This window comes from Zootoca vivipara, chromosome Z1 (assembly GCF_965207765.1).
Source record: "Zootoca vivipara chromosome Z1, rZooViv2.hap1.1, whole genome shotgun sequence".
NCBI lineage: Eukaryota > Metazoa > Chordata > Lepidosauria > Squamata > Lacertidae > Zootoca > Zootoca vivipara.
In genome coordinates this window covers 75,406,410-75,469,408 of record NC_142583.1, presented here as the reverse complement: position 1 = coordinate 75,469,408, position 62,999 = coordinate 75,406,410, and the positions used below count along the sequence as shown (strand labels likewise).

The 62,999-nt window shown below is 50.8% G+C and overlaps 3 protein-coding genes across 3 annotated transcripts; 1 reads left to right on the top strand and 2 right to left on the bottom strand.

Annotated features, from left to right (window-relative positions):
* The first annotated feature begins 8,197 nt into the window (after window positions 1-8,197).
* On the top strand, window positions 8,198-17,295 carry LOC132592668 (interleukin-12 subunit beta-like). Its single transcript, XM_060279107.2, has 6 exons — window positions 8,198-8,600; window positions 9,989-10,243; window positions 11,432-11,543; window positions 12,600-12,787; window positions 14,683-14,849; window positions 17,158-17,295. Exons 1-6 carry the CDS (start codon window positions 8,396-8,398, stop codon window positions 17,275-17,277), a joined length of 1,047 nt encoding a protein of 348 aa, XP_060135090.2. The 5' UTR covers window positions 8,198-8,395; the 3' UTR covers window positions 17,278-17,295.
* A 923-nt stretch (window positions 17,296-18,218) lies between these two features.
* Window positions 18,219-26,305, bottom strand: LOC118094302 (alpha-internexin-like). The gene is made up of 3 exons (XM_035134556.3): window positions 25,168-26,305; window positions 23,482-23,606; window positions 18,219-22,349 (listed from the first exon to the last, which is right to left on the bottom strand). The coding sequence occupies exons 1-3, from the start codon at window positions 26,185-26,187 to the stop codon at window positions 22,283-22,285; spliced, it is 1,212 nt and encodes a 403-aa protein (XP_034990447.2). The 5' UTR covers window positions 26,188-26,305; the 3' UTR covers window positions 18,219-22,282.
* A 4,586-nt stretch (window positions 26,306-30,891) lies between these two features.
* TLX2 (T cell leukemia homeobox 2) lies at window positions 30,892-34,315 on the bottom strand. Its single transcript, XM_088661174.1, has 3 exons — window positions 33,665-34,315; window positions 31,791-32,028; window positions 30,892-31,289 (listed from the first exon to the last, which is right to left on the bottom strand). The coding sequence occupies exons 1-3, from the start codon at window positions 34,053-34,055 to the stop codon at window positions 31,073-31,075; spliced, it is 846 nt and encodes a 281-aa protein (XP_088517300.1). The 5' UTR covers window positions 34,056-34,315; the 3' UTR covers window positions 30,892-31,072.
* Between the last annotated feature and the right edge of the window lie 28,684 nt (window positions 34,316-62,999).

Genomic DNA, 62,999 nt, shown 5'->3' with positions numbered 1-62,999 from the left:
TCTTCCTCTGCCCTAAGCCCCTTCCCTTCTCTCCAAGAACATAAGAGAGCAGGCCTTCTCTGTGGTGGCTCCCCACTTGTGTGCTGCGCTCCCCAGGGAGGCTCACCCGGCACCTTCCTTACATTTATTTAAGTGCCAGGCAAAAGCATGCCTCTCCTCCCAGGCCTTCGGCTCATTAAGCAGATTTGTAGCTTTTTAAACTGGGCTGGTTTTGTGTGTTAATGCAGTATGTGTTTTAATATTGTAAACTGTAATATTGTAAGAGGGCGGCCCGGAGGCTTTGGAAATCTGGTAAATAATAAATAAACAGAGCCTGCAGGATCAGGTCATTCTTTTCTCACAGTGGCCATGCAGATGCCTTTCTGTGAAAGCCAGAAGCAGGATTCCAGCACCCAAGGCCCCTCCCCTCCTGTGGCTTCTAGGCACATTTATTCCGCAGCATGTGCTGCTTCTGACCCTGAGGGTGTAGCCATCCCAGCCAGTAGTCACGCTCCCTGAACTGACCTTTAAACCACCTTCATGTTTTTTTTTGTTATAAAAAGCAATTCTGCAATATATTATACATACTCAAGAGGCTAAATGAGGGTCAGTTCACATCATTAAGTCATGTGCAACAAGTTGTGTGGAACCATAGAATCATAGAATCATAGAGTTGGAAGAGACCACAAGGGCCATCCAGTCCAACCCCCTGCCAAGCAGGAAACACCATCAAAGCATTCCTGACAGATGGCTGTCAAGCCTCTGCTTAAAGACCTCCAAAGAAGGAGACTCCACCACACTCCTTGGCAGCAAATTCCACTGCCGAACAGCTCTTACTGTCAGGAAGTTCTTCCTAATGTTTAGGTGGAATTTTCTTTCTTGTAGTTTGAATCCGTTGCTCCGTGTCCGCTTGTCTGGAGCAGCAGAAAACAATCTTTCTCCCTCCTCTATATGACATCCTTTTATATATTTGAACATGGTTATCATATCACCCCTTAACCTTCTCTTCTCCAGGCTAAACATACCCAGCTCCCTAAGCCGTTCCTCATAAGGCATCGTTTCCAGGCCTTTGACCATTTTGGTTGCCCTCTTCTGGACACATTCCAGCTTATCAGTATCCTTCTTGAACTGTGGTGCCCAGAACTGGACACAGTACTCCAGGTGAGGTCTGACCAGAGCAGAATACAGTGGTACTATTACTTCCCCTGATCTAGATGCTATACTCCTGTTGATGCAGCCCAGAATTGCATTGGCTTTTTTAGCTGCTGCATCACACTGCTGACTCATGTCAAGTTTGTGGTCTACCAAGACTCCTAGATCCTTTTCACATGTACTGCTCTCAAGCCAGGTGTCTCCCATCCTGTATTTGTGCCTTTCATTTTTTTTGCCCAAGTGTAGTACTTTACATTTCTCCTTGTTAAAATTCATCTTGTTTGCTTTGGCCCAGTTGTCTAATCTGTTAAGGTCATTCTGAAGTGTGATCCTGTCCTCTGGGGTATTAGCCACCCCTCCCAATTTGGTGTCATCTGCAAACTTGCTCAGGATGCCCTCAAGCCCATCATCCAAGTCATTGATAAAGATGTTGAATAAGACTGGGCCCAAGACAGAACCCTGTGGCACCCCACTAGTCACTACTCTCCAGGATGAGGAGGAGCTATTGATGAGCACCCTTTGGGTTTGGTCAGTAAGCCAGTTACAAATCCACTGAATGGTAGCATTGTCTAGCCCACATTTTACCAGCTTCTTTACAAGAATATCATGGGGCACCTTGTCAAAGGCCTTGCTGAAATCAAGATAGGCTACATCCACAGCGTTCCCTTCATCTACCAGGCTTGTAATTCTGTCAAAAAATGAGATCAGATTAGTCTGACATGACTTATTTTTCAGGAACCCATGCTGACTTTTAGTGATCACAGAGTTTCTTTCCTGGTATTGATGTCAGGCTGACTGGGCGGTAATTGTTTGGGTCCTCTCTTTTCCCCTTTTTGAAAATAGGGACAACATTTGCCCTCCTCCAGTCTGCTGGAACTTCGCCTGTTCTCCAGGAATTTTCAAAGATTATTGCCAGTGGTTCTGAAATCACCTCTGCCAGTTCTTTTAATACTCTTGGATGTAGTTCATCTGGCCCTGGAGACTTGAATACATCTAAACTAGCCAAGCATTCTTGTACTACCTCCTTACTTATTCTGGGCTGTGTTTCCCCTGCTGAATCATCTGCTCCATATTCTTCAGGTCGGGCGTTGTTTTCTTTCTTGGAGAAGACTGAGGCAAAGAAGGCATTGAGGAGTTCTGCCCTTTCTCTGTCCCCTGTTTGCATTTCACCATCTTCTCCTCTGAGTGACCCCACTGTTTCCTTGTTTTTCCTTTTGCTACGGACATACCCATAAAAGCCCTTTTTGTTGCTTTTAACCTCTCTAGCGAGCCTGAGTTCATTCTGTGCTTTAGCTTTTCTGACTTTGTCTCTACACGTGCTGGCTATATGTTTGAATTCCTCTCTGGAGATTTCCCCCCTTTTCCATTTTTTGTACATATCCCTTTTAAATCTTAACTCAGTCAAAAGTTCTTTAGATAGCCAGCCTGGCTTCTTTAGGCACCTTCCATGTTTCCGTCTCATTGGTATTGCCTGAAGTTGTGCTTTTAATATCTCCCTTTTAACAAACTCCCAACCATAGGTGGGGTTCTTGTTTTTTGTTTTGTTTTTACATTTTTTATTTACTTTGCTGGGATTACATAACAAAAGCATAAATTCATTCCACGTATCTTTACAGTTTGTCTATTTCCCCCCCACTCCTCCCCCCTCCCTTCCCACCCTCCCCCTGATCGGACCTTCCTTCTTCATATCTTTATCCATGTACACAGTCTGTTCATTCATTCTTGTATATTCGGGTTGGCTTCTCCCCTTTCTACCCAATTCCTATAAAACGCCCACTTGTTTGTGATTTTTTGACATTTATTTCCCCATCTATCCTCTGTTGCTATCTGTGCAAATATTTCTGATTGAACATATTCAAAAACATAATTGTTCCATTTTCCCATATTCCATTTAGCTTTTTCTTTCCATCCTAAAGCAATAACTGCCATTCCGGCTAAAATCATGATTTTATACAACTCTTGATTATTACTTTTTACTTTGTTATTTCCCAATATTCCCGAAAACAACAAGTCCCTATTAATTTCTATGTTTATTTGGAATAATCCAGACATGACCCTCGTGATCCTCTGCCAATATTCCTTAACCATATTGCATTCCCACCACATTATGGTTAAGGAATATGAACATCCTTCATGTGTGGATGTTCTGCGCAAGGAGCTGTTACCAGTCCAGCTTCACATAGCCCCCCGCCGCCACCTTGTAGCTGGTCTTCCTCTTCCTTCTTCAGCCATGGGGCCTTGGCCTGGTGCTTGGGGGGGAGTCATTGCCCAAGAGACTCCGAGCATCTCATGGCTGTTTGGCACCTGATGAAAGAAGGAGTGAATCCAGCATCCCTTTGACCCCGGTGGGGGCTGAGCTGGGGATCGCCCACCCACCCAGCCGTGAAACATGCCACTAAGTGGAGAGATAAGCTCCGCCCCCAACACACTCACTGTTCCGGCAAAGGCTCAGAGGAAGGAGGAGAGTGACTCGGGCAGGGGTCCTTATTTATTCATTTAATTTCATAAAATTTATACACTGAGGACCAGCGCTGAGGGCCTCCCTGCGAGAAGTGAGGTTAGGGGGAACCAGGCAGAGGGCCTTCTCGGTGGTGGCGCCCGCCCTGTGGAACGCCCTCCCACCAGATGTCAAGGAAATAAACAACTACCTGACTTTTAGAAGACATCTGAAGGCAGCCCTGTTTAGGGAAATTTTTAACGTTTGATGTTTTATCATGTTTTTAATATGACGGTATGTTAGGAGCTGCCCAGATTGGCTGGGGAGGCCTGGCCAGATGGGCAGAGCATAAGTAACAAGTTATTATTATAAATACTACTACTACTACTATGATACACTGCTAGATTGAAAAGACAACAACAACAACCTCAAAGTGGTTTACAAAAAGATAAAATAATAAAATTGAGGAGAAAGCACCACACTTTTTAAAACAAACAAAAAATAAAATGCTAAAACAGATTAAAATTCACTTGCTTTCTAAGCGTCTAGACAGGCTTCTCAAAACAGGAATGTTGTTGTTTTTTTAATTTAAAAATAAACTTTATTGAGATTCAAATTAAAATGAACATACAAATAAACTCACACGCACACTTGAAATAATAATGAAAAAAATGCAAAATCATAATAGATAAGAGATCTAAAATTAACAATATTAACAATAAAAATATAAATTGAAAATTAAATTCATACATTCAACTGAAATCCAACTCAGATTGTAACACTCGTGACTCTGAAAGAATTACGAGTAAAAGCAAAACAGACAAAAAAGAAAAAAAGAAGAAAGAAAAAAAAAGATGAAGAAAATACAGACAGAGATTCTTATAGTCATAGTATTCCAAGTATGCTCCACCTATAATCTCCTTTAATGATTTCCCTTAATCTCCTCCCCTCCTAATTGACTTCCCCTCATCTCTCTCTCAGGTTCATTGGATACTATATTACATTACTGCTTCCCCATATATCAACTAATATATACCCTTAAATATCTTATATGTAGAAATTCAACATCTATCAACTTTCTCAACTTAAATTAAGTCTAAGCTATTCAATACGAGATCTAAAAATAAACCCAGGACTTTACCGTGGGGCACTGTCTTTTCATGTATTCACTGAATTTGTCCCAATTAAGCTGGAATTTCTTATTCGAATGCCCTCTAATTGAATTTGTCAGATTATCCAAGTCTAAATATCCAAACAATTTCTCCTGCCATTCCTCGATGTTAGGTATCTCTTTGTTCTTCCAATAAGATGCAATCAGAGTTCTTGCCGTTGCAAAACAGGAATGTTTTTCGCAGGCACTGAAAAGAGCAGCAGGGAGTTCCAAAGTTTAAGTGCCGCCGCACTGAACAACCGAGTTATTACAGATGTGGCACCTGCAGCAGCGCCAGTTCAGCTCATCAAAACAATTGAGTGGGCACCTGTGTGGGGCAAGGCCATCTCATAGGGAAACTGGTCCCATGTGGTTAAGGGCTTTATTTACGAACAATCACACCTTGAACTTGGCCAGGTAGTCAATGGGCAACCAGGACAGATCTCTGAGCACTGTGTGTGTTGTGCAAGTGAAGACCATTGAGGGCACAAAGGTCTGGCACTGCAGCGGATGGGCAGCCCCTGAGCCCCCCACACCCCCAGCTCCATTGAGGGCCAGGGCTTGCTTGGGGTGTGGCTGTAGATGTGGCAGTTCCTGTGGGTGGGGGGTGGGCTGATCCTCTCTGCAAGCGCCCAGAGGTGGGCGGTGGTGGGTTACCTCTTCCTCCTCCTCAGCTCTGTGGTTTGGGGAGATTTCCCTTGCCCACTCATTCACCTCCTCCCTGCAGGACAGGGAATATAAGACGGGTCTCCTTCTCAGCCCTTAGACACACACAAGAGCAGCTGCCTCCCCAGCCTGAAGGTAAGGACTCTCTTTGGGAGGGGCGGTCCTGAGTCTCTCTTTGGGAAGGGGGCTTTGTGGCACAGGCAGGGCTGGATTTACGGTAGGCTGGATGAGGTCCTAAGCTATTGAAGGTAATGGGGCCCTTTCTATGTCCAGCTGTCCTTGGTCAACAAACAAATGTCACTTTTGTTGTTGTTGAATATATGCTATATGGTAATTGATGGACTTAATAGGTATCTCAAGCCATTTGAAAAAATTCCTTCAGTAGCACCTTAAAGACCAACTAAGTTTATATTTTGGTATGAGCTTTCGTGTGCATGCACACTTCTTCAGATATCTGAAGAAGTGTGCATGCACACGAAAGCTCATACCAAAATATAAACTTAGTTGGTCTTTAAGGTGCTACTGAAGGAATTTTTTTATTTTGCTTCGACTCAGACCAACACGGCTACCTACCTGTAACTCAAGCCATTTGCACATCACAAAATATGTATTTTATCCAAGTAATTGTTGAACTGAAATACAATTAAGAAGTATATTAATAGTGAAATAATTACTTAAAATGATTTTTTTATTCGTAACAAACTTAATAATGCAAACACATTGGCATTTGGCAATAACACAAGTTCCTTTAGAAACACAATTTACAAAGACTCATAATCTATTTCATTTGGTTTTTTATCCTATACTTTGGAAATGTACATCCATTTTTTTCCTTTAATTTTTTTGGGGGCCCCCAGGAGAGTGGGCTCCTAAGCTACAGCTTGTTTATCTTGTACGTAAATCCGGCACTGGGTGCAGGGGCTGCCCAGTGGGAGCAGCTGGCTTCTGGGGTACAGGCTTTGGAGGAAGGCTACCCAAAAGGTTGGGGGGAATCAGCTTTGGGGGAAACTCTGAGGCAAAGGTCTGAGGGACATTTCAGAGGCGGGCAGCAGAACCCCAAGCCCGTGGGGAGGTTCATGGGCAACTTAGCAGGACAGTGCCAAAACAGAGGGCAAGAAGGCAGTAGTCTGGAAAGAAAAGGCAGTTGTGAGGTGGAGGCTTCGGGCCCATGGGGCCAGGAGATGAGGCCACCAGCCTGCAGCAGTGCCAGGCCCCAAGGGGCCCCTTGAGCAGCCTCCTCTCGGGACAGCCAGCCAGAAAGTCCTTCACACAGTGCAGAGTTAGCATACGGAGCTTTCAGAGCTTTCTTTTCTCGTGGGAAGAAGGGGGTCCACCAACCTTGATGGCTTTAAAGGGGGATTAAACAAACTCATGGTGAAGAATAGAGCTATCAATGGCTACTATTGATAGCCATGTTCAAATATATGAAAGGATGTCATATGGAGGAGGGAGAAAGATTGTTTTCTGCTGCTCCAGAGAAGCGGACACGGAGCAATGGATTCAAACTTCAAGAAAGAAGATTCCACCTAAACATTAGGAAGAACTTCCTGACAGTAAGAGCTGTTCGGCAGTGGAATTAGCTACCAAGGAGTGGGGTGGAGTCTCCTTCTCTGGAGGTCTTTAAGCAGAGGCTTGACAGGCATACGGTATGTCAAGAATGCTTTGGTGGTGTTTCCTGCTTGGCAGGGGGTTGGACTGGATGGCCCTTGTGGTCTCTTCCAACTGTATGATTCTATGATTCTACTAGCCAGGATGGCTATGCTCTGCGCAGCAATGCTTCTGAATGCCAGTTGGTGGAAACCACAGGAGGGGATGGTATTGGTCTTGTACTCGGTCCTGCTTGTGGGCAGGCACCCCCAATGGGCAGTGGGTTTTCTATGCCCCCCCAAGAGAGGCAGAGGGTGGAGGCAGACAGGTCTGGTGGCAGGGAGTGGGGTCAAGATGCCGCTGGAAGTCTCTGGCCCTGACACTGCTGGTGGTCCCTGCTGCCCCAGAGAAGCAGACACGGAGCAATGGATTCAAACTACAAGAAAGAAGATTCCACCTAAACATTAGGAATAACTTCCGGACAGTAAGAGCTGTTCGACAGTGGAATTTGTTGCCAAGAAGTGTGGTGGAGTCTCCTTCTTTGGAGGTCTTTAAGCAGAGGCTTCGTGACCCCATGGACAAGAGCACACCTGCCTCCCGCAGTTTGGTCAGACTCATGTTCGTAGCTTCGAGAACACTGTCCAACCATCTCGTCCTCTGTCGTCCCCTTCTCCTAGTGCCCTCAATCCTTCCCAACATCAGGGTCTTTTCCAAGGATTCTTCTCTTCTCATGAGGTGGCCAAAGTATTGGAGCCTCAGCTTCACGATCTGTCCTTCCAGGGAGCACTCAGGGCTGATTTCCTTCAGAATGGATAGGTTTGATCTTCTTGCAGTCCATGGGACTCTCAAGAGTCTCCTCCAGCACCATAATTCAAAAGCATCAATTCTTCGGCGATCAGCCTTCTTTATGGTCCAGCTCTCACTTCCTTACATCACTACTGGGAAAACCATAGCTTTAACTATACGGACCTTTGTCGGCAAGGTGATGTCTCTGCTTTTGAAGATGCTGTCTAGGTTTGTCATTGCTTTTCTCCCAAGAAGCAGGCGTCTTTTAATTTCGTGACTGCTGTCACCATCTGCAGTGATCAAGGAGCCCAAGAAAGTAAAATCTCTCACTGCCTCCATTTCTTCCCCTTCTATTTGCCAGGAGGTGATGGGACCAGTGGCCATGATCTTGGTTTTTTTGATGTTGAGCTTCAGACCATATTTTGCGCTCTCCTCTTTCACCCTCATTAAAAGGTTCTTTAATTCCTCCTCGCTTTCTGCCATCAAGGTTGTGTCATCTGCATATCTGAGGTTGTTGATATTTCTCCATGGGGTCACGAAGGAAGAGTTGGGGACACAACAAAACAACAACACGACTTGACAGCCATCTGTTAGGAATGCTTTGATGGTGTTTCCTGCTTGGCAGGGGGTTGGACTGGATGGCCCTTGTGGTCTCTTCCAACTCTATGATTCTATGGAGAGATTTGGGTTTTCCCTTTTTGGTGAGCCGCTTGTCTTCCTTCCTGGGCAGGATCCTCCAGCGCAGTCTCTCCTCACAAGGCTTGAAGATGATGGCCATGACATTGCTGGCCCTCCTGGGCACGGCGCTCATCGCAGAAGCCTCCGTGGCTTTTCCCGCCAACTGTAAGTGCCCCAGAGGCAACCCCCCCCATCTCCGTGGGCCCAGAAGGGAAGGGGGGAGGATGGAATGTGCTCCACAAAGGGCTGTGTGTGTCTCTGCATGAATCTGTGCACACAGATGCTCAGAAGGAGGGAGAGAAAAGCAGGCTGCAGCCAGATGTGCTGTGTAGCTCCTGTGCATGCCCCCCATCATAGGAATTTGTGGGGGGGGAGCCTGTAATTGCTCAGTGGGACTTCCCTCATACTTGAACTGGAACCTGCAGTTAGTGCAGAATGCTGCAGCACGATTGCTAACAAGAGTGTGGCCTTGTCATCATCTAACTTCTGTACTCAGAGGTCTACACTGGTTTAATAATAATAATAATAATAATAATAATAATAATTTAATACCTGCCCGTCTGACTGGGTTTCCTCAGCCACTCTGGGCAACTCCCAACAGGATATTAAAAAATAGAACCAAACATTAAAACTTCCCTAAACAGGTTTGAGGGACGCGGGTGGCGCTGTGGTCTAAACTACTGAGTCTAGGGCTTACCGATCAGAAGGTCGGCGGTTTGAATCCCCACGATAGGGTGAGCTCCCATTGTTCGGTCCCTGCTCCTGCCAACCTAGCAGTTCAAAAGCACCTCAAAGTGCAAGTAGATAAATAGGTACTGCTCCGGCGGGAAGGTAAACGGCGTTTCCGTGCACTGCTCAGGTTCGGCAGAAGCGGTTTAGTCATGCTGGCCACATGACCCGGAAAAACTGTCTACGGACAAACGCTGGCTCCCTTGGCCAGTAAAGCGAGATGAGCACCGCAACCCCAGAGCCGTCTGCGACTGGACTTAACAGTCAGGGGTCCCCTTTACCTTTAAACAGGTTTGGGCCAAGTTCAAGGTATTACCGTTCATATATAAAGCCCTTAAAAACTTGGGACCAGTTTACCTGTGAGATCACCTGACCCCACAGGTGGCCACTCCACTGCTTCAATTAGCAGAACTGGCCCTGCTGCAGATGCTACATATGTAATACCCCCATTCCTAAGAATGCAATCATTTGGTGTGGCAGCATCTACACTTTGGAACTCCCTGCCTATTGACATTAAGCAGGCACCTTTGCTTTATTTTCATTTCCGCGCCTTTTTAAAAACATTCTTGTCTAGACAAGCCTACCCAAACAGTTGATTTTTTTTTTTTTACAGTCAGGCGGTGCATAAATTTTATGAAATAAATAAATAAATAGGTTGGGCAGGAGCTGCCTAATAATAATAATAATAATAATAATAATTTATGTGTATGTCACCCATCTGCTTGGATTGTCCCAGCCACTCTGGGCTGCTTCCCAACCATTAAAAGACCACAGTGCCCTGGCCACAGCTTTCCCCCCAATTCTCCCTCTCTTCCCCTCCCCAGTGCAGGTTGGGGACATCAACCAGAAGGTGAACCTGACGTGCGACGCTCCGACAGGGCAGCGGGTGAGCTGGGAAGTGGAGGACGGAGCCCTGGTGGAGATGGAAGAGCTGCCGCCCTGGGGTCACCTTCTGCGCCTCGGCCCGCTAGACCTCGCCTCCGCCCGCAACTACACCTGCCGGGGAGCTGCAGGACAGGTGCTGCGCAGAACCTTCCTGGCCGTACGCGACCCGGACTTCCCGCTCTTCCTCCGAAAAGGTGAGGAGGGGGACCCCTCGTGGAGCCCGCGATTAAGTCCAGCGGCCTCCGTTGGGCTCCGACATTACGGCTGGGGCGGGCGAGTAGAGACCGGCCTTTGGGCATTTCGGATCATAGAATTGTCATAAGAAATGGACTTGGCTTGGATAGCCTAACTCCAGCCAAGGGACTTGGAATCCCTGAGGGCCGCTATCGCTCAGAGATTTAAACAGAGGCTACAACCAGGTGAGAGGAAGCAAGGAATCTTTATTGCACCTGTTGTAGCAAAGTCTCCCCTCTCACCCTTGCAAGGAGGTGAGGAGCTCCCAACACACGTCGACAACAATTTAAACAATCCGAGAAATTATCTGCCCCCTTGACATAAAGACCACCTCAAAACGTAACGTTAAGGTAATAGAAAAGGGTTGTCCAGCAAGCCCTGAGCAGGCGCCAAGATCCTGTTTTCCAGTTTGCTTTTCAGCTTGTCAATGAAGATACTTTGTGAATGGCTCTTCCTGGCCTGTCTGATACATTCTATCCATTCCTTTGCATATGGTAAATACTCTTGGCCCCTGAGCCCATTGATGCAAACCTCCCCGCATTCGTAAACAAAGCACCTTCATGTTGACAGAACTGGCCTTCTTTGACTGGTCCAACCAGTTTGCAGATTGGCGACCCATCAGCACTCCATCTAATTCTAGGAGTTCCTGGCTAAAGAAGTGGTCAGAGCTGACCCCAAAATACCCCACCCACCCCAAAGACCATCATAGCCAATCACAAATGAACAACCACACCCTTGGCCAACCCCAATCTCTCTCACCATCAAAAGAACACAAGCGGGCGCTCCTGCAGGGGGCGCTGTTGCGCAAATGGATACGGTCCTTTTTCTTACGCGGAAAAGGATCTTAGCGATCATGCGCGACGAACCCCGATTGTCTTGTGACAGAAACAAGGAACTGTAGCGTTGGACGGGACTCAGAGGGTCATCTAGTCCAACCCCCTGCAATGCCAAAAAATCACAGACTGGTAGAACTGTAGCGCTGGAAGGGAACCCCAAAGGTCATCCAGCTAAACCCCCTGCAATGCGGAAATCACAGCTCAGGGATCCCCGACAGGGTGGCCTGACAGATCATTTGGCTCCAGCGGTGGGAAGGGAAGGGCAGGGCAGCCGCCAGCGTCCCTTTTAACCACTCTGCCCGCTCCCTGCAGCTGGAAAGGCAGAAGCTGAGGTGACCTGCGAGGCGCCGTCGTACAGCGGCACCTTCAGCTGCTGGTGGAAGACTCAGCACCCAGCCGCTTTCCGGGCCCGACTGCGCCGCAAGTGAGTACCTAAGGGAGCCTCCCCTCCCTCCTCTGTCCAACCGGGGGGGGGGGCTCGCTTTGAGGCAGGACCTCTTTGAAGGGCCTGGAACATCTGAGGCATCAGGGGAGATGGGGAGGAGAGCGAGGAGGGGGCTTCTGGGTGGGGGCAGAGCAGACACACGCCCCCTCGCGGCCGCCAGCTGGCAGCTTTGAGCCCCAGGGCTTCTCGATTTAGGACCCCCCCTTATAATCATAGGATTGGAACGGCCCCCTCCCAAGGCTCTCCTTGCCCCATGCAGGAATAATAATAATATAATAATAAAGGTAAAGGGCCCCCTGACCATCAGGTCCAGTCGTGTCCGACTCTGGGGTTGCGGCGCTCATCTCGCTCTATAGGCCGAGGGAGCTGGCGTTTGTCCGCAAACAGCTTCCGGGTCATGTGGCCAGCATGACAAAGCTGCTTCTGGTGAACCAGAGCAGCGCACGGAAACGCCGTTTACCTTCCCGCTGTAGCAGTTCCTATTTATCTACTTGCACTTTGACGTGCTTTCGAACTGCTAGGTGGGCAGGAGCTGGGACTGAGCAACGGGAGCTCACCCCGTTGCAGGGATTCGAACCGCCGACCTTCTGATCAGCAAGCCCTAGACTCTGTGATTTAACCCACAGCGCCACCTGGGTCCAGTATATAATATAATAATAATTTATTATTTATACCCCGCCCATCTGGCTGGGTTTCCCCAGCCACTCTGGGCGGCTTCCAACACAATAATCTATTAAACACAATAATCTATTAAACATTAAAAGCCTCCCTGAACAGGGCTGCCTTCAGATGTCTTCTAAAAGTCTGGTAGTTGTTTTCCTCTTTGACATCTGTTGGGAGGGCGTTCCACAGGGCAGGCGCCACCACCGAGAAGGCCCTCTGCCTAGTTCCCTGCAACTTGGCATCTCGCAACGAGGGAACCGCCAAAAGGCCCTCGGTGCTGGACCTCAGTGTCCAGGCAGAACGATGGAGGTGGAGACGCTCCTTCAGGTATACTGGACCGAGGCCATTTAGGGAATCCCCTTCTCTCCGCAGAGGACCGGACTCTGGCTGCTGCCCCGCAAGAGAAGTTTCTGCCTCTCCGGGCGAGGTCCGCCTCCAGCTGGAGGACTGCTCCCCCTGCCCTTTCGGGGAGAAGACAGAGCTAGAGCTGGAGCTGGAGGGGCTGGGCGACGACGGCAGCTATGAGGCTCTCCGGAGGGACGTCAACATCCAGGACATCGGTAGGGATGATGCCAGACCCCCGGCCCTCCACCCCACCCCGCTCGAGAGTCCAAAGGAGGCATAAGGAGAAGCCCAGCATCTGCCTTTGAATGATACCCGCAGAACTAGGGCAGAATCACAGCGTGGGAAGGGCCTCCCAAGGGCCATCTAGTCTGACCCCGGCACTGCTTAGAGTGGAGCTGCTAAGAAACTGGGGCAGCTGCAGTTGGGACTGCCTATATGGAATGGCTCTATGGGCAGGGACATTTCCTCCCTCCTGAGGCTTCAGCCCGGTCTCTCCCCCCACCACACATTGGACTACAACTCCCACCAACCCTTGCAGCCAGGGTGGCTCTTGTTGGCTGGTGCTGATGGGGGGTTAAAACATCTCTGGTGGCGGGGGACAGCAGCTTGGGAGGCGGAAAGGTTGCTTTCAAGTCTGAAAAGCAGGTGATGACGTCAGTCCCTGTAGTTCCGCTGTCAGGGATTTCTCTTGATGGCTTTCTGCTGATTTTCTGCACAGCTTATCTTGCTTCTCCCCTGCAGGGGGCGCAGTGGTCTTGCAAAGAGCTCTGCTTCCTCACATGGGTAGGCAAACTAAGGCCCGGGGGCGGATCCGGCCCTATCGCCTTCCAAACCCGGCCCACAGACGGTCCGAGAATTAGCATTTTAATGTTTAATAGATTATTGTGTTTTATTTTTCTGTTGGAAGCCGCCCAGAGTGGCTGGGGAAAACCAGCCAGATGGGCGGGGTATAAATAATAAATTATTATTATTATTATTATTATTATTATTATTATTATTATTATAGCATGTTTTTACATGAGAAGAATGTGTCCTTTTATTTAAAATGCATCTCTGGGTTATTTGTGGGGCATAGGAATTCGTTCATATTTTTTTCTTCAAAATATAGTCCGGCCCCCCACAAGGTCTGAGGGATAGTGGACCGGCCCCCTGCTGAAAAAGTTTGCTGACCCCTGCTCTAACATATCAAATTCTGCTTTTTTTGGGGGGGGGAAGTTAACTGACAAGCCCCTCACTGGTTGAGAATGCCTCAACCAAAAGATCATCTGCTGATGGTTCCCAAAGTGGGTGGTAGCGCCCCCTGGGGGTGGTGGGATTTATCGAGAGCAGACATGTCCAACAGGTAGATCATGATCTACCGGTAGATCACTGGATGTCTGCGGTAGATCACTGGTATATCATTGGCTCCCCCGAAGAAAAAACTGTGACTCCCCTAAAAAAAGCTCAACATTTACATCCTACCAGAAAAACTCAACAACTTTGACCGGAACCCCAAAAAGGGGGTAGATCACTGCCAGTTTTTAACTCTGTGAGTAGATCACAGTCTCTTGGGAGTTGGCCACCCCTGATCTAGAGGGATTCTAAGTAGTAAGGGGGGGCATGGGGCACTGGAGGTATAAATGGCTCTCCAACTTTGAAAAACTGGTATTACACTGGATCAAATTCCTGTAATACTGTTGAATTAATCAAACTAAATTTTTATTTATTAACTTCATATACTCCCCTTTGTCCAAAATTCTCAAGGCAATTCACAGCATGAAAATACAAGATTAAAACACAAAATACACAATAAAAACTGGGGGCGGTGGAGCAATTGTTGCCAGTTTTGAATTTAATTGTGTTATCTTCCTCAGTGGGTTGTACAAACCACTATTTTGAGAAATGCTTTTCATAGGTTGGGTGGTGCTGGGGGTGAGTTTATGGCACCAAAGGGGCAGCAGCCTGAATATTTGGGAGCCTCTGATTTAGATGATCTGGGCCTCTCAGTAGTGAAAGGCAGTAGCAGAATCGCTGGTCAGAGAGGGGCCCTCCTCACCATTTCCCTATTGTGGGAGGGAGGGAGGGGGCCCTGGGTGAAGCCTGACGGCTCTTGTCATTCCTCCCCTTGCAGTGAAGCCAGACCCACCAGAGAAGCTGGCCATCCACAAGGAATTGGGGGCAAAGCTGAAGCTCAGTTGGGGCCCCCCGGCCTCTTGGCCCTGCTCCTCGGCTTACTTCCCCCTGCGCTACCACCTGAAACTGGAACATTATGATGGCACCCAGAAGGGAGTCAGCAGCGTAAGTAACCAACTGATTTTCAGTACCAGTATGTCTATTTCTTCCCTCACCAAGTTGGTCAAGGAGATGGAGCTACTCCCCTATGAAGGAAGGTTGCAAAGTTTGGGACCTTTTAGTTGAGAGAAAAGGCAAGTAAGAGACAACATGATACAAGTTTTTAAAATTATTCACAGTGGCCTTGAGAAAATGGATACAGCTTGTTCCCCCTTCTCTCATAATACTAGAAGTTATGGACATGCAATGAACCTGAATGGAGGGAGATTCAGGAAAGAATCTGAGTCTGTGAGCCAATGATGGCCTCCAACTTGGATGGCTGTGAAAGAGGATTGAACAAATGTAAGGAGGAAAGGGCTATGGAGGGCTACTAGGCATGGTGGCTAAGCTTTGCTCTCCACATCCAGAGGCGGTAAATGCTTCTGAATCCCAGTTGCTGGGAACCTCTTGTGCTCAAATCCTGCTTGCAGGTTTCCGACAGGCACCTGGCTGGCCATTGTGAGAACAGGATGCTGGACTAGATGGGCCACTGGCCTGATCCAGCAGATGATCTTCCTATCTTCTCTGCTTCTTCATAATGTTACATAGCAGTATGAAGTTCCAGGCACTTACCCGGGGTCTGTGCTTCCTTTGGAAAATATGGCACAGTAGAGTCTGTGGTGTCTTTATGATATAGGGTTCATCTAAACAGATATACAGGCTGGGTCTAGGTGGGGAGAGTTCAGAGCATTCACCTCCCGAGATGATCCTGTTCCATCCACTGCTGCAGTTTCAGATTCCAAGAGACCCCAGACATCATGTCTGACCCTCTCTGCAGCATAGCAGACTTCCTCCTCCAACTTGCAAAAGGGACACTTTTTTCCTGTTCACTTCTCTCATTGCTCACTAGAACCCTGGAAAGTTCCATCTCCAAAATCCAGATGTGTCTTTTGTGGGAATGTTAGGGATGTGGATTAGGATATATTATTAGATAGATCCTATCCAAGCTTGTGTTAGCAAGCTTCCAATATCAGCAGAGTGACATTCCCCTTTTGTGCGCAGCAAAGCATGAGCGTTAGGTTCGCTAGAACCTCTATACCAATATTATGCTTTATACTTCAATATTACACTTCCTGGCAAAGTCCCCTTTGTCCCTCTTAAAAGAAATACACAACACAGTGTTTATAAAATAAGATAGAGTTTACTTACAGTTTCATCCTGAGTTAACAGCATAATCTCAGAAAAGCAGGCTTGCTTAGAAAAGTTACAAATATATACATGAGGAGACTACTTAGTAAAGTAAGGCTCCATTTGGTCTCACTCTTGGCTGCAGGCCAAGAGTGAGAACCATTCTAACTGGAGATTCTCTGGAGATGTGTTCCCATCGAAGGATAGAAGGCTAAGAGAGAGAATGGCTGCTGGCTAGAGGCTTTGTCCCAGCTAGTCCATCTCATTTGCATGTCTTTAGGAACAGGAACTTAATCAGGTGTCCCTCCAGGTACGTTCCTGTTAGTGGACACTCTAGGAACTGTTGTGACTTGTCTGCCCCAGTGTTCCATCCCACAACTTTTACCTTGTTGATTGCTTTCACTGATGGGCTAATGACAGGCCACCACCAGCCTTTGTTCTTCCAGTGATGTCCATCTCGATTAAATCCAACTCTTGTTGAATCCAAGAATTATGGGGGACTTGCACCCACAACATCTGGCGCTCAAAACCTACAACGATAACATACTCAGCCACTTTCCCACGTGTTCAAAGGAGCTGAGAATGGGTGAGATCTCCTGACCACAAAAGGCCGTCCCCTTCCATCATCGGGACTCCCCCGTCCACTGCCAAACTGGGCCAGGCCAAGTCAAGGGCTTCTCCAGCCCAATAGTCTAATCCCAACATCTTCTAACCAGTTGCCCACAAGTGAGGGCACAGTAGCCTCAGCCGACTCCCCTTCTTCTGATCTTGGAAGGTATACTGCCTTTGTGCAGGGAGGAGCTAAGGCAGAAGTAGTCAATGTGGCAGCTTCCATATGCTGCTGGACTCCATCTCCCAGCGTCCAGCAATGGTCAAGAACGATGGAAGTTGGAGTCCAGCAACAGCTGAAAGGCTGCAATTTCCCCACCCACATTCTCTGGACTTATCCTGCCTAAGAGCCTCTTGCAAATAGGTTGGCTCAGTAGGTGGGCCTGTGAGCACCACGGACTCTGGCCATGACCAACGGGAGAAGCTGGGACCCCTCTGTGGGACCCCCCCATCAATCAGAGAGCCTCCTCCTCCCCCCAGCAGGCCCTGGCTCTGCCCCTCTTCCAGCCCAGTCACACCTGGTTTGCCCTCCTTACAGGACAAGCTGGAGGAAACCATCGAAGATGCGGAGGCTGTGCATCGTGTGCAGATTCGCTGCCAGGATCCGTTCACCAACTCAACGTGGAGCCTGTGGTCGCCCTGGGTCACCGTCCGATGAGGACGCCTGGCAGGACGCAGCTGCAGCCTCTCTTGGGGTACCCAGCCTGAGGCCTCTCCACAGAATCTGCCTTGCAAGCCTCCAGTTCTCCAAGGAGAGGTGTGTTTTCAGGAGCCTGTTCCTGGGGTTGCAATCTGTTTCAACTGTTTTTAATTCTTAAATCTTAAATCCATTCATTTATTTATTCATACAAATGTTTCTCTACTGCTGTGCAGTAAAGAAAAATACGAAAACTGTTTACAGCAATAAAAGGTAAAACCTTAACCATTTTGGAAGCGTGTCTTCTTAACTGCCTGCGGGGGCTGGTGGAAGAGAACTCGCTGCAGCGCCCTCTGGAGCCTCCTGACAAAGGGGAGGTAATAAAGTTTCAAGGACTGTATCAGGGCAGTCTCGAGCAGGTCGGGCGCCCTGGCGTTGAGGGGCGGAGATTGCTCCGGCGCCCCCGCCCTCGCAGGGCGCAGCGTGGTTTCCGCGAGGCTTCGCCACGCAGCACCCCGCCTACCGGCCCGGCGCCACCGGGAGTCTACCTAGAGCTGGCCCTGCACTGTATAAAGAGCCAGGAGGCACCCTGAAGATTCAATTTTGTCCATAACACAGACACTGGGCAAGTTCCTCCAGAGAACTGGGGAGACCAAGTGCCCAAGAATCATAGTTAGAAGGCATTCCAAGGGACATCTGCCCTGAAATCCAGGAATCACAGCTAGAGAATCTCTGGCAGATGGTCACCCAAACTCTGCTTAAAAACCTCCGATGAAACAGAGTCCTAGACTTGTACAGGTTCCAGGGAACTGGACTAGGTGACTGGGATTTCCAGGGATTCTATGAAACCCTGGAAAGCTGCTGCCTGCCAGAGTAGGCAACACTGGGTTAGATGAGCCGATGACGCACCCACTCTTTCACACACCCCCTCAAACCTCGGGTTCAAGAGCCTCAGCCACACATAATTTCACAAATATTTATTGATCCGATTCTGTCACAGACATAAAATGGGAGCAGCTGGTGAAGCAAAGGAGACTGCAGGCCTGATTCTGCCTGTATGTGTGTGCATGTGTGTGTGTGGGGGGGCTTCATTCCTTGCCCTTTGTATTTAGCTTCACTTCCCCCTCCCTTGAGCAAAAAGAGCCCCACCTGCCTCTCACAGCCCACCTCTGAAAATTCCCTCCTCCACCTAATTATTCCCTTTTAAAAGGTGTTGAAGGGTTATTGGGTTGCTCATTTTTGTTTTTAGAATGTATTTTGTGTTTTTATATTACCGTATTGGCCCGAATGTAAGCCGCACCTTTAAAATTGGAGGAGGGAAAAGGGAAAAAAGGAAGGGGAAAAAATGAATATAAGCCACTCCATTCTTCGCTACTCCTGGCTTCCTACTGGGGGGGACAGGGACTGTGCTGTGCTGCGCTGGGCTGAGCTGCGAGCGCCTTTCCCTTTGCTTGCTCTCTCCCTTCCTGGACCAACAGAAAAATTGTATAACAAAATAAAAAAAATTCCTTCCAGTAGCATGAAAGCCAATACCAATGACAAACTTAGTTGGTCTCTAAGGTGCTACTGGAAGGAATTGTTTTGTTTTGTTTTGACTACGGCAGACCAACCTGTAACTTAATATTGATATTGATAACAACAACAATAATCATAGAGTTGGAAGAGACCACAAGGGCCATCCAGTCCAACCCCCTGCCAAGCAGGAAACACCATCAAAGCATTCTTGACATATGCCTGTCAAGCCTCTGCTTAAAGATCTCCAAAGAAGGAGACTCCACCACACTCCTTGGTAGCAAATTCCACTGCCGAACAGCTCTTACTGTCAGGAAGTTCTTCCTAATGTTTAGGTGGAATCTTTAGGATTAAACAACCCCCTTTCCCATACACCTGATCCTTTGCTTGGATCTCGCCAGCAATTCTTAGAGGCCAGCCCATTTTCCTAAGGAGGCCCATGACCCATCCAGTCCAGCATCTGGCTGACCAGATGAGGGAGCCCACAAGGGTGGCAACAAAAGCCCAAAGTGTGCAGAAAGTGCTTTGGAGAAGGGAGTCCCTAAGAAAAGAGGGTCTTTAGCCGGAAGCAGCCCCTAAGGAGTAGGAGGATGTTCTTTTACAGCAGGGGATGGGGATGGAAGAGGCAGGGGCAAATCCTGCCCCCAGCACACGTTATTGAGGAAAGGGGTGAGGTGAGATAGGAACACTGTATCCAGGTTTGCAAGCTGCCTGTGCAGGGACCGGGGCTGCCCTGTGGAAGGTCAGCCGGGGGGCAGAGGAGAGAATAAAAGACCCTGCTTGGGTCAGCAGAGGAAGGGGGGAAGGGACCTTGCAGGATCCCCAATCAGCAACCCCCCCCCTTGCGTTAGGAGGCTGCAGCCTCACTGGTCTGCTGGCAGGAGGGGGGCATTGTGGGAATAGAGGGCAGCTTCTCTTCCCAAGGGTGGGGGCTGCAGCCTTCCCAGAGCAGAGCACCCCCCCTTATTGGGGTGCTTCTAAGGACACAGCCCCAAACAGGGCGGTCTGGGGAGCAGGCAGCCTCTCTCCCTCAGCCCCGGCTGCATTGCCTGGGAGGGGGCTGTGGGGGGTCATTGCGTGCAGTTTCACCCCCCAGTATCCGGAGGGGGCCAGGGTGCGTGTGTATATTTGAGGCTCTGGTTTCCCAGGGCACAGTGCTTGAGCAGGGGAGGGGGTAATGGGGTCACCCCACCCCCGTTGATCTTGAAGGAGAACTGGGCAGAGGGGGTATTGTTCATTCCAAGTTTGGGAGAGGGGAGAGGAAGGGAAACCCCAGGATATTATTACAGTGGAACCTCGGTTTATGAACACCTCGGTTTACGAATTTTCGGTTTACAAACGCCGCGGACCCATCTGGAACGGATTAATTCACTTTCCATTACTTTCAATGGGAAAGTTCACTTCAGTTTATGAACAGACTTCCGGAACCAATTACACCCATGCTTCGGGTTAAGTACGCTTCAGGTTGAGTACTCCGCGGACCCATCTGGAATGGATTAATCCACTTTCCATTACTTTCAATGGGAAAGTTCGCTTCAGTTTATGAACGCTTCAGTTAATGAACAGACTTCCGGAACCAATTGTGTTCATAAACCGAGGTACCACTATACGGTATTATTTATTGAATTTATATACCGTACCGCCCTATATCTGCACCATGCACATATTCAGGGGTAGGAGCAGCTGCTTCCAACAAAGCTGTTCCAACAAAGAACAGCAAGTGTTGAAAACTCCCTTTTCTCAAAACTTTGGCTCCCAGTCTGAGGAAGGGCATGATTCTGCTGAATACGCAGCATTAAAAACACTTTTTAAAGGTGGGGGTTCCCTCTTAAGAACAATCTTAACTGGACCATGAGCCGCCCCCAAACCAAGCCCCCCACTTGGTGAGTCCCCTGGTGCAGCGCAGCAACTCGCTGAAAATCGCGTCTGCACAGGTGCCAGAAATCGCGTCTGCACAGGCGCAGGATATCGTGGGCACGGGTGCTCATGTGCACACGATCCCGCCCACGGAGGGATCTCCGCTGGAGTGAGCCGGCCCAGGCAAGGTAAACCTTGCCGACCCCTGCATTTTACACATTCTGCAAAATGAAAACTTTGTGTTTCTGTCCTCTCCCCTCCTCTTCCCCTCTTCCTTTTGTGTTGTCTTTTATATTATAAACCTGAGGACAGGGAGAGACTGTCTTGGGGTTTTTTGTTTGTTTTGTTTACTGATTTATGAGCAGTTCTGAGAGCCTTTCGGACCAAAGAGCTGGCCTGGATTGAGGCCTTGGCTAACAGGGGGGGGGCACTACTCCACCCTCAACTCTATATTTCACATATGAAATATTCCAAATAATTAAATGCCCTTCTTTCCCTGGAAGCCCTGCTAGGCTCCCCCAGTCCCAATTCTGCACCCTGTTCCACAGTCCCCCTGGGGACAGCATCAGCTTCCCCTCCGCAGGCGTCCACATTGACTCCACCCACAGGCACTGTGGGGGGGGAGGAAGGGAGCCATGCAGCCCTCAAAGTGGGAGAAGCAGTGCAGCCCCTTCCCCTTCCAGAGACCCCTTTGCCCAGCTAATGCAAGGAGGCAGCCACCACCCTGGCACAGCCGCCCCCCACTATGCGTCCCAATTAGCCCAGACCTTGCTGAAAACACATTAATTAAGTAGTACAAAAAATAAAAACCCCTCCGCCATGCACCCAATTTCAGGTTGCAAGGCTGCTTATTTTCCTCCAAAGATGAGGGCAGTGAGGGGGTTAAGAAGCAGGGGGGCAGTCTCACTATATAATAATAATAACAATAATAATAATAATAATAATTTATTATTTGTACCCCGCTCACCTGGCTGGGTTTTCCCAGCCACTCTGGGCGGCTTCCAACAAAAATTTAAAATACATTAAAATGACACACATTAAAAACTTCCCTAAAGAGGGCTGCCTTCAGATGTCTTCTAAATGTCAGGTAGTTAATTATCTCTTTGACATCTGATGGGAGGGCGTTCCACAGGGTGGGTGCCACCACCGAGAAGGCCCTCTGCCTGGTTCCCTGTAGCTTTGCTTCTCGCAGTGAGGGAACCGCCAGGAGGTCTTTGGAGCTGGACCTCAGTGTCCGGGCAGAACGATGGGCGAGGAGATGCTCCTTCAGGTATACTGGGCCGAGGCTGTTTAGGGCTTTAAAGGTCAACACCAACACTTTGACTTGTGCTCGGAAATGTACTGGGAGCCAATGCAGGTCTTTCAATGCAGGGGAAGGGGCTGCCACTGGAACCAGGAGGGTCACACACGCGCGCGCGCACACACAGTGGCATCTCATGGCAGACTAAAAGAGCAGAGCTGGATGAGCAGGGGGTGAGGCTGGCCTGGGGAACCGGCTCCTCCACCCTCCCTAGAGCCATGGGGGACACCCAGTTCCAAGGCCAGCTGGGCACCAGCCCACCCACTGAGGGCGCAAGCAACTTTATGGGGAAACAGGGAGGTTCAAGGGGCAGGGACGAGGAGGAGGAGGTTCCTTTGCTCCCGACAGAACCATCTGTCACTTCATCAGGGGTGGCAAGGAGGAAGAAGAGGTCAACCACATCTCCTCCCCTTCCAGCAGTTTCCTGAAAAAGAAAAGGGGGGCATGGTTTACTACACCTCAGCCACAGAACACAAGTTTTGAATGCAAAGGATTCTAGATAATACAGAGGAGGCCAGAGCTTATTTTGGGGTTCAGGGCCAGATGGACTCCAGTCTCTTCTTAAGTGCACTCTTTGAGGCTGTTTTAAACTTTGGCCCACAGAAGGAAGGAGACGGGAACCAGAATCAGCCTTCTTGGAACAATTTGACTGCCCTTTCTGTCATTTTGCATTTCTTAGTACAGAAAGTATTGAGCTGATTGTGCAGATATCTTTCCTATTCTACTTAATTCAAGAGGGTTCTGGGAGCTTCTCTATGTGAAAGAAACAAGCAGAAGGTTCCTGATGTTTGGGTTATTGCTTCAGAGAAGCTGAGTACAGCTGGCTTCAACTGGTCCTGTTATCTTTTTCTGTCAAGGTCATGCTGACCATAATAGTAAGACCAGAAGGAGCCTGGGTTTCACTTTCTGTCTCTCTTTCTGTCTGTGTGGTGTTCTGTATATAGTATGCTTAGTGTTAAGGTTTAGTCTTATGGTAAGTTTAAGTTAAGTTTGCTGCAACTGAATTTCTTATGGACAGTGCCAATCCTGAATGTATTCGATTTGTGACCATTGTGCTCATTTGCCTCCAGTAGCAGTAAAGGTCTGCTGGATGAAATATCCATTGCCTCTGGTCTGTTTTTTGGGAATCCTGCAACATGTTTAAGTTTTTACTCCGCTAACTATACGTCGGAGTTCTGCTCTGGATCAATATTGAGTAGAATACATGACACTTTTTTGCCATAACAGAGAGCATATTTTACAGCCACCCATACACATGTGGGCAAAGGACACCCAGGGAGTCAAGGAGCAGCCAGCATGGGGGGGGGAGAGCAGGGGGGGCTGGTGTGCATCCCGGGGGCGTGGCGTGCTGCCCACAGGGATGTGGCGGGCGTCCTGGAGGCGTGGCATGTTGCCTGTGGGGGTGTGGCACCCAGCACTGGCGGGGGGCAGCCGCGATGGCACCCAACCGGGATGGCGCTGCTGGGGGCGGTGCATTCCCCCCCCTGCGCCACACGCCTCTTCATCCGCCACTGCACGGAACTGCCCAATGGGGATGGGGCTGCTGCAGCGCTTACTTGTAGGCAGCGATCTCTATGTCCAGGGCCATCTTGACGTTCAGCAGCTCCTGGTATTCACGCATGTAGCGAGCCATTTCTTTCTTGGCTTCCGAGATCTCCTGCTCCAGTTCTGACACTCTCTCCTGGGGGTGGGGGTGAGGGTGGGGACAAGGAAAAAAGGGGAGACTGTAGGCTGGAAGTGATGAGACCCACCCCTGAACATTAACCCCTGAAAGCACAGAAGTCCCCGCCTCTCCCTCTTTCTCACACACAGCCCTGAACTACAGCTGGAAGGAAGCAGACGTTTCTCTTTCCCCATTCCTGCAAGATTGCCTTCTCCAGGGAGATCGCCTCCTGCCCACCACCCTGCAGGTCCTAAGAACTGTGCTTAAGCATGGAGCGTAGCTGAAGTAGGAAGGGTGGGGGAGAGGAGACACCTGCCTCTTGCACTCCTGTAAGCACAGAATCGTAGAGATGGAAGGGACTCCAAGAGTCATCTAATTCCCTTGCCCCCAGGATATGTGTGAGACCTCCCAGCCTCATTTCTCCCCTTGACCTCCCCACCACCACACACAACCACTTGCCCTGACCTTCTGATTTCTGCCTCTTTGCCCACTCAGCCGCTTTTCTTTCCTCCAGATCCTGTGGGAGGTTTTAGTCTCAGCCAAACCAGCCTCTCATTTCTCACCTTGGCTGGGCACTTCATGCCAGGCAATTTAAATGTTGGCCAGAAGAGCTCCATGAAGGTACAGAAGCCCAGACAGCATTGCAGGAAAGGGGTGGGGGTGGGGGGCATTCAAAGCCAGCCAATTCCTAACCTAATAGCCACTTAATCTGCTACACATGGGAGGTTTAACCCGACAGGCCTTCATCATTAAATCAATCTGCCTATTAATAATAGAGGAGCTGTAAGTGGTTGCGGGGCCATCCTGCCAGGGCACCTCTGCCTTCCCTCCCTGAACAAGCCAGTCCACAGAGGTAGTGCCATCCCCACGCCCTCCCGTCGCTCAAGGGCAGGAGCAGGACCTGCCCTGAAGAAGAGGCAAGTGGAGGCAGGAGAAGGACCCTAGAGAAAGCTGAATGCTAACAGAAACTGGGCAAGGGCATAAGAACCTCCACATACACTGAACAGGAGTCTGGCATAAGCAACCCCCTCCCCATCCATGGATCTGATGTGCGGCAAGGGAGACAGAGGGACAGGAGTCGGAGGAGTGGGGGGGGGGGCAGAGAAGAGAAGCTGCCTGGGAGACAAGAGCATCCCAAGGACTCCTGGCACTACACATGACATGGGGGGCTGGGAGGAGGATTGGGGAGCCATCTTGGCTTTCCTCAAAGATGTCCGTGTCATCGACAGCTATAAAATGCCCCACAAAATTGTGCTGGCTGGAGATTTTGGCGGCAGCGAGGCTGAATCCAGAGGAGGCAGCAGAAGGGGAGGCCCTTCCAGAGTTGGCGCCCTCTACATGCTGCTAGGACTCCATCTCCCAGCATCCCAAGCGTCAGACATATGGAGCCCCCCCCCCTTGAGCAGGGTTCCCAGATGGGGAGCAAGTCGCCGCTTTCTCTTTCCTTGGAAGGACCCCAGGGCAGGCGCCGAGAGCAGGAAGAGCGCCAGCTGGAGCCTCCGCCGCAGAGGGAGAGGCGCATCAAGACCCGCGTACTTGGAGACCGAGAGCGGCGGCCCCCTAACCCTCCCGGCCTTACCTGGCAGCGGGCCACCTCGGCTCCCTGCTGGCCCTCCAGGCTCTCCAGCTGCTTGTGGAGGGAGTCGATGGCGCCGCGCAGGGTCTCGATCTCCGCCGAGCGGGTCTGCAGCAGTCGCCGGTACTCGACGGTCTCCTGGCGGATGCTGCGCACGGCCTCCTGGTTGCGGCTGGCCAGCTCGGCCACGGAGGCGAACTTGGAGCGGTACCACTCCTCCGCCGCCTGCCTGTTCTTCGCCGCCAGGCTCTCGTACTGGGAGCGGATGTCGCGCAGCGCGGCGGAGAGGTCGGGCCGAGCTGCCGCCGCCTCCGGGGCTCCTTCCACTGCCACCCGGGTGGCCGCGGCCAGCTCGGCTTGGGCCACCAGCTCAGCCCGCTCCTCGTCCAGGAGCTTTTGCAGGAAGGCCAGCTCGGCTCGCAGGGAGCTGGCCGCCCCGTCAGCGTCGCAGGTGGCCAGCGCGGCCCGGGCGGCCTCTTCCCGCACGCGGCTCAGCGTCTCCTCGGCGTCCAGGCGCCGGCGCGCCTCCTGAGCGCAGCGCTCGCGGAGCTGGCCGCAGGTGAGGCGCAGGCGATCGCGCTCTGCCTCCAGGCGCGCCTTGTCGCCGGCCTCGGCGTCCAGCAGGGCCCTCAGGGCGCGCGCTTCTTGTTGGTAGAGCTGCGGCAGCCGCGCTGGAGCCCGCTGCTGCCGCCGCAGCGCCTCCAGCTCCAACAGCAGCGCCCGGTTCCGGTGCTCCAGGTCCCGCACCCGCTCGACGTAGCTGGCGAAGCGGTCGTTGAGGTCCACCAGCTGCTCCTTCTCCTGGGCGCGCAGCCCCAGCAACTCCGCGTTCAGGTTGCTCACCTGCGCCAGGTCCAGGCGTTCCAGGGGGTCAGTCAAGGGGCCGAGAGCGGAGGCCGAGAGGCGAGCCGAGCGCCGCGGCACCGGCGAGGAGAAGCTGACCCGAACGGAGCGCGCTGTCCCACCGCCACCGCCGCGGTAATCCTCCCACGGCTTGCGCCAACCAAAGCCCTCGGAGTCCATCGTGGCGCCCGGAGGGACAGAGAACGCGGGACTGCCCTCCAAGCGCGGCGATTGGAGCCTCGCGGTGTCCCTGCTCGCGCTGCCCACTAGCCCTCCCGGCCCGGCTCTGCGCCAACTGCGAACTGCGGCAGAACGGGCCGCCTTTATATAGGGGCAGAGGCAGCCTGGGCAGCCAATCAGGGCGCGCTGCAGCAGGGGCAGGAGAATTCGCTGGTTCTCGGAGCAAAGGCGCTGGAAACGGGAGCGGGAGGGAGCCGGAAATCTTTTAGGAGCCCCCACCTCACATAGGACACCTGCGACCGCGGACGGGCACGTGTTTCTGCCACCCTCAGAGAAATATCAAGCGCGTGAGGAAGGTGGAGGTTCCCTCTCTTCCAAGCAGCGCTGTGACATCTATGCGGCTTCTCTCGGCGCCTGAGACGGGGCTGCGGGCAGGGGGAGCCAAGAAGATCGCCGAAGCGCTCCTACAGGGCCGCCACTAGAGGGCGCTGGAACCGCGGTAGTCAATGCAAGGTGGGATGCGAGGGGCCCTTAGGTGTCGCTCTCGAGCCGCAGAAGGAGCCTGCCAGCGTACAGTACTTCAGCCGCCCTCTCTTCCGCCCCCTGGTCAGTTCTACTGACCCGGCCCCTCATCACCTGGACAATGCAATGACCCGCCTTAGGGCGAAGCCGGTAGCTGAGGCCCGTAGCAATCCTCACTGGGAAGCCGGGCTGTGAAGAGGGACGTGACAGCCATGGAGCCCCACCCCCGCCCACGCGCTGGGTGTGCCGGACTGGGCGCGCTGGGGGGGGGGGGACTGTCGCCATCATCCTTGACCCACGTCCAATGATAAAAGTGTAACTGCCCTGAGACCTCTGGGTATAGGGCGGTATATAAATTCTATTTACAGGTAGGTAGCCGTGTTGGTCTGGGTCGAAGTAAAATAAAAAAATTCCTTCAGTAGCACCTTAAAGACCAACTAAGTTTTTATTTTGGTATGAGCTTTCGTGTGCATGCACGCTCTGAAGAAGTGTGCATGCACACGAAAGCTCATACCAAAATAAAAACTTAGTTGGTCTTTAAGGTGCTACTGAAGGAATTTTTTTATTTAGTTACAGAGAAAAGTGTGGGTTCATCCTCTGTGAGGGGTGAGCCCCTGTGTTGCTGGCTGAGAGTCAGCAGACAGCAAAAGGCATCAAGAATAAGGCGGAAAAGGGGAAAAGGGAAGATGGCGGCGTGATCAGTCCTTATATAGGGTCTGCCAGGGTCACGCTCATCTACCGGGTCACATGCAGGGGGAGGATGCTCCAGACCAGGTATGACAGGAAGTCCTCCTGGCTGGAGTAACATCCCCCTGCAAGTCCACTCTGGGCAAACAGGAAGTGTTGTATTTGTCTGTTTACGTCAGGGTCCCCAAACTAAGGCCCGGGGGCCAGATGCGGCCCAATCGCCTTCTAAATCTGGCCCACGGACGGTCCGGGAATCAGCATGTTTTTACATGAGTAGAATGTGTCCTTTTATTTAATATGCATCTCTGGGTTATTTGTGGGGCATAGGAATTTGTTCATATTTTTTTCCAAAATATAGTCCGGCCCCCCACAAGGTCTGAGGGACAGTGGACCGGCCCCCTGCTGAAAAAGTTTGCAGACCCCTGGTTTACGTGATGTTACATCCCACATAATGTCACTGTGCAAACATGAATCTGGATTCTGTCTGTGGAGAAAGGGCATCAAGCATGGGTGTAGGCAGGATTTTTGTTGGGGGGCACGGAACCTCAGTTAAGTATTTTGATTGATTTATTTGACTCAGCTGCCCCTCTGCCCCCCCGCCTACGCCCATGGCAGCAAGGACCACTGGTGGGGAAATAAGACCATGAGGCAGTAGTGGTGCCTCACCTTAAGCCGAGGACAGTGGAGGTGGAGAAGGAGGGTCTGCTCAGGGGGCAGGGAGGTGGAATGGATCATAGCGTGCAAGTGTGTATGTAACTGGGGTAAGGTTGTGCATAAGGCATAGTGATAGAATAGAATTTAAGTTGGAAGGGATCCTGAGTCCACAGAGCTGTATTGGTGATAGGCAAATACTTAGACCGTAAAAAACGTAATTGGTAGATAGGGCTCTGTGTGATGTCATTTCCCCCAGGAGCATATAGTACTTCCTGTTCCTCTCTCTCTCTCTTCCTGTGAGCAGCCATGCTGGCAGACTTGTCCTTGCTTTGCATCAGGCAGATGCTTGGAGATACCGGTACTTGCAAATGTATCTTGCCTGCAAAGGTTTTTACTGCTGCTATTGCTGTGAACTATGCATGATTATAAAGTAAGTAAAAACAAAATAAAAAAATTTCTTCCAGTAGCACCTTAGAGACCAACTAAGTCTGTCATTGGTATGAGCTTTCATGTGCATGTATTTGAAGAAGTGTGCATGCACATGAAAGCTCATACCAATGACAAACTTAGTTGGTCTCTAAGGTGCTACTGGAAGGAATTTTTTTTATTTTGTTTCAACCACAGCAGACCAACACGGTTACCTACCTGTAACTATAAAGTAAGTAAATCATGTTTTAAACTTACTTCCCTGGTTGTTGTCTGATTCTTTCAGTAGGGCAAGAAAAGAAGAGCCAGATGTCTTCAAAGCTGGACTTGCTTAAAACAAAGTTCTACAGCACGGCCTAATCCTTATGCTTTTAATTCTGCTGCCAAGGATGGGATTTGGAAATTCAGCGCACACAGTGGGTGCCTGGAAGGGTAAATGGCAGTTAATATACCCTCTCCTACCCATTCAAATCCACCCCACATCGAGGTTGTGCAGGTTTCCCGAAAGAGTCACCTGTTTGACTAGGGGAGAGGCGCTGGCCTAGATGGGCCTGATCCAGCAACTGCAGTACTCAGTTGCTTTGAGTATTACTGTGCTCAAAGTTGGGTGGGGATGCTGATGGTGCCCCCCCCCAAGTATACTTAGGCAGCCTTCATCTTTCAGCCTCTCTGCCCCTCCAGGGTGAATGTTTTGGTGGGTGGGGGCGGGGGCTTTTGCTTCTGCCCCCTCCCCGCTGCTGCCCCCTCAAGGGAGATTATCTCCCTGGGAAGGCCAGCTGCTCTGCTAAAGTCCAACGCAGCCATGCCCCAGTAGAGAGAGAAGCCCGCTGCCCCCTTTCTTGCCAGCCCAGCTGCCCCCTTTGCCCTGCCCTCGAAGTTCACCCCCTTTTTCCTCTCCCCTCCCAACCTTGTTGTTGTTGATGATGGTGGTGGTGTTTCCTGCTTGGCCCTTGTGGTCTCTTCCAACTCTATGATTCTATTATTATTATTATTATTATTATTATTATTATTATTATTATTATTATGAAGAGGAAGAGCCCTATAGTTGGATCTGCTCCATCATCCTGTTCTTGCAGCGGCCAACGGGAAGCCCCTCTCGCCGGCATCGCGGCTGGTAGCCACCGGTCCCTCCGGCTTTTCCGTGAGTCGGCGGGTTGGAGCGTGTGTCTTTCGCTTCTTCAGCTAGTAGGCAATAAGGAGAAGACAAGGGGGGGTCGCTGAAATGCCTCAGTTGACCAAGAGATCTCCCAGCCTCGTTTGCACCACAAACCGGGATGCCATGAGCTCCCGCCCTACTGCTCTTTGGGGGAAACTACGGGGCAAGGGGTTGGACCCGCGCCTGTTTGAGATTCATGGCCCCTTGGGCCCTACCTCTGGGGCCTTCTTCTCCTGCGGCCCCTCGCTGCCCCTTATTCTGCCTCTGCGGCGAGGAGGAAGGCGAGGCTTCTCCCCTCGGGCTTGGCGGGGCCTCCAGCACCATGGACAGGTCCCGCTGCGCCTGCTCACAATCCCGCGCTCGGCTTGGTCTGAGCCAGAGCCACGAGTCGGGCCAAGGACAAGAACCTCACCGAAGTGGCGAGGGCGGCCTACGTGGGGCCAGTTTGCCCGACTCAATTCATCGCAGCTTGACCTCCAACGACCACTCTGGGTGGGTGTGCCTGCGCGCGAGTTCTCCGCTAGGGGGCCCTCTCTGCAGGTTTCAGAAGGATGTTGAGATGTTGAGAACCTGGAAGGTGTGCAATGGAGGGCGACCAGGATGACGAAGGGTCTGGAAACCAAGCCAGATGAGGAAAGGTTGAGGGAGTTGGGTATGTTTAGCCTAGAAAAGAGCTGAATTGGCCTCCTCCGCAGTCACTTAAGGACACGCCGTTCATACGAATGGAACAGGATCTTACTCGGCTACCAGTAATCGCCAAAGAAGAAGCAGCTTAGAAAAGAGCAGAGGGAGGGGGGATGGGGTGGGATGGCCATCTTCAGATATCTAAGGGATGAAATAGAGAGCCAGCTTGTTTTCTGCTGCTCCAGGAGGGAGGATCCGAACCAACCGATTCAGATGGCAATAAAGGAGATTCCGACTAAACAATGGGATGAACTTTCTGCCAGTAAGAGCTGTTCAGCAGTGGAACAGACTCCCCAGGAGAGGTGGGAGTCTTCCTTGGAGGTTTTTAAGCTGAGGTTGGATGGCCACCTGCCAGAGATTTGCGATTCCTGCATTGCAGGGGGTTGAACTAAATGACCCTTGGGTGTCCCTTCTAATTCTACAATTCTGTGATTCTATGAAGCCCAATGCTCAGTGCCGGTGATTCAGGGAGGGGAACACAATGCGCTTGCAACAACCTTTCCGCCGCCGAGGAATAGCTGGATTGGATCCCGGAGAGAGACTTTGACACTTTATTGTGGAAAGAACCAGTCACTATAAATTAGCGGCGGGGTGGGGGGAGTGGGGCAGAGGACGGGGCGGCTGTCTGGTGGTGCCTCTCCGGGGTGAGGTCCCAGCACCGAGCGGCGCTCCACCGCGTGAGGAAAAGGCTTTTCGGTCAGTCCGTGGCGCCCTTCCACGCCCCTGAGCTTGCGGTCCTTCTCTCTGGCGCTCCGGTCACACCAGAGCCGCCGCCCCGGAGACGGACGTGACCTTGTGCTCCTCGGCCCAGGGCTGCAGGTTCTGCAGGGCGAAGAGCGAGGAGTTGTGCAGGCAGAGCGGATCCTGCTGCAGCGGCTGCCCCAGGCTCTTCTGGAAGGCCTCTTGCTGGAGGTGTAGCATCAGCCGGTTGGCCTGCTGGCGCTCCGCCTCGCGCTCCTCGGCCGTCTGCCGCCTGACAGGGGAGAGGAAGCGGGTGGGCGTTAGCGGCAAGGAGGGGCGAGCGAGGGGACGCCCTGGCTAGAACAAATGGAGGAGGGGAGGGCCTCTGGGCAAACACCGCAGGGCAGCGCCTCCTTTTCTGAACAAACAGCACTGGCAGGTGGCGAGGGGTTGTGTCTCTGGCAATCTCCCAGTTGAGATCCTCTCCCACCTGCCTGGGTCTCTCTATACATCGCCTCCCACACTCCTAGCGGCAGTGTCTGGAGCGCCTCACCTACATTTCTCACTCATCCTTACAACAACCCTCAGAGGTGGGCCGGTATTATCATCACGGCCATTTTGCAAACAGGGTAGGGCTTCCGGCTCTCCTGAGGACCCTCCCCATTTTTTTCTGGTTTTTATGGGCTTTGGGGGGGGGGAGGCTACTGTAAAAAGCTACTGATAAATGAAAATCACCACCATCATTACAATAGTCAGAACGGCAGCGGCCCTCTCCTCCTCCCCTCGTACCTACCTCCACTTGGTGCGGCGGTTCTGGAACCAGGTCTTGACTTGGGCGTCGGTCATCTTGAGCGCTTTAGCCAAAGCGGCTCGCTCGGCGGATGCCAGGTACTTCTGCCTGTGAAAGCGCTTCTCCAGCTCGCAGATCTGCGCCCGGGAGAAGGAGGTGCGCGGCTTCTTGCGCTTGGGCGGCGTGCGGTTCTGGTAGGGGTGGCCTATGCGCCGGGCGACCGAGAAAGGCGGCAGGGCGGCTGCGGGCAGAGCGAGAGAGCACGAGACTGGTCACAGAACCATAGAATTAGAAAATGGGAAGCGGGTCGTGGCGGCGGTGGAGAAGCCTCCCTCCGGCTGGGACGCCCTTCCCGGCCGGGATCACCGACCGAAGAGATCGCATCCCCCACTCAGACCCTGACGATCCTGCGGCTCAGCTGGGAAGAGTCTCACCAAGCCCTCTCGCCTATTTCCCAGGTCGGAGACGCTTGTATCACCTCTGGGGACCCCATCCCTCCAGGGGGCAGCCGCACGGACCCCCCCCCCCGTCTCAATCTGAACTCTGGAGATCCAGGCTGCCGTCGCCCCCACCCGCTCGGAATGCCGGCGGCAGGAGAGAAGGGCGCAGCACAAGTTGGGGGCGACCTCATCCCGAATCCTGAGGAAGGAGGCGAGGTGGGAGGGAGTCCCGCGGGTGAGTGGGCAGACCCTGGCCACGCCCGCCCCTCCTCTCCTGTCCCTCTTCCTGGCAAGACAGAAGAGCAGGGAGGGGGCAACCGCTTTCGCTCCCGCTGTATCTTCACAGCAAGGCGAGCCGGAACCAAACCTTCCCCCTCCCGCTCCCCATCGCCTCCCCCTGCCCCCCACTCACAGAAAACTGTTGGAAGTCGCAAGAGGTGGAGCTGGAAGCGAAACTCTGTTGAAGGGGAAACAAAAAAAATTCTTCCAGTAGCACCTTAGTTTGTCATTGGTATGAGCTTTCGTGTGCATGCAGTTTTGAAGTAGGTTAGACTCATAGAATCATAGAGTTGGAAGAGACCACAAGGGCCAAGACCACGGTTGGCCTAGATCAGGCACAGGCAACCTTGGCTCTCCAGATGGTTTGGAACTACAACTCCCATGATCCCTGAGCACTGCCCCTGTTAGCTAGGGATCATGGGAGTTGTAGTTCCAAAACATCTGGAGAGCCAAGGTTGCCTATGCCTGGCCTAGATGATCCTTGAATTCCCTTCTAAATCTATAATTCTATGAAAGTCTCCGCCAACTGCGAGGTGAAGAGGTCTCCCAGTGCGGAGCGCGGGGAGGCAGAGGCATTGCAGAGCGAGAAGGAGATTTATGGAAGCAGCCCACCGACAGCCTTGCCCAACAAGCCCCTCTGTAGCCTTCCTTTCCTGCCTGGCGAAAGTTATTGCGGAAACCTGAAGATCGCGCTCCTATTCTCCTGCCCCTTCCGATGAATTCAGTTATTAAAACGGTTTGGGGAAGGCCGTAGGAGAGACTCAGCATGTGGGGAGCCCTCTGGGTTCGGTACCTTCCTTTTGGGGATGAGCCCCAGGAAGTCTTGGCTCAGATCCAGGCACTTCTGGGCAGGGGTGCCGACTTGAATAAAATGTGTGTGGGGGGGGAGGTAAGCCCCGCCCTGCATGACTGATCACATGACGTGATGCACGCACACCATTTGAATGGCAATGTTCACCAACTTTGGGGGCGCCCCCTCAAATATTTTATTGGGGGGGGCGAAGACCTCTCGACCCTTGGGAGTTGGGTCCTAGGCTTCTGAGGACAGCTGAATAGGGGAGACTCCGCGCGCTGGAGCCCAGGGCTCCCTCTGGTAGACCTACTCCTCGTGCCTCAAGTCTGCGCGAGGGCCCTGCCATCATGGGAGGCTGTTCTCACCTGCGATCCGGTCCTTGGTCAAGCGCCTGTTGCTCTCCATCCAGGGAAAGGTGAGGCTAGCTCCCCCCGGCTGGGGATGGGCCGCTGCGGAGGGCACTGGCCTGTGCGCGGGCACTCGGATGACGCCGCCGCCGCCGCCGCCAGCCGCTGCCCTGGGAAGGCCGTAAGCACCCAGCGAACAGGCCGGGTTGTATTCTGTTCCGTAACCGCCGCCGTAGAACGCCAGGTCGGGCTCCCCGAGGACCCCGACGGCAGCTCCGCAAGCGCTTTGTTGCTGCTGCTGCTGCTGCGAACAACCGAGGATCTGATCGATGCCGAAGCGGATGGGCTCTTGGGGGGGCGGCGGCGTGTGGACGGTCCTCTCCAGCAGTTCCAGGCCCGAGGGCTCCATCCTGCCCTCCTCAGCAGCAGCCGCGGCTCAGCTGCCGCATGCCGGCGCCCTGCTCCGGGTCCGCACAGAGGCACCCCGCTCTTGCTGCCTCTTCCAGGGAGCCTTCCCCGACGGCGCGCCCCGGACGGGCCTCGCAGAGCTCACTGCGAAGGTGCATCGCCCCGCGGTGGCCCCATGAGGGGCGGCCGGGTGGCCGAGAGGCCCCTCCGACGGGCGCGGAAGCAGCGGCGCTCTCTCCAGAGGCTGGGCGCGCTGCCGCCTCTGCTCGGCGGCTGGACATACCCGGAGAGCGCCAGAGGCCACGAGGCTACGGCCACTTTTCTCCCCGTCTCCATCTCCGCCTGCCAAAATCGCTGCCTCCAACCTTCTGATTGGCGGTCTCTGGCAGTGATTGACAGGCGGACATCCAGAGGGGGCGGGGGTGGGGGTGATATCAGAAAGTAGCCGCCCAATCCCTGCACTTCCTCCTTCTCCTCCTCCTCCTCCCGCCCTTCGAGCTGAGGGGTGTCTGGGTGGATCCTGAGGGTGGGGGAAGGTGCTTCCCCGCCACACCAGGGAACTGACGCTTCGGTCACCGGGGCCAGAAATGCGCGGTCGTTCCCCCCCCCCCGCCGCCGCCGCCGCCGCACACACAAAATAAAAGATAATACTTCATTGGGTTGCAGAATCCGGACCACTCCAGGCGGACTCCGACAGCGGGAGGGGTGGGGTGAGGGGGGGAAGAGCGGGGGTACCCTCGGGGGTCTCTCCTGGGGTCTCCGTCCGCCTGGTGTGATTCGGAGCGGGACCCTTTCTCCACGCCCCTCGAGACAGCCCTTGTTCCCCGGGTCCTCCCGTCGGGTCTGCTGTCCTTTCCAGGCGTCGGTCGGGGGAGTGCCTTGACCTTTGGGTTGTTGTCTAGTCGTTTAGTCGTGTCCGACTCTTCGTGACCCCATGGACCAGAGCACGCCAGGGCGCACTACCTTTGGGTAGCCTTGCCAAATGAAGCGCTTCAATCCGCTCCGCAGGCCTGAAACCGCGGCCAGGCACGGACTTCTCGGCAAAGCACCCGAAGCTGAGACTCAGAAAGAGGCCCGAGGGGCAATTCGGATGCGATTCGCCGTCGGACCAGCCATGAAAGCAAGCAGAGTTGCCTCCGAGTAAGCTCAGGCAGGAGCCGGGGCCGAAAGCCTAGGAGAGGCAGGGCGGAAAAGCTGGAAGAAAGTGGGAGGAATCGCGCGACCATTCCGCGTCGTCTACCGACAAGAGAGTCCCGCTGCCTCGCGCTCCGAGGACGACGGACGTTGAAGAATCTGAGCTGCACGGCAAACCCTTAAATAGGACGACTTGTTGATTGAACGGAGAATTCTTCGGGATAATTCATGAATTAACCCCCGTCGGTCTCTGGCCGCACATCCCTCCGGGCCCCGCTCCTCCAATCCCGGTTTTCGTCGTTCTCCTGGTCAAAGCCGCCGGCCCGACACCCCCTGCCTCGCACACGCACACCCCGATTATCCTGGAGGGGGGAGGCTGTTCGCTGGCAAGGCAGTTATGGTGGTTTTTTGGGGCCTTTTTAGGCTGCAATCGCCTGGACTTCTGGGAAAACAATCTCAGGGTTGTTATTTAAGGCTGCAGCAGCCAGATATTAACTTCCCGGGGACTAAGTCCCATTTAACTAGAAAAGGGCTTCTTGTCTCTGAGTCGATCTCTCTATTTATATTTATATTTATATTATTTATTTCCTACCCGCCCTGCACGTTGAGGTCCCAGGGCAGTTTACAACATTAAAAGCAAGATATACAAAGCAAGATATATATTGCATATTACACAGATTAAAATATTACATAAATAAACTGCAGGCATTCAACAGCATCTCTGCCCTCTCCGTTTTTCTTTCACGGGGAGGCGGATCTCTAATCCGCACTCTGTTTACAATAAGATCTGAAGCGAACGGCCCTGAGCGTTTTCCCGCGTTGGTGAGGCTCTCCTGGATCTCAGGGGACGCGGACCGGGAGCCGGGAGCTTCTGGTTATCAAATACTGTAGAAACCATTTCAGCAACGATCATGTAACAAAGAGAACAAAACGGCCACGGCGGCAGTCAGAAAAATGCCAGAAAGACAGAGTTGCGCGTCAGGCGGAAACCGCCAGGCCAAGAAAAATGCGATTTATTTTTTTTAAAAAAACTGTATCACGTTTATACTTTTTTCTTTTCTTTTTTAAAACCAAATTTGTACAAAAGTCATCTCAATTAAAAGAGCTCAGCCACACGAGGGCCGATGAGATAGAAAAGGAAGATGCGGGAAGAGGAAGGAGGCGAATCGGCAGTCAGGCCCTGATCCGTCGCGCCGGGTGGTTCAGGTAAAATGGGCCGTTAGCAGGAAGGCGGTGAAGGAAAACGAATTCTGTCTAATTGAACTCTGCATTTAAGTAGCCTGCGAAAGAGGAGAAAGGCAGCAGCCGAAGTAAGTGATTTCATTTATTGAAATATTTCTAATCCACACTTTAAAGTATATCGAGTCGATTTACAGCATATGAAATATAATAAAATCAGGGGAAATAATCCAAACGCATGATTGAAAACATCGGTAGCTACTGTTTGGTTTAAAAGAGAAAATTCGGATTTATTGAATGTGAAACTCGGCCCTATTTCGTAAGAGAAGCAGAGATATACCGACCCGCGGAAAGAAACTTTCCGCGCCCGGCGCTGAAAACCGGGAGGGTCTCGAGGGCAGGAATGCGGCGGAGGCTCGGACCTGCGGCCAGCAGTCCAGCTCAGGTCCGCTGCCCTCCCCGTCCTGCCAGCTGGAGTCCCGGGGGGAGAGGCCCGAGGCTTCCTCCCGAGGAGAGTCTGGCCGGCGCAGGAGCGGGATCCGCGGCGCTCTTCGATTTTGGGGGGCACCGCCGGGCGGGCTTCTGCACGCTGCCTCTGGTCGCAGCACCCTGCGGGGGGAGAGATCTGGGGGTGAGGGAGAGGCCCTGCCCCCCCCAGCTGACTTGCCCAACTTCAGCCGGGGAGTGAGTCCTTCGGCCTGCTCCGAGGGCAATGGAAAGGGCCCTGGCTTTTCTTCCGTCGGTGGACGGCCGCGACTGAGTAACCCAGCAGGAGAGCCGTACTGGGGACCCGCTTCTCCATTGCGTGAGAACCTCTTCCTCGACGGGGAGGAGAAGGAGGGGGCGCCCGCACTCTGCTGTTGGTCTCCTTTTTCTCCAGGTCCCACTTTGGCCCCGGCCTCGAGTCTGGGTTCTCAAGCCGAGCCGCCATCCCTCCAACGCGACCTTGAATGCTCGCATCATTCCCGCCCTAAGAGACCGTCCACCATCAAGGAACAAAATGGACATTTCGACGGGACAGGCGTGTGTGTAATGTCACATGCCTCCGTTGCGGCGGCTGGCACCCACAATCCTGAGGGCAGCCACTCTGGGCGGCTTCCAACAGAAAAATAAAATACAATAATTTATTAAACAATAAAAGCTTCCCTAAACAGGGCTGCCTTCAGATGTCTTCTAAAAATCTGGTAGCTGTTTTTCTCTTTGACATCTGCTGGGGGGCGTTCCACAGGGTGGGCGCCACCACCGAGAAGGCCCTCTGCCTGGTTCCCTGCAACTTGGCTTCTCGCAACGAGGGAACCACCAGAAGGCCCTCAGTACTGGACCTCAGTGTCCGGGCAGAGCGATGGAGGTGGAGACGCTCCTTCAGGTATACTGGACTGAGGCCATTTAGGGCTTTTAAGGTCAGCACCAACACTTTGAACTGTGCTCGGAAAGTACTGGTAAAGTTGGTAGTGCAATTGCTTTGTAAACAAGCATTTTGGTTTCTCTGCGAATGTCCCGGTCCTCGAACACTCTGCACTTTAATCGGGAGAAAGCTGCACTTGCAGAACTCTGACGATGCGAGATTTTGGTATTAATGTCGGCCCTTATAGAAACATAACTGCCTAGGTCAGAAAAGTGATTGGCAAATAATGATCCAAAAAATCCTCAACGGCAGAACAGGCAGAAGATAACAAGAGGTATGTTTCAACAGCTGTGAAGGCAGATGAAGGCTTCAGCAGATAAAAGTCTACCAGTCGTCAGCGTTGGTCGGCGTGGGGTGATCTGCACACATAAAACAAATGTGCGCACAGGAGTCTTCCAAAACCCACTCTATGTTTATAATGTGTATGTATGGATAGACAGACAGACATGGCCCTCTTATGGGGGTTTCCTGCAGGAGAGGGGTTCTGAAGGCCAATGGGCAGGGAGGAAGGGCACAGTCAGTTAGACGCCCACACAGCAGCCCACTTGGTGCTGCCTCTGGGTCCAGGGCTGGGGGGTTGAAGGGAGGAGGAGGAGGAGGAGGAGGAGGAGGAGGAGGAGGAGGAGGAGGAGGAGGAGGAGGAGGAGGAGGAGGAGGAGGAGGAGGAGGCGTGTTCTCTTCCTTGGCAAGTTGACAGGATGAGTGGTGTCTGCCTGGAAGAGCCCAAAGGGTGGAATGCACACTGGCTTCCAGGGAGATGGATGAGTGGGCGGGAATGGGAGGCCTAGGGGGGAGGAGGTCTTGGCTCATCCCAGGCCCTGGAGAAGGTGCTTGTGTTGGAGGTGCTGCACCAAGGGTGCACCGCACTACCAAGATATGCCTGGCTTCTTCCTGTCTCACTCTGTGGGTCCTGCCCTTGTTTCCTGCCTCCTCAGAGCCTAGTCTGCAAAATGCAGTCCACCTGCAAAGGCCAGTGCTAGTGGCTGGGCAAATGCCCTCCAGCTCTAAGGAGGCGCAGCCACAAGGACAGGACATGAAGAGACCCTGCTGGATCAGGCCAAGGACTGCCTGGTCCAGCCTCACAGTGCCCAGCCAGATGCCCATTATGCAAAGCTATATTAATAAGAATAATAATTGATTATTTATACCCCACCCATCTGGCTCGGTTTTCCCAGCCACTCTGGACGGCTCCCAGCAGAATGTTTAAAAAATGATAAAGCATCAAACTTTAAAAACTTCCCTAAACAGGGCTGCCTTCAGATGTCTTCTAAAAGTCAGATAGTTGTTTATTTGCTTGAAATCTGATGCGAGGGCAGTTTCACAGGGCAGTTGCCACTACCGAGAAGGCCTTCGGCCTGGTTCCCTGTAACCTCCCTTCTCACAGTGAGGGAACTGCCAGAAGACCCTTGGCGCTGGACCTCAGGGCTGAATGATGGGGGTGGAGATGTTCCTTCAGGTCTACTGGGCAGAGGCCGTTTGGGGCTTTCAAGGTCAGCACCAACACTTTGAATTGTGCTCAGAAACATACCGGGAGCCAATGTAGGTCTTTGTGGGGTTATGTGGTCTCGGCAGCCGCTCCCAGTCACCAGTCTAGCTGCCGCATTCTGGATTAGTTGTAGTTTCCAGGTCACCTTCAAAGGTAGCCCCACGTAGAGCGCATTGCAGTAGTCCAAGCGGGAGATTACCAGAGCATGCACCACTCTGGTGAGACAGTCTGTGGGCAGGTAGAGCCTCATCCTGCGTACCAGATGGAGCTGGGAGACAGCAGTCCTGGATACAGAATTGACCTGCACCTCCATGGGCAGCTGTGAGTCCAGAATGACTCCCAGGCTGCGCACCTGGTCCTTCAGGGGCACAGTTGCCCCATTCAGGACCAGGGAGTCCCCCACACCTGCCTGCCCCCTGACCCCCCCCCAAAACAATACTCAGTAGGACTGGAATGAAGTGCCCTGAGATCTACTGATGAAGGGTGGTATACAATTTTTTTAAAGACCTACCTACTCCTACTACTGCTACAATTGAAGGCTTATCATCAGCACCATGCTGATAAACCTATGAAGTCTAGCGCCACCCCCCCCCCCCGCTGTGGCCCCACATCTACATGAAACTTCTGGGGGGGTTGGGCCACAGAGGCCGATGTTACTCAGCTCCACATTTCCATCAATCCTGGCGAATCAGTGAGAAACAGGAGCTGCGATTTGTTCGGACAAAACAAGCTGAAACTTAACCCTGGCAAGGTGGAAATCCTGTTGCCAGATGGGGTGAAATGTTCAAGCTGTCATGGAAGGCGTTGCACTCCCAACTCAACAAAGATCAGGTCAGTAGTTTGAGGGCAATCCTTGACCAGGCAGTCCTGTCTCTTTTCCGGTTTCGGTTGGTTCACCAGCTGTGTCCTCGCCTGATGAATGAATAATAAGATTTGTAGAGTTGGAAGGGACCCCCAAAGGTCATCAAGCCCAACCCCCTGCAATGCAGGAATCACAGCCATGCCACAAAGAGTCCTCGTCAGAGGAGGACCTTGTGCTCCCCCAAGGGAACCCTATGGAGGAAATGGGAGTGGGGCTTAAGGAGGAATGAGGCAGAACCTGGAGGGCCTCCTAGCCTTGCGGCCCCCTGGCTGCTGTTGCCCCCTATAGGGAATCTGGGCTCAAGGCAGAGATGGAAGCTGAACTACCTCCAAGTCCAAGAGAGCATCTGTGCATGAAGGTGCAGGACCAGGCTGAAGGCTAGGACTTCCTTGGGGGCAATGGACTACTTGTGCAGAGCAGGAAGGACTTTTGGGTGTTAAGAGCTGCTCAACAGTGGTACTCTCAGAAGGTGGCAGACTCTCCCTCATTGGAGGTTTTTAAGCAGAGATTGGGCGGCCATCTGTCCAGGAATATTTAGCTTTGATTCCTGCATTGCCGGGGGTTAGACTAAATGACCCTTGGCTTCCCTTCCAGCTCTACAGCTCTATGATTCTAAATAGAACAAAAAGCCTTCTGCTATTGTAGGAAGATGCTGGAACAGAGCTGGGAGCACCTGGCCTGTGTGATGTCTTTCACACATGTGGTCAAAACCTATTATTTTAGAAGGCCTTCAGTTGAGAAAATTCTCTCTTTGTTGTAAATGTGATAATACAGTTTTCCTTTCTATGTACCTTTGCCTTGGATTTTGGCATGCATGGCTACGAGAAGCTAAGTTACAGGGAACCAGGCAGAGGGCCTTCTCGGTAGTGGCACCCACCCTGTGGAATGCCCTCCCACCAGAGGTCAAAGAGAACAACAATTACCAGACCTTTAGAAGGCATCTTAAGGCAGCCCTGTTTAGGGAAGCTTTTAATGTTTGATGAATTTCTGTATTTTGGTGTTTTGTTGGAAGCCGCCCAGAGTGGCTGGGGGAACCCGGCCAGATGGGCGGGGTATAAATAAATAAATAAATAAATAAATAAATAAATAAATATTATTATTATTATTATTATTATTATTATTATTATTATTAAGAGTTGTATGTTTTTGAGTTCTTAATAGTATTTTAATGCCGTCTGTCGAGTTGGTTTTGTTGTATCTATATGTTATTGTTGTGTAAGCCACGTTGGTTTTTTTAAAAGGCAGAGCATATGATTTTAAGCAAATAAAAGCAACACCTTGGAGCAATTTCTGGCCTCTCTGACAGAAGGCAGATGTTTCCATGCCTCTCCCCAAAGTGCCAATGGGTCATTCCTTTAAGGTGTGTTTCCTCGAGAAAGACCCCTTCTGTGCCACCTGCCTCCAGCACCATACCTGCAGGAGAGCTTAACACCTTTGGAAAAGCTGGGAGGTGTGTTGTCTAATATCACTGTTAGGTGACATTCTTTCCTCAGTGGGTGCATCAAGAACTTAGAATCATAGAATCAGAGCTGGAAGAGACCACAAGGGCCATCCAGTCCAACCCCCTGCCAAGCAGGAAACACCATCAAAGCATTCTTGACATATGCCCGTCAAGCCTCTGCTTAAAGACCTCCAAAGAAGGAGACTCCACCACACTCCTTGGCAGCAAATTCCACTGCCCAACAGCTTTTACTGTCAGGAAGTTCTTCCTAATGTTTAGGTGGAATCTTCTTTCATGTAGTTTGAATCCATTGCTCCGTGTCCGCTTTTCTGGAGCAGCAGAAAACAACCTTTCTCCCTCCTCTATATGACATCCTTTTATATATTTGAACATGGCTATCATATCACCCCTTAACCTTCTCTTCTCCAGGCTAAACATACCCAGCTCCCTAAGCTGTTCCTCATAAGGCATCGTTTCCAGGCCTTTGACCATTTTGGTTGCCCTCTTCTGGACACGTTCCAGCTTGTCCGTATCCTTCTTGAACTGTGGTGCCCAGAACTTGGGGGGGGGTTATCTGCCTGGACATGTTGGTGGCCTAGAAACACGGGGCAGCCTTGCAGGTAGGAGGAGGGCCATGGAAACACCACCATAAGAGCTGGGTGCCACAGGCCACCACCAAACCATTAAATTTCTCAACTCCAGAGCACATTTTTGTTGCTTTGAGCAAAATGGGATGGAGAGGCTGCTCCCTGTTTAGACAGGCACATCTGTCTGAACAGTGGAAACTCGACTCCGTCCCCTGTTCCAGATGTCTTCAGGGCGGACAAGGCAGCTCCAGTGAGCATCGCAGATGCTTCAGATCTCTCGACTGACAGACACATGGCAAACAATTAGCGCAGTGGAGGCCTCTGGCTATTACACCAATGGCTGCATTTGTTTCATGTTCGGAACCCCTTGGGTGTGAGCTGCTTTCTGAGCACAGCTCCAAACAACAAAAATGATTTTTTTAAAAGATAGTTAAGATAATCTTTATTGTCATTGTCCCCTTTTGGAAAACATTGCTCTAATGGAAAAGTTAACAAAACATACCCAAGCCCAACGGAATCCAAAAATTAAGGACATATTTTCTAAAGTTTCACATCCCTTTATTGAACACATTAAAGTAGAGGGACGTGATTAGCAGGTCCCCTTGGGATCTCATGGATTCCTTTGGAAAGAGATCCTTATGAAGTGCAATTGTGTGGAACTGTAATTCCGTTTTTTGAAAACTACTGCTCCCTCCTCTCTCCTCATTCATTTTGTTTCTTTTCCTTTTTTGACCGTTGTTGTTGTTGATTCAATTTATATACCGCCCTATACCTGGGGGTCTCAGTGGTTCACAGAATAAAATCAAGATATAAAACCACAAAATACCTAATAAAAATAAAAACAACAACCCAATAGCCCCCCCCCGTAGCTTTTGCATATTTAAAAGTGAATAATTACAGAAAATATTTAAAAATAAAACAAATGTAGACATAGTTATTGGTTTTATATCAAGCCAGCTTCCCCCCCTCTCTCTCTCACACACACTGCCAGACCAGGAGCTTCAACAGAGATATACAGAGAGGGATATATTATTTGGGTTCCAGCAATAATGGCTGGGCATGCTCACTCCCCACTTCTAAGCCATCACAGAGACCATGTCCTTGGCTGCCTGGGGTCAGGTCTCTCCTTCCATCCCAACAGATCTCTCCCTAATGACTGGTTTGTCTGATAGAAATATTCACCCGCTTGCCCACAATCCTGTGATGTTTTGGGTTGGGCATAACAAAGGGACCTTGGGGTTTTTCAGAATAAAAGTGGCAGTTTAACCCTTTGCCATGCAGTCGGGCATCACCTGCCTCCTCTCTTCCTCTGAGAAGCTCATCTGGTGGGTTTCTCCCTGAGAACAGCTTGCTGTATTTGGCAGGCAGACGACTGGCAAATGGCACCCTGGGAGATGACATCACCATTGAGCATGGCGTGACCTCAGCGGTGGCGCTTCATCCCTGCTCTTCCCGGCTGGTGGCTGCTTTGCAAGGTGTTTCGTGTTGCAAACACTTCTCTCCATGGCTCTGTGCAAATACTTTGGGACCTGGATCTATTTCATATATAGAGTTTTATTGATTTCTAATATAGAAAAATAATTGCAAAATTCATAGAATCCTAGAGTTGGAAGAGACCACAAGGGCCATCCAGTCCAACCCCCTGCCAAGCAGGAAACACCATCAAAGCATTCTTGACATATGCCTGTCAAGCCTCTGCTTAAAGACCTCCAAAGAAGGAGACTCCACCACACTCCTTGGTAGCAAATTCCACTGCCAAACAGCTCTTACTGTCAGGATTCCAACTTACTTTCACCTCCAGGACAGATCAGTCTATTTTAGTTTGCCAAAGTCCAGTCTGTTATTTCGGTGGCTGTCATTCTTCATGGGTATCAGTGAAATATTTTATAAAAGGATGCCATATTTCAACAAAGTGGTCTACATCATTTGTATTAGTAATCTCCTTGTTAATTTTCCTGATACAGCAATGGCCTGTGCATTCTGGACGCATTTTGATCTGGTTTCAGAGCTTCTGCTCCTACCTGACAGTCCAGTTCCATAAGTCCGTTCTCAGAGGCCGTTGCTTTTTTAAAAAAAATGGTACCAGACATCAGTAATGGATCATGATGGTCGATATTGGAAGATAGCATTTGACAACTGACATGTGACTGATGGCTTGATTACATCATTTTTAACACACACACCGCTTATGGCATTGTAAAATACTATAAGGCAATACTTCTAAAGAGTATGACATAATCTACAAATTCTAGAAGCATCAATATAAACACCACCCTATAGCTTGAGTTTACCTTTACCTTTACCTTTACAGCTTGAGAAGGAGGTTGCTGTCAGTGGAAGAGCAGACCCACCTCAGCCCTTTCCGAAAGCCTTTCTGAAGAGCCACGAGGCAGGTCTTCGGTCTTCTCTTGGAAGACTCTTGGAAGATTAGTTCAGAGTCGTGCTGCCAAAACTGGGAAGCCCTCACACACACACACACCCCTCTCTTTCCACAGCAGGACTGATAACAACCTTTATCCATTTGAATAAAAAAAGTTTTGGCATAAAATTTCACATCCAAAACTTGAAAGGCACAACGAGAGATTACGGCGAATGGCAAGGATTTTTTTTTGGGGGGGGGTATTCATTTCCAGTCTGTCAATATCCTTAAAACAAATAAAATAAAACTTTTTAAATGTTTCCCAATTCTCGCTCGCAGGCCGTTTTCTGTGCAGCCGGAGTTGCCTTGCCCGCTTTGACGGAACGCGCTCCCGGTTTTCTCAACGGCGGCTCCAGTTTTCTGAACGAGCTCGGCGGCCAGCCTTACCTGAAACGGGGAGGGGGGGGGTCCGCTTCTGTCTGCCCTTTTGGGCGTCTCCTTCTTCCCACTGAGGCTCAACTTGCGCGTATATTCGTAAGCCAAGCCAAGTTTGTGCGGCCTCCTCTTGCGCAAAGGGGCTGCTTCCACCAGCCGGGAGCGCGGGACTAAAGCGGCGAGGGAGGGACGGGAAAGGGCGAGTCGCCAAGGGCCACCAACCCGGGCGGGGCTTTGGCACTCGGTGTGCCTCTGACTGGAGGCAGCGCCTCCGCGCAGGATCAGGGCCCGGCACTGACTGAGCGGCGGCTGACGCGGCCTGACGGAAATGTGAACTGTGTCTGAAATCCATCTCGGACGGCGGAGGACCCTCTGGGTCTGGGAGGCGAGATCTGCTGAAATTATGTTGAGTGTCACATAAAATGCTATATTTTAGTTGTATATTTGTTCAAGTGCTTTAGGCGTGTAGCCGGTATTTTTCCAAAGGGACCCCACTAAGGTGTGATGATAGGCTACCTTGTGACCAAGTTACCGGGGGCTTGGATCACGAGTTAAATCACAAGGCAGCGGTGAGAGGAGCTGAAACCTGAGGATGTTTGTCGGTGTTGTATATATATCCAAATAAAGCTGCTTACATCACGCGGACACACGCAGAATTGCACGTAGCCCTTGGTCTTTGGGTGTTGGCCGGGTGCGCGCAGGAGGAAGAAGGAGACGTCGTATTTTGATTTTTAGCTGGAAAGTTTTTTTTTTAGTAAAATAAGTTTAAAGGCTCACCGGGGGACCAGTGGAAGAAAGTTTTAAATTGAAAATAATGTATCTTGTTATTTTGTCACATTGGAAACTGACTTCTGCAACTAAACGTTTGAAAATTTATTTCTAATGTTGAATTTTTATTATTATTTCTGCGTAAAAATCAGATCAGCTCTTCAGGTGTTGCAATATCTAACAAGATTCAGCTCTTATCTTCTAGAAACAAGTTTCTAGACTAGTTATTATTTGTCCTCCCACCCCAGCTGACAAAAGCATTTTATTATGTTTAGTAGGGGTGTGTGTGTGTGTGTGTGTGTGTGTGTGTGTGTGTGTGTGTGTGTGTGTTTTCACTACCCCAAAGCAAGTATCCAAAAACAAAACAAATAAGTGACCCTCAGGGTCCCTTGCAACTCTACAGTTCTATGAAATGAACTCTCTTCAGAGATAAATCCAAACTAAGGCTCACATTCTATAGTACTGTATATTGATTTTGGTAATATATCGATTAATCTTAGATCACCCTTGCACACACCTGAAATGATGATGATGATGATGATGATAATAATAATAACAATAATAATAATTCTATACTGCCCTTTATTCAAAGATCACATATAATAAATGTTTATGTATAATATGCCTATATAATATACGGCATGTATAATAAAATATAGAATATAAATAAAAGCCACATTTCATTCTGAAACAAGAAGCCCACTGTTTTCTTGATGTCTTGCTGATAAATGGTTCCTCCCTTTAAGCGGAGCGAATGGTCGCTTTTATTTAAATGTATACAGCATTTTAAAAATCTGCCGCCTGGCCCTGTTTGATCCGGCAGCTTTTAGTCGATCATAATTGTAATACAGTATATTCATCTCGCTCATGAATCGGTTTGATGTGAAAAACAGGGAGGCAATTATGCTGGAAGGATCCAGAGGTTTTCGGAGCATCGATTATACAAATGTTCTACTGTATTTAATATCCGCCCTCTTCTGCCCGCGTGAAGGGTGCCCTGTGGGGTTGTGCCCCTCTGCCCGCTCTCCCGCCAGCAAAGTGCCCCACGCGGCGGGGAAGGGCCCCGATTCTGAAAGGCACACTTCATTTAAGGCTCAGACATGTGTTTAGTCTCCCGAATTCGTGGGAACGAGCTTTATTCAGTTGGAAGCTCGGAGGGAGCTGGAGAGGAACCTTATTACGCGCGATCTAGTTCAGTTCCACTTACTATTCCCTGCAAAATGGAATCTGTTTCTTTAGATGGCACTTGCCCTTCTGCAAAATCATGACCAACAGCAAAGGATGATGTCCCTGTTTCCTCTCTAGCTGACTAGGCTGGACGCATTTCTGTGTTTTAGGGCGTTTAGGCGTCGCATCCGGCGCGTAGTTTCTCCCGCCCGGTCTCCAGCGAGGCCCGCGGCTTATTAAAGCGTTTGAGCCCACGGTCTCGCCTCGGGAAAACAGCGACTTTGCAAAGGTGACAGCGTCGAATGCCATTGGCCCCGATTGCGCGTCAATTTACCAGTTTAGGGCACCTGTACTCGGCCTGTACCTCGACGACCTGTTGTCTCCGCCTTCCCGCTTCTTCTCCAGTGTAAAAGGGGAGGACAATGGTCACTTGGGCTGGTAGGGGGGCTGTCGGGAGTGTGGCGGTGCAAGTCAGATTGCACTGAAGGCGAAACAAATAATAATAATAATAATAATAATAATAATAATAATAATAATAATAATAATAATATTAATTCCTTCCAGTAGCACCTTAGAGACCAACTAAGTTTGTCATAGGTATGAGCTTTCGTGTGCATGATGCACACTTCTTCAGATGCGGCTGTTTCTGCATGGGAAGGAGAGGAGAGAACGAAAGGCCTCCAGGTTTCCTAGACAGTCCCTGACCCCAAGGTCATTTAGCCCAACCGCCTGCTATACTGTATATAAGGGTCTGGGGACTTCTATTTCAGTGTATCTGAAGAAGTGTGCATGCACACGAAAGCTCATACCAGTGACAAACTTAGTTGGTCTCTAAGGTGCTACTGGGGGGAAGGGAATATTTTATTTTATTTTTTGTTTCGACCACGCCAGACCAACCCGGCTACCTACCTGTAATCAGAGTCTCCAAGAATGATATCAAGGGTCAAGGGCGCACCCCCAACAGGGTATTATATTAAGGTCAACTTCAGCTCTGGATGGGTGCGTAGCGAGGAGGGGGCTGAGGGGGCTCGGCTGCAGAAATGGCCTGTAGATTCATTGGCAAAGGAAGAACCTGTCCCGGTTGGCGCTGAATTCCTCCCGGCTGCCGCGACTTTCTCTCTCCGTCGCTCTTTCGCCACTTCTGCCGAGTGTGACACTTGCGCGCGCGCGCCCTTCGCCCCCAGCCTGTCCTCCTCCGCCGCCGCTGATCAGGTTTGCCCGCCTGAGCGAGACCAGAGAGATTGAATCCCTCGCAGGTTCTCACGAAGGCCAGAAGAGAACTTCTGTGCTGGGTGGGTGTTGCGCGTCTTGTGCGGGAGAGCGCCGGAGAGAAGCACCGGGACGCGGAAATCCAAGCAGCGAGTCAAGGCTAGTCCTCAGGCGCAGGTTGCCGCCACAGCACTTTAGGAAAACCCCCAAAGCCAAAGCCTTCATTTAGTTAGGGGAAATATTGTGTTTGTTTTTAGGAGATGTATTCTGTGTTTTTATATTGTAACCATCCTGTGATCTTATGATACGAATAATAACAATAATAATAATAATAATAATAATAATAATTTGACTGATGCCAACAAATTCTGATTACATTTATAAACCACATAATTTTCCTCCAAGGATATCAAGTTGGTGTGCATGGCTCAACCCCCCCCCCCATTTAATCCTCACGACAACCCTGCGAGGTAGGTAGGTTAGGCTGAGAAATGGCGACTGGCCTCGAAGCTTCGTGGCTAAGCGAGGGTTCAGTAGCCTGCACGACTCTAACCATTGCACTACATGGGGGTTTCTCTCTTTATTAGGGCCAAGCAAAACCTCCCCACTTTCGGGTTCCTCTTCTTCTGGCCTGAAAATGGGAGGATATCCGAAGGGACTAAGGTGACAGGTGAACGCAAGAACCCAGGCGGCTATAGCTCGAATCTGATTCTGCCAGGGGGTTCCTGGAGGCCATCCATTCGGACCCTCACCCCAAGGCAACTTCATCCTGAAAGGCGCTTCTTCCGACTGCATTCCACAGGCTGGGGGCGAAGTGTCCTTCGAAGGACCCCGAGGGGCAGCGCCCCGATTCCCCCCCTTATTTCACGTCTTTGGGCGAGGGAGGGGGCGCCCACCTGCGGCAGCTGCTGGCAGCCCTGCCAACGAGCCGCACCCCGAGCGCGCCGCGGCCTGCCTGGCCATCTCCTCGCCCCCCACCCACTTCCTTGGCTCCCGCAGGGCAAGCGCGGAACAGCCGCCCGGCCCCCTCATCTCTCGGCTGGGTTAATTCTGGGCTAATTGGATTGCGGCGGCCGCAGATTGCATTAGGCCGGCCGTGCGCTGGGTCCTTGCGCTCCCGGGGGAGCGGCTGGCGCCTCCTGCCTCAATCAGACACGTCGTAACCGCATGAAGCGCTCCTCGGACCCCCCCGCCTTCCAGGCGGCAACCGGGGGCCCTGCCCGGCCTCCTCCCCAGCACAGGAAGCCCAAGAGCAGCTCGCGGGGACCGACGGAGGCCACCACCACCCTCCCAGCCTGGCCCATTCACCTCCCGACCACCCCCTCCATGCCATGCAGCTGCCGGCCTTCCGCCGACACCGGTTCCCTCTTCAGCAAATTAAGGAGGCCTGGTTGGGAGGGGAGAGGAAAAAGGGGGTGAACTTCGAGGGCAGGGCAAAGAGGGCAGCTGGGCTGGCAAGAAAGGGGGCAGCGGGCTTCTCTCTCTACTGGGGCATGGCTGCGTTGGACTTTAGCAGAGCAGCTGGCCTTCCCAGGGAGATAATCTCCCTTGAGGGGGCAGCAGCGGGGAGGGGGCAGAAGCAAAAGCCCCCGCCCCCACCCACCAAAACATTCACCCTGGAGGGGCAGAGAGGCTGAAAGATGAAGGCTGCCTAAGCATACTTGGGGGGGGGCACCATCAGCATCCCCACCCAACTTTGAGCACAGTAATACTCAAAGCAACTGAGTACTGCAGTTGCTGGATCAGGCCCGTCTAGGCCAGCGCCTCTCCCCTGGTCAAACAGGTGACTCTTTCGGGAAACCTGCACAACCTCGATGTGGGATGGATTTGAATGGGTAGGAGAGGGTATATTAACTGCAATTTACCCTTCCAGGCACCCACTGTGTGCGCTTGTTAGGGCAAAATTCTGGGTGCGAGAATGCTCAGCCACCCAGCTCATCAGGCAAGGGCCTGTGGTCGTTGCGGAGTATAAAAGGAAGGAGTCCAGCCATGATCCGGAGCAAACAGCAAGGTTTATTACTGCGCAGCAGGTTCAATGCCAGACTGAACACCGTGAACAGGGCTGCAGGAACTTTTAAAACTTCCCACCACCATCCCATAATGCACATCGAAAGCATCATACATACATCACTTGTGACAGGGTAAAACGTCAGAAAAGGGGAAGGTGCAAGGGGCATTAGCATACAGGTAAACAGGAGGTAAGCAGGATTAGCATAAGGATGTCCCAGGACATTGTTAAGCAAGTACCAGTAAGTATCTGGGAAGGGATCCTTGAGTATCTGGTGGGGGAAACAATGGGTCCAGTTGTGTGTATTGCCTCTGGCTTCGGAGGGTTGGGAATGGCAGGAGATGGTACCTGAATGGATTATGGATATGCAGAGGAGCACCACCCTGGCTACCTGACCTCTTGCTTAAGGGATTATGGCTGTTCCCTGCATCCCTGAGAGCCCTTGGCCAGAGTCGCAAAAAGGAGGTTTCATTTAGAAATAAAGATACACTGTATTCATTCATAAAGAAATATGGTTACATAGAGTCTCAGGCAACAGAGAAAGGGTAGGAAAGGGAGCCTTTATTACTCAGGGCTTGATCTTGAGGGGTTCGTGTTGGTGCGATACTAGAGTGGTGTTGTAGGATCAAATGGGGTCCCCTTGAGGGCATTAGTGCCAATCTTGATTCCCAAATGAAGCCTCGTTTGGGTGCCCCCCCCCCATAAAATTCCCTAACACGCTGAATTTCCAAATCCCATCCTTGGCAGCAGAATTAAAAGCATAAGGATTAGGCCGTGCTGTAGAACTTTGTTTTAAGCAAGTCCAGCTTTGAAGACATCTGGCTCTTCTTTTCTTGCCCTACTGAAAGAATCAGACAACAACCTGGGAAGTAAGTTTAAAACATGATTTACTTACTTTATAGTTACAGGTAGGTAGCCGTGTTGGTCTGCCGTGGTTGAAACAAAATAAAAAAAATTCCTTCCAGTAGCACCTTAGAGACCAACTAAGTTTGTCATTGGTATGAGCTTTCGTGTGCATGCACACTTCTTCAAATACATGCACATGAAAGCTCATACCAATGACAGACTTAGTTGGTCTCTAAGGTGCTACTGGAAGAAATTTTTTTATTTTGTTTTTACTTACTTTATAATCATGCATAGTTCACAGCAATAGCAGCAGTCAAAACCTTTGCAGGCAAGATACATTTGCAAGTATCTCCAAGCATCTGCCTGATGCAAGCAAGGACAAGTCTGCCAGCATGGCTGCTCACAGGAAGAGAGAGAGAGAGGAACAGGAAGTACTATATGCTCCTGGGGGAAATGACATCACACAGAGCCCTATCTACCAATTACGTTTTCTACGGTCTAAGTATTTGCCTATCACCAATACAGCTCTGTGGACTCAGGATCCCTTCCAACTTAAATTCTATTCTATGCCTTATGCACAACCTTACCCCAGTTACATACACACTTGCACGCTATGATCCATTCCACCTCCCTGCCCCCTGAGCAGACCCTCCTTCTCCACCTCCACTGTCCTCGGCTTAAGGTGAGGCACCACTACTGCCTCATGGTCTTATTTCCCCACCAGTGGTCCTTGCTGCCATGGGCGTAGGCGGGGGGGGGGGCAGAGGGGCAGCTGAGTCAACTAAATCAATCAAAATACTTAACTGAGGTTCTGCACCCCCCAACAGAAATCCTGCCTACACCCATGCTTGATGCCCTTTCTCCACAGACAGAATCCAGATTCATGCTTGCACAGTGACATTATGTGGGATGTAACATCACGTAAACCAGGGGTCAGCAAACTTTTTCAGCAGGGGGCCGGTCCACTGTCCCTCAGACCTTGTGGGGGGCCGGACTATATTTTGGAAAAAAATATGAACAATTTCCTATGCCCCACAAATAACCCAGAGATGCATATTAAATAAAAGGACACATTCTACCTACTCATGTAAAAACATGCTGATTCCCGGACCGTCCGTGGGCCAGATTTAGAAGGCGATTGGGCCGCATCTATATTTTGGAAAAAAATATGAACAATTTCCTATGCCCCACAAATAACCCAGAGATGCATATTAAATAAAAGGACACATTCTACTCATGTAAAAACATGCTGATTCCCGGACCGTCCGTGGGCCAGATTTAGAAGGCGATTGGGCCGCATCTGGCCCCGGGCCTTAGTTTGGGGACCCTGACGTAAACAGACAAATACAACACTTCCTGTTTGCCCAGAGTGGACTTGCAGGGGGATGTTACTCCAGCCAGGAGGACTTCCTGTCATACCTGGTCTGGAGCATCCTCCCCCTGCATGTGACCCTGGCAGTCCCTATATAAGGACTGATCACGCCGCCATCTTCCCTTTTCCCCTTTTCCGCCTTATTCTTGATGCCTTTTGCTGTCTGCTGACTCTCAGCCAGCAACACAGGGGCTCACCCCTCACAGAGGATGAACCCACACTTTTCTCTGTAACTAAATAAAAAAATTCCTTCAGTAGTACCTTAAAGACCAACTAAGTTTTTATTCTGGTATGAGCTTTCGTGTGCATGCACACTTCATCAGATACACTGAAACAGAAGTCACCAGACCCTTATGTATATTCAGAGGGTGGGTGGGTGGGTGGGAATGGGTGATGGGCTGATAGGAGTGGTAAACCTGTTGATGACTGTTAACGACTGTTAATGACTGCAATTGGTCTTGCGGGGGGGGGGAGCAAGGGCTGAGGTGTTAAGGAAAGTTGATCATGTATAATGAGATAAGAATCCTATGTCTCTGTTCATTCCAGGTGGCTCCATGGTTTTCAGCTTGCTAATGAGTTGCAATTCAGCAGCTTCTCTTTCTAGTCTGTTTCTGAATTTTTTCTGTAATAAAACAGCTGCTTTGAGATCTTAACTGTAACTACAAGATGAAGCCTGCCTTCAGAACCATAATGTGAACTGAATGTAAGTAAACCTTACTTCCCTGCCCACCTAGCAGTTCGAAAGCACATCAAAGTGCAAGTAGATAAATAGAGACCGCTCCAGCGGGAAGTGCTGGCCACATGACCCGGAAGCTGTCTGCGGACAAACGCCGGCTCCCTTGGCCTATAGAGCGAGATGAGCACCGCAACCCCAGAGTCAGACACGACTGGACCTGATGGTCAGGAGCCCCTTTACCTTCACCTTTAAACCTTATTATTAGTTTTAAAGAAGACTGTTGTGTCGTTAATGTTTTTAAGAGAGAACTAAAGGGGATTTACCAGGAACAATCCAATCTGGACAAGCCAGACTGGATCCTTTAACTCAAATGGTTCTAACGAATCCATCAACTTGCTTCCTGCTATGAACAAGGGAATGTGCTCTGCTACTCGCTCACTAGCGTGAGTGAGGAAGGATAATATTTAATCAATATATCCTCTCCTACTATCCTCAACATTCTCACATAGTGGTACCTCCCTCTACCTCCTGGATGTGGCCCATCTAATGCTACCTCCACAGATCAGGCTTGCCGTTCTTGCAGCTGCATCACGCTGCAGCCTCTGAGCCACTTTGCTACCAGCTGAAAATTTGATCTCCCCCCCCCTCTGCCATATCCAGTCAATGACTTTCCAGCTGCTGATGTTTGTTTTTGGTTAATGATTGCTATGGGGCACGACTCCTTTCTTCTTCTTTTGCCCTGGTTCCTGAGGTCGTCCTTCAGCCTGAACCAATTCCTGATCATCCGGAAGGGATCAAATAGCAGCAGATCAAGCACACCTAACAGGGCCCGACTTTGCGGGTGACAAAAACATGGGTGAGGTATTACCTGGCTGTAAGGACCAGGAGACCCAAAGTGTCAAATGAATTGGAAGGAAGCTGCAGAAGCCGTTCAGCACCTTTGGTAAGGTAAGGGGCTGAGAGCAGGTTCACTTAATGGCAAGCGAAGATATTGCTCCGTGGCAACAATCTGGGGAGCCAGAGGAGCAGCGTGCTCATCCAACAGCAGCTGCCACTAAGAGGGAAGGACACTTGGGAAGTGACATTTTAGGGTTGCCTCTTGCTGTGCCCCAAGTGCTGTTCCTGAGACACTGGAATCATAGAATCATAGAATCCTAGAGTTGGAAGAGACCCCAAGGGCCATCCAGTCCAACCCCCTGCCAAGCAGGAAACACCATCAAAGCATTCTTGACATATGCCTGTCAAGCCTCTGCTTAAAGACCTCCAAGGAAAGAGACTCCACCACACTCCTTGGCAGCAAATTCCACTGCCGAACAGCTCTTACTGTCAGGAAGTTCTTCCTCATGTTGAGGTGGAATCTTCTTTCTTGAAGTTTGAATCCATTGCTCCGTGTCCGCTTCTCTGGAGCAGCAGAAAACAATATTTCTCCGTTCTCCATATGACATCCTTTTATATATTTGAACATGGCCATCATATCACCCCTTAACCTTCTCTTCTCCAGGCTAAACATACCCAGCTCCCTAAGCCGTTCCTCATAAGGCATCGTTTCCAGGCCCCTGACCATTTTGGTTGCCCTCTTCTGGACACGTTCCAGCTTGTCAGTATCCTTCTTGAACTGTGGTGCCCAGAACTGGACACAGTACTCCAGGGGAGGTCTGACCAGAGCAGAATACAGTGGTACTAGTACTTCCCTTGATCTAGATGCTATACTCCTATTGATGCAGCCCAGAATTGCATTGGCTTTTTTAGCAGCTGCATCACACTGCTGACTCATGTCAAGTTTGTGGTCTACCAAGACTCCGAGATCCTTGTCCCATGTAATGCTCTCAAGCCAGGTGTCTCCCATCCTGTATTTGTGCCTTTCATTTTTTTTTGCCAAAGTGTAGTACCTTACATTTCTCCTTGTTAAAATTCATCTTGTTTGCTTTGGCCCAGTTGTCTAATCTATTAAGGTCATTTTGAAGTGTGATCCTGTCCTCTGGGGTATTAGCCACCCCTCCCAATTTGGTATCGTCTGCAAACTTGCTCAGGATGCCCTCAGGGGCACTCCAGCAGAAATAGTCTCCTTCTGAGTCCAAAACAAAAAGCTCTGCAAGGAGGGAGGGAGGGCAATTGTGATGTTCTGTTGCAGGTAAGTCTGAAGGGGGCATGAATAAGGAGCCTGACTGAGTAGCAAGGGAGCAGGATTCTGCCTCCACTCTTCAAAGGATTCAGTTTGCAGGTTAGCATAACCCAGAGCAGGCATCCCCAACCTTCGGCCCTCCAGGTGTTTTGGACTACAATCCCCATCATCCCCGACCACTGGTCCTGTTAGCTAGGGATCATGGGAGTTGTAGGCCAAAACATCTGGAGGGCTGCAGTTTGGGGATGCCTGACCCAGAGGCTTGCTCAATCAATCAATCAATCAATCAATCAATTTGTATTCCTTTTAACACCTTTATGCATATTTTGTAAACTGCCTCGAGGTGTTCTACAACCAAGCAGTATATAAATTTTATGAAATAAATAAAATTATATAAACCAACTAAGAAGGAAAAGAAGAACGAAGAACCTCATGGCATGAGGGATCAAACAGAGGCAATGCAGAAATCATAACATATACATACATGTGTGTTTATGTGTGTATGTATTTCATAAACCCACCACTTGGCATCCTTCTGATCTCTTAAGGCAAAAGACACAAATCAGGACGGGGCCAGGGGGCCTTATTCTGCTTTAGACTCAATGACTGTCAACAGCCCCCCCCCAATCAAAAGGCGCAAAGGATGTGAAATCTTTGTGAAATACTGTACGGTGGGGGGGGGGCCTCTTCTGTTCTGTTCTGTTTGCAAAACCACTAAAATCAAACCACTGAGCTTATGATGCACAAACCACATTTCAGCCACTGGTGGATCCCTGTTTGCAACGGAGGGGGGGGGAACACACACCATCTGCCAGGGCTGGCTGGCTGGCAGTGGGGGCGGCGATGGGGGAGCTCAGAGCTTCAGCAGAAAAGGAAAAGGGCTTTCCAAGTCCAGCCTCCAGCTCCAGATGACGAGAGCGGCTGCTGGGCAGCTTGGCTACCCTGAGGCTACCAGGCGTTTATGAGCGCAAGCTGGTGCCAAGCAAAATGACGCTGTGTCTGCAAGGGGTAGTGAAGGGGGGGAGGCTTGTGGGCTCACAAGATGAAGGCCAAATGCCTTGGGAGGGAGGGAGGGAGGGGAGCTAGAGAACGATTGTTGGAGGGGGTGGGAAGGGATCCCACGGGTCATCTAGTCCAGCCCCCTGCATTGCAGCAGGCCGGCAGGACTGGCCCAGTGCGTTTGGGAACCTGAGGCGAACCGCAGAGTGGCACACAGAGAAGAAGGGGTGAGTGAAGATCCACACCAGGAACAAGGCTGCTGTAGAGGGGGCATTGGGGGGGGGGTGAGGAGGCACATCTGGCCTGGCCTTGCACTCCTTGGAGGCAAGATCTGCTGCCCCTGTGGATCCTACCACCCGAGGCAGATTCCCCATCTTGCCTCATGGGTGGGCTAGCCATGGCCGCAGACAGCAGCTTCACGGGGGACCTTTACCAGATTTAAGAGGGCAGCCAGTTCCCTCTTATTGGGCCCACTTCTTGAGAGGAAAGTCTACATTCTCTCTCCCTCTCTAAACTGGTCTCCTTTCCTCGCACGGGGGGGGGGCGCGTTTAGATCTGCTGTGTAGCCCCCACTCCAGCCAGCTGTGTGCCTTCCTAGCCTCTGGGCAAGGCTAAGCCCATCTATCTCTGTGCGGGGGGGGGCTGCATCCCCCTCCCTGATGGATGAGCTGCCCGCACATTGACCTCAGCCCTGAGCCAGGAATCCAGGATCTCCACTTGTGTGGCAGCTACGAATGGTCAGCCCAGAGCCTTCTGCCAAGGGATGAGGCAGAAGGGGGCTCCTTCACCAGCACCAGCAGGGGGCCAGGGAAGACTCGGGGGGGGGCATAAATCCACACCCAGCCGGCATGCAGGCGAGGCTACTCCCCTGTCATAAGAACCCCTCAATACAGTGGTACCTTGGGTTACAAACACTTCGGGTTACAGCATGGGTAGGCAACCTTAGGCCCGTGGGCAGGATGCGGCCCAATCGCCTTCTCAATCTGGCCCGCGGACGGTCCAGTAATCAGCGTGTTTTTACATGAGTAGAATGTCTGCTTTTATTTAAAATGCATCTCTGGGTTATGCTGCAATGCACACTACGTGGGGCTCCCTTTGAAGGTGACCCGGAAACTACAATTAATCCAGAATGCAGCAGCTAGACTGGTGACTGGGAGCGGCCGCAGAGACCACATAACACCGGTCCTGAAAGACCTTCATTGGCTCCCAGTACGTTTCCGAGCATAATTCAAAGTGTTGGTGCTGACCTTTAAAGCCCTAAACGGCCTCGGTCCAGTATACCTGAAGGAGCGTCTCCACCCCCATCGTTCTGCCCGGACACTGAGGTCCAGCTCCGAGGGCCTTCTGGTGGTTCCCTCCCTGCAAGAAGCCAAGTTACAGGGAACCAGGCAGAGGGCCTTCTCAGTAGTGGCACCCACCCTGTGGAATGCCCTCCCACTAGAGGTCAAAGAGAACAACAATTACCAGACCTTTAGAAGGCATCACAAGGAAGCTTTTAATGTTTGATTTCTGTATTTTAATGTTTTGTTGGAAGCCGCCCAGAGTGGCTGGGGGAACCTGGCCAGATGGGCGGGGTATAAATAAATTATTATTATTATTATTATTATTATTATTATTATTATTATTATTTGTGGGGCATAGGAATTCATTCTTGCAAAAAATATATAGTCCAGCCCCCCCCCCCAAGGTCTGAGGGACAGTGGACCGGCCCCCTGCTGAAAAAGTTTGCTGGCCCCTGGGTTGCAGACTCCGCTAACCCGGAAGTAGTACCTCGGGTTAAGAACTTCACCTCAAGATGAGAACAGAAATTGCGCGGTGGCAGCAGCAGCAGCAGGAGGAGGCGCCATTAGCTAAAGTGGTACGTCTGGTTAAGAATGGTTTGAGGTTAAGAACGGACCTCCAGAACGGATTAAGTTCATAACCCGAGGTACCACTGTATATCTCTTCCATTTTTATACTAGCTTTTCTCCGAAGGACCTCTAGGTGGCACACTTAATCCACACCACAACCCTATGAGGTAGGCTGCTAGGGTGAGAGTGAGTGTCTGAGTTTCATGGATGAGGGGGGGGGGGATCTGAACCTTTGTCTCCCAGGTCCTAGTCCAGCACTCTCTAACCACACTGCTGGTCCCTCCTCAAAGTGACTGGTTTATAGGCCAAGCCAGGGTAAGGCCCTTCCGCTTTGGGGTATAAGCCTGGGCACAGACGCAAGCCAAGCGCTACACTGGGTCCCGTCTGAAAGCAGTAGCAGGCTCCAAGGAAATATTCCTTATTGGTCAAGTTATTGGTCATTGTCACTCAAATGGTGCATGTGTGTTGCATCATGTGATCAATTATGCAGGGTGGGGCTTACCTGCCACCCCCCATATTATATTCAAGTTGCCACCCCTGGTTGTTGTTGTTGTTGTTGTTGTTGTTGTTGTTGTTGTTGTTGTTGTTGTTGTTGTTGTTGTTATGAATTCCAGGCCTGCAGCTTCTTATTCCAGCTTCCCTTTGAAGGTGCAGCAACCGCCACATCAGAAGGATCATAGAATCATAGAATCGTAGAGTTGGAAGAGACCACAAGGGCCATCCAGTCCAACCCCCTGCCAAGCAGGAAACACCATCAAAGCATTCTTGACATATGCCTGTCAAGCCTCTGCTTAAAGACCTCCAAGGAAGGAGACTCCACCACACTCCTTGGTAGCAAATTCCACTGCCGAACAGCTCTTACTGTCAGGAAGTTCTTCCTAATGTTTAGGTGGAATCTTCTTTCTTGTAGTTTGAATCCGTTGCTCCGTGTCCGCTTCTCTGGAGCAGCAGAAAACAACCTTTCTCCCTCCTCTATACGGCATCCTTTCATATATTTGAACATGGCTATCATATCACCCCTTAACCTTCTCTTCTCCAGGCTAAACATACCCCAGGAGAGCCTGGGGAGAACCAGGGGCTGCAGGAACAAGGAACAGGCAGCCCTGCAGCAGCGCCAGCCTGGCTACGGGTAGCGATGCAGCGCCACCTCATGCCACTTGGGTGCCTTGCACTCAACACTGGCTCCAGAGGAGACCCCCTCCCTCCCCAGGTCCACCCCCCTGGTTGTAGGGCTGTGCATGGCCTGAACCAGGAAGGAAAGAAGGAAGGAAGGAACCTCGGACCAAGTCAGACTGCGGGCCCATATAATATTTGGCTGGCAGTGCCCTTCTGAGTTTCCTCCAAGCCACCCCCACCCGCCCCATTCCTCAAGTTCCCTTTTAAATTTTATGATTTACAGCATGTGGAAATTGTTTCCCTTTGGCTGTGCACTTTTTGATGTGTTTTATTAATGTTTATGACTTTTGTTATGTTTGTAATGGTGTAAATTACATTGTCATGTCGTGAGCTGCCTTGAGCATGGTTTCAGCTCTGGAAAGGCCGCATACAGATAAAATGATGATGATGATGATAAAATGGAGGGACTGATCCTGGAACTTTCCGCATACAAAGTGCCCAGCCACTAAGTCCTGAGCCATCCTCAGCGGAGGCAGCGAATGAAATCTGCATTCAGGAATTCTAATGCCAGTCCTCATACCAAAATATAAACTTAGTTGGTCTTTAAGGTGCTACTGAAGGAATTTTTTTATTTTGCTTCGACTCAGACCAACACGGCTACCTACCTGTAGCCTCCCATCAGATGTCAAAGAGGAAAACAACTACCAGACTTTTAGAAGACATCTGAAGGCAGCCCTGTTTAGGGAAGCGTTTAATGTTTAATAGATAATTGTGTTTTATTTTTCTGTTGGAAGCCGCCCAGAGTGGCTGGGGAAAAATTATTATTATTATTATTATTATTATTATTATTATTATTATTATTAACAACTATTTGACTTTTAGAAGACATTTGAAGGCAGCCCTGTTTAGGGAAGTTTTTAATGTTTGACCTTTTATCGTGTTTTTAATGTTCTGTTGAGAGCCACCCAGAGTGGCTGGGGAAACCCAGCCAGATGGGGCAGGGTCTAAATAATAAATGATGATGATGATGATGATGATGATGATGATGATGATGATGATGAAAGGCTGGGTATTTGCTGAGGTAGCAATAGAAGGAAGCATGCAAAGGGACCACCTCCATTCTCATTTTCTCTCTTTATTTCTTAAAATTTATACACAACTGTTTTATTTTATTTTTATAAAAACCTCCTCCAAGTGGTTTCTTCCCTTCCAGTTTCATCACCAACTGCTTCCAAAGGGAAAATCCTGCCTTCCTGACCTCCCACTTTCCACAGCTCCACAGAGATATTTTCTGGGTGTTGGGCTTTGCTCTCTCCTGCCTGGCGCTGAAGCCAGGCGATGGGCACAGCCAGCTGAGCGGGCCCAAGCCAAGCTCCCCACCCCACCCCTCCCCACCCCACCCCCTGAAGCCCCTGGCCTCTCCTGGGCTGGGCTTCTTCCATCTGCAGCTGCTTAATGAGTTTCTTGGGGGCAGCCACAGACAGAAGACTGACAGGCGATCATTGGGATGGGCTTCTTAAGGGGGCCGCTAGGGGCCACAGGATTATTACCTGTCAGGCAGGCGGGTGTCAAGCCCAGCGGGGGGGGGGGCGATGTCAGCAAGAGAGTCTGCTGGGCATGGGAACTGCAGGGAGAGAAGGAGGCAGGAGAGGCTGCAGGACGTCATGGGGGGGGGGAGGAAGAAGCTCTAGGGGAGCCCCCACCACATTCAGCCCAAGGTAGAGGCTGGGAATGTGCGTGAAAAGTCAAAGTATTGTAGGTTGGAAGGGGCGTCCTGTGGGGTGTGAAACACAGAGCCAGCCGTCAAATACAACATTCCTGGAGTGGACACAAAAAGGGGGTGTCTGGACCAGCCAGTCGGAACTTCCTGTTTCCTCCTGGGCTGGGGCAAACGTCCTCTACCTGTGACCAGAGGTGGGCGTGGCCTCACCTGTACAGGTAACAAAATAGAACAGGGGAGGCAGCCATCTCTCTCTCTCTGACGCCATTCGTCAAAGAAGCATCAGCCTGAGATGCTCTCTTGGCCAAGAAAGGACAAAGGAACTATCTTCTTATAGCAGGGGTTCCCAACAAAATTTTCTCGAGGACCCCTCATCGAGCCGCTATTGTGACAAGGACCCCCATTAATTCCTAATCCTAAAATTAAAAAGTGAGAGCCAAATTAAGAGTCTTTTTATATTTTATATTTATACGTTTTTTACAGTTCTTCCTCTTCATCTGTAGGCCTTTGTCGTTTTAACCAACCACTTTTTAACCAACGGTCCATTTTTAACTATGCGAACTGTAGCTTCCGCGGAAAACAACGCTTTGTTTACAAACACGACTGTTTTGCAAAGAGGCAGCGCGCGCCAGGGAGGAGGGAGGGGAATGGAGAAGACAGGGTACCTGCGCAGTAGCGCACAAATGAAGCCGACGCGCGCAAAGCATCTTGGGGAGGTGAGCGTTAGTAGAATGCGTGCGCTGCCTCTTTGCAAAACAGTAGTGTTTGTAAAGCGCCACCTAACGGCATACAGCAGAACTACTGCCTCTATCTAATTCTAGTTTTGCGCTAGACTCTGCTCATGCAGGAAGCGGCCAAAACAAAAAATCTGTTATCATACGAAATATATTTAATATATTTTTTATTCTAATAGCATCTTGCGGACCCCTCTGGCATAGCTCGCGGACCCCTGGGGGTCCCCGGACCACCTGTTGGGAACCACTGTTCTTATGGGATAGATTCTAGGTGTATATATTTTGTAACCCAAGTCTGCCTTCTGGGATCCATCTGTGAACAGGATGTGTGAGTAAACTATTTTATACTTTTATACAAGACTGTGTCATGTCCATTCTTAGAATAGAATCATAGAATCGTAGAGTTGGAAGAGACCACAAGGGCCATCCAGTCCAACCCCCTGCCAAGCAGGAAACACCATCAAAGCATTCTTGACATATGCCTGTCAAGCCTCTGCTTAAAGACCTCCAAAGGAGGAGACTCCACCACACTCCTTGGCAGCAAATTCCACTGCCGAACAGCTCTTACTGTCAGGAAGTTCTTCCTAATGTTTAAGTGGAATCTTCTTTCTTGTAGTTTGAATCCATTGCTCCGTGTCCGCTTCTCTGGAGCAGCAGAAAACAACCTTTCACCCTCCTTTATATGACATCCTTTTATATATTTGAACATGGCTATCATATCACCCCTTCACCTTCTCTTCTCCAGGCTAAACATACCCGGCTCCCTAAGCCGTTCCTCATAAGGAACGGCTTAGGGAATAATTGGGAATTTTAATGAGGGAATGAAGGGGAATTACCAGGAGCAGTGTCGGAGGTTCATGCTCTGGCACCAGAGGCAGGGGTGGGGCTGGCACCCGATCTGAGGGCGGGGCACACCTCCCGGAGGGCCGGGGTGGACGTTCTGGGGTGTGGTGCACCTGCTGGAGGGGCAGGGCACACATTTTGGGGGCGGGGTGGGCAGCCTCGATGGCGCCCCTGGGATGGCACTGCTCGGGGTGGCCCGCCCCAACCACCCCTATCTTCCTACGCCCCTGACCAGGAAACTTATTTTAGAGGCTTATACAAGCCTGGCAAAGACCTGCTGTGTAAGTTTAAAAGGGGAATGTTACCCTGCTAAATTGTACCGTAGAACTTGTTAACACAAGTTGGGAAGGATATAATTAAACAATATATCCTCTCCTGCCTCCCTGAACATTCCCACACGTCCAACCGCCTGCAATGCAGGAATCGAAGCTGAAGTATCCATGAGCGAAGGGCACCCGACCTCTGTTTCAAAGCCTCCACCTTTTGAGGGAGTCCATTCTGCCGTAAAACACGTTTAGATAGAATTTCCTTTCTTGTCATTTGAATTTATTGATTTGAATCCTGCTGAAGTTAGTTAGTGGGTTAGTACAAAACCCTGAAACATGGACCGCTTATAAACGCCATCTC

Coding starts and splice junctions, on each gene's coding strand:
- LOC118094302 (XM_035134556.3), bottom strand. CDS start 26,187: ATGGACTCCGAGGGCTTTGGTTGGCGCAAGCCGTGGGAGGATTACCGC. Junction 23,607..25,167: donor CCGAGGTGGCCCGCTGCCAG/GTAAGGCCGGGA, acceptor CCCCACCCCCAG/GAGAGAGTGTCAGAACTGGA. Junction 22,350..23,481: donor ATAGAGATCGCTGCCTACAA/GTAAGCGCTGCA, acceptor TTTCTTTTTCAG/GAAACTGCTGGAAGGGGAGG.
- TLX2 (XM_088661174.1), bottom strand. CDS start 34,055: ATGGAGCCCTCGGGCCTGGAACTGCTGGAGAGGACCGTCCACACGCCG. Junction 32,029..33,664: donor GACCAAGGACCGGATCGCAG/GTGAGAACAGCC, acceptor CTCTGCCCGCAG/CCGCCCTGCCGCCTTTCTCG. Junction 31,290..31,790: donor AACCGCCGCACCAAGTGGAG/GTAGGTACGAGG, acceptor CTCCCCTGTCAG/GCGGCAGACGGCCGAGGAGC.
- LOC132592668 (XM_060279107.2), top strand. CDS start 8,396: ATGGCCCTTGTGGTCTCTTCCAACTCTATGATTCTATGGAGAGATTTG. Junction 8,601..9,988: donor CGTGGCTTTTCCCGCCAACT/GTAAGTGCCCCA, acceptor TCCCCTCCCCAG/TGCAGGTTGGGGACATCAAC. Junction 10,244..11,431: donor CCCGCTCTTCCTCCGAAAAG/GTGAGGAGGGGG, acceptor CGCTCCCTGCAG/CTGGAAAGGCAGAAGCTGAG.